The 72,089-nt window shown below is 38.9% G+C and overlaps 1 protein-coding gene and 1 pseudogene across 2 annotated transcripts in view; both read left to right on the forward strand.

Moving 5' to 3' along the window:
* The first annotated feature begins 12,490 nt into the window (after positions 1–12,490).
* Positions 12,491–58,040, forward strand: LOC139114133 (galanin receptor 2b-like; annotated as a pseudogene).
* An 11,917-nt stretch (positions 58,041–69,957) lies between these two features.
* Positions 69,958–72,089, forward strand: part of LOC139114134 (hydroxylysine kinase-like) — an 11,740-nt gene continuing 9,608 nt past the window's right edge. For both annotated transcript variants that reach the window (XR_011547806.1, XM_070675662.1), the window contains exon 1: positions 69,958–70,525. Coding sequence is in view for 1 of the 2 variants with exons in the window: in XM_070675662.1 (XP_070531763.1) it covers positions 70,141–70,525 (385 nt within the window). In the remaining variant the exon portion in view is untranslated. The remainder of the gene's footprint in view (positions 70,526–72,089) is intronic.

Raw genomic sequence — 72,089 nt, forward strand, 5'->3', positions numbered from 1 at the left:
TCTTTCCGTTTTGTTGTATACACATTGGCGCCGACGGGTGATTCCTCCCGGGTGCAACTCCCTTTTAATGCAACGATGTGGATAAATTCAGAGGGGTGCGTCGACAAACCCCACTCTGTCAATGTGTAATGCCTGTCATGCATAGAGGAAGAAAGTATTAACACCGCGGCTTGGCAAAAACCAAGACTAATATTCTCAAGAGAGCAACTACTATACTTCCAAGTCTCCGACTCTTCACTCAATCCACTAGGGGCGACATCAATACGTTTCCTGTTCAATTCACTCGTGGCGGCAAATGGCATAGTTTCACATGTTGTATCAAATTACGTGACGCCAAGCCGCGTCAAGTTCAAGGATAAGTCTAAGGAAGGGGCCTAGGAATTAAGGTGAATGTAGCACACATCAGTCAATTTAAGCTGGAGTTAAATGCCAACTCGCGAAGGTGTCCGTTCATTCCAAGACGACCATCAAAGCCTTAGCATCGTCCATGAGTCTGAGACTAATCTAATCATAAACTGTGCCACATTGTGACTGCATGCAGTTAATGGCATTCGACAACCCACCCAATTCTGGATCCTGCCCATCCTTCTTAATACTCACTGGAAATGCTATAATTGATACTGAGACAAGGCTGGCATCGCTAAGGAGTTCAGTGTCAATAGTGGAACATAACGCGTGGCAAGTTTGTCTCTCGCCTAAATGATGTTCAGGTATTAGGGCGAAACAACATGAAAAACCGTCAATATCAACACGCTGTTTTTTGTACATAGAGTTGCCTTCACACTTTGAGTAAATATATGAAAACGTGTTTGAACTGACAAGCAAGAGCCTATGATAACACCTATCATCGCATATTGATGTGGTTAGAGGTACCGTCATCGGCTGTGAAAAAAGCTTATTAAGCGTAAGTGAGACGTCTTGCTCTACAGTGTGGGCTTCAGTCTCAGATACATAGAAGGTATAGGGATAAAGTGTTCAGATCTCGGGGAGAAGAAATTGAAATTCGCTTGATGTGCACAGAATTTTGATGAATATAACGTGTGAGGAACATTGAAAATAAAGTGTGAAAAGTTCAGAGTAGAAATCGATTTGAAATAAATATCACAACTTGAATATGGCGGAAATGGTATGCATACAGAAAGGATCGTGCGTGCTACACTATGGAATTTTGCTGTTATCGTGGCGATACCGGGTGAGGAAAAAGGGAATGGCGGGAACAAGGGAATATCATTACAGTATTTCTCCAATCAGATTCGAAAGGGCTATTATGCCACAGCTGGCAATTTAGAGAACTAATGTATGAAGATCTAATTGTATCTTTTTATACATTTTATTTTATTTCGATTACGCGTCTCTTGTCGACAGCGGTCGTCAGTTACAAGAAAAATGGAAAGAAATAATGGATAATAAAATGCCTTTTTAGTTTAAATAAATAAATAAAAAAGCAAACATACAAATAAGTATCTAGATAACAGTATAATAAATAAATAAATAAATAAATAAATAAAATAAAGAAACCTTACTTAGAATGCTAGACTTGACAACTTTGCAAATTTTCAAGATCAACCCCTTAACAAGACATCTAAGAAGACACTGCCTTTAGGTGTTTTCATTAATTTCCGTCTTGACCTCCAGTCTTATTTTGGAATAGTAACACAGTAATTATCTACGACTTCCTGCCACATCAACGATTTCCCTCCAGCCAACTGCAATATCTCTGATTTTCATTCGTTCTGGAAACAAGTTTTTTTCCTTGGCAAGGTCGTGATTGATTGATTGACACTCAAGCTCGGAGTACGATGTTGTACTCACGTGCAGAAAACACGTGTTTCTGACCATTTGCATGCGTGATGGTGGGATATTGAAGGAAAGTGATATTGTCGAAATTAAGATGAAGGTAACGAGAACGAATCTATGGAGAAGATAGATAGATAGATAGATAGATAGATAGATAGATAGATAGATAGATAGATAGATGCATGCATGCATGCATGCATGCATGCATGCATGCATACATACATACATACATACATACATGCATGCATACATACATACATACATGTCATTGTGCTAACTTTACAGAGAAATAGTAGTCGCGCCAGCGGCTTACTGACTACGCATGCGCTTATTCATAATATACTATGCGACTAACCGGAAGTGTACCCTTCTTTCTCATGATGGAGCCGTCATGTTTTTTTTTTTGAGAACTCGTAAATAAACAAATACGAAACAAAGTACTATGATATAACATGCCTTTTATAAAATATACCTCTTTTATTAGCCAGTAAATGTTATTATACACCTTGTCGCTGATACAAAGTATCGTTGATATAGATAAACGGAGAAAACTGTCGTGCATATGAACGGGGGCATACGCAAAGAATGCTGGGATTGAATTATAGAAGAGCGCCCCCTGTGTCAATAATTAGATTCAAAATTGCAAGTTTTTAGACGGAACGCTATAGTTTTCAGCTTGCAAGTGGAAGGTGGGCAGTGCGGTTACCCTTGCAATGATAATTATTGCATAATACGTCCATTGTTTAACGCCATAGGCTGTTATCATTGTAAAAATTGCCATTTTTGTCCAAAATTTTACACGCTACAGAAAATCTATACCTGCCCTGCTGCAGGGTTTGACGTCGTGTAAGTACGTGAACTGCTTTCATCAGAGGGAAACTGGGCATAGTTGTCATATAAACGTTTATGAAGGAACAATTACAGTTTATCATGAATCAATACAATAACATTGCCAATCTAACCCCTGGCGCGACACAAGGGCTGAGCCCTATATAATATTAATATTTTAAGTTTTGTTTCAAATGTGAAATCTAGCTTTCTGTAAAGGTTTCGGCATGAAATGCAGGGGGGGGGGGGGCTGGGCATTGGAAACGCAAAATTTCCCAACTGGATGTTCATCGACGATCCGTGGAAAGTAATACTGCATCAGATTTCCTGCGTAATAAAATAAGTAAAACAGCCTTCGATATTGGAAGAAATTTGAATGTGCATAATAAAAGTCCCAGATAATTGGATTTGGCCACATGTTGCCAATATTTAGTGCCTTGTAATATTGCATATTTTGCACGCTGGTGGTGACGCCGAGGCCTGCTCAATCATAGTCCAGGCTCCACAATAGGACCGTGCATTACAAAAGTATCTGAGTATCAATGTCACTGCACATGCTCAGTACATGGATCGTAAAATCAGCCGATTTGAAGTTGAAAGTAACGATTTAATTAAATATTTATAGTTTCAATTTCTTTCGAGATTAACTCAATGTATTGGATGTAAAAGGAAATACAATTACCAGACGTGCGATGTTTGAAGATCTTTCTATTTTCAATTTAAGGTGGTTGGAAAGGCTAGAGCGTCAGTTATAAACTTCAACAAAACTATTAAAATATAAAAGTAGTCAACATTCTCTGTGGAATAAAAAAACTAGACATTTGGGCACAAAGGCATTGCAGAGTTACAGCCTGTTGAAACTTCTGAAAAACTGACCAAATAAGAAGAAGTTGGGGAGTCCTTAGTGTATTAACTATGGTAGAGGTCCCCTAGCTTTTAATAAAATGTTTGAAAAGGGAAAGTCATTATTTGCTGTTTTTCAGGAAAGTTTGACAAGGTGGTGCTGGCATTCAGAGTGAGTGACTGCTATTGTAAATGCATTTTTAGATTCTTTGAGTGTCAAAGAGGTGTCAAAAGTGAGATTAACCAAAAACAACTGCTCTATGACTTCAAAAGAGGGGTGCAAATATGGCTTGTTTTCAACATTTTTGACAGAATAACAGTTTTCCTACATAATTGTATACCAATTTAATCCAACTTTGAAATGAGATATGGACATGGAATTTTTACAGCCTATTAACAAGGTTACAGATAAGATTTGTACGGCACAATTTTCCTGTATTTGAAGTACTTTTTGAAAAATCACATTTTGAAATTTGAAAGAATTTTTAATAATTTTTTGATATATAAACCCATGTAAAATCATAAAAACAAATTTTATTTACAAATCCTGCCGTACAAATCTTACAATAAATAGTGTCAACATATTTATAACTAATTTGGTAATATTAATACTATCCAATTATTATTAAATTCAAATATGTAAAAAAAATATGAAAAATTAAATTTTAATATTTACTGGTGTCATATTTCAAAATCATGGCTGCAAATATACAATTTTTATATTCTTTGGAGAAAATATTAACTAAGGGAGTTATCCTGAAAATTTGAACTAAATATCTTGATTCTAACACTTGAAACTTGATATTAACTCTGAGAAAAGAATTGGTGCAAAAATAGCCTTTCCAACCACCTTAATACGCAATATATACACAGTGTACTCGGCAACACGGATTTCAAACCCGAGGCACCGTTCACGCGAAAACGCGGCCTCATTTGCGCGCTTTCATCTCGATTTCAAGGTCACACTGGTGACACTTTGTTATCGAACGGTAGGTAGCTCACAGAACGTGAGTTGCGATTTTTTCCGAATGACACTTCTGCCTAATGGAGTGGGGGAGAATCAGGCCAGATTTTTTTTTGTTCTGCTTGCGGGCAATGCACGACGACTCTCAGAAAAAGACTGGTTTTTTTCCACTCAAATGCGAATGGCCTCGTAAAGCGCCGAAAACATTTGAAACGGAAGTGTGTTGAAAACGTAGAGAGCTAGCTGGCGGCGTAGCTTGTTAAAGGTGAGAGCGACTGTTTGAGTAAACAACACAATGTAAACAAAACACTGTGAGAGTAGATACAAGTAACAAAAAACTCTGATTTCTCGACGAAACAAACCTGGAGGTATTTTGCTTATTTCGTATTAGTTACCACAAATTCTTGTTTGTCAAAACAATTTCGATAAACAGGCATACACCTCATACAATTCACGAAAGAATCTGTAGCCACAGTGCACTGTACCCGGATGTTGCCGTGAAGGCCAATTTCTTCAAAGTGTCTCAATGTCGGTACGGTAGCGGGGTTGCTAGTCAGAAGTCTGTTCATTTCGAAAATTTCCGTCAAGCTATCTGACAAGGTTATCGGTCGTACATGTTTACCTACATGCATTTGTGACATTCGTCAGAATCCGAGAAGTATACGAACTGTTAGATTCCTTTCGCCAAGCGATTGCGAACCTCTCGTCATCACTTTCTAAAATATGAATAAAATCTGGTATGTACGTGGTGTTCATTATTCCAGACACTCGCAATGGACAAAACGTCTCTCCCGCTCTAGATCAACGGGTAGATTATAAATTTCCGGTGAAATCAAATTCCCTCAGGGAAAATGCAGTGATGGGGCAAGCTGATATTAAATTTCGTTCGGCTGTGATATGAAGAGATGGGCTGTTGATGCAATGGCGGTCCGTCGTATTGATGATTGATATTGCAATATAAACTTCGAAATAGAAACTAGTCGAAATTTACATTTCGGTTGGTGCTTTCACCGACCAAATGGATAAAGCTAATGCATATTTCTTTCTCCTTCGAGTTGGGTGACATTTCGAAAAGTAAAAGCTGCACCAGTCACATGTTCAATGGAAAATTTACCATAAATTTTTCCATAAATTGTCAAGTGAAATGCACAAACGCTGTTTGAAGCCACCTTTTGGAGCAAAGAAAGTTTCGTCCTCGGTTTATGAATGATTCTGTCGCCGAGTTTTAAGGTAGTATGCGCCTCGGAAGTGAAAGACTTAAACTTTTGCTAAAACTTTCCAGAATAAAACTATCGACCATTCTCTTACCAAGTCAACAATAAAAATCAGGTGTCACCGTGCGAATTTTGGAACTAGCGAACGAAATTACCCAACATTTTGCGATTTTTCAAATTCAAAATTGGCGCCATTCCTGTTTTAACTCCATGGGGTAATTAAATTTTGGACTTTCGAAAAACTAAGAGAATAAAAGTTTTTCTTTCTTCATGAGCTTTAAAATGAGCCCCCACAAGTGGTAGATCAGAAAAGAATTGTAGAAATTTAACAGTCCGACTATCTGTCGCCGAGGCGCGTTCTACCTTAAAGGTATACTGTCACCTGTTCCAATTTTGCCACAGTTACCATGGATAGAGAAAGTCTAACCAATCACAGATTTTAAGCGGGTGGCCGCTTTTTAAAAACAACGCTCTCACATTGGCATTTCGAATACCAAGGAACGCCCATTTGACCATATATGGGCATATTAAGATTACAGGTGACTGTATACCTTTAAACTCGCATCTGATGGTGACGTCACATAGTTCTACTAAAGGCCTGTCTGAAAGGAAATGGACAGCATTTGATGGTTGGTATTGTGAAGGTTACACGCTGTGGCACCATCCCTCCTTTTCAATGGTTACAACCAAATGACAGGAACAAAGCAAATGAACTTCGAAAAAAGGAGGCAGTAGCGATAAAAGACGGCGGAAATCGGAGTTTCGTTTTTTTCAAATCTCGACCTGCCAACACTAACAATTTTTTTCCGAATATCAACATGCACAGCACGTGGTTGGGTTTGACTGCGAGTGTTTCGAGGGGCTTTACCTCTCGTAAAATATCGAATTGCCGTCCAATCAATGTACACTTACAGCGTGCTAGCGGCTGTAAAAACGGTACAGAAGGTAATCAAAGACACATGATGGGCGACTATGAATAAAACCCGAAGTGAGTTAAAAAACAAAGGTTAAAGCAGAGAAGGCCACAAGGCCATAAGATCATCCAGCCTCTGTAGATAATTGAGACGCAAGGGATAAACAACATGTCGTCTTTCTTTTCATAATTGTTTACGTGTTAAACGGATGAGATACCACTAAAATAGAACCCGGATGATCTGTTCACATATAAATTTACCGATCAACTTGTCATTGATTAACGACTTCAGGAACAGGGAAGTTGATCAAAAAGACGAAGGGAAGGAATTGCACTGGTAGACCAAACGGTATTTATGTATGTGAAATGTCTTTTGGGAATGTTTTACAAACCGAATAATAAAATATTTTGTGGAAATCTCGACCAATCGTTCATCTTTTGCCACTGTTTGCTACTATAGAAACCATTGCTCCACTTCCTACTCATCATTATTACTGTCACTATCACCGCCGTTGTCACCACCACCACCACCACCATCATCGTCATCATCATCATCATCATCATCATCATCATCATCATCATCATCATCATCATCATCAACGTAATCATTTTCAGTAAATTCATCATCATTTTCATTTTAATCATCATCGTTGTCATCGTCATCGTCATTTTCATTAAATCATCATCATCATCATCATTATCATCATCATTATCATCATCACCACCATCACCACCACCACCACCACCACCATCATCATCATCATAATCATCATCATCGTGGATGAAACGTTTCCGAAATCAAATCAAACAGCTTGCGGCTTCTTTTTCATTCAGAAAACTCATATGAGAAGAGAAAAACACAATATGGTTTATTGAACAACTTATGCGATACAGATAACTTATGTGACAAAGTACTTCTACTCCTATAACCTCTCTAGTGAATGTTTAAAATAAGAATTCATAATATGTAGATTTTTGTCGTGAAAATGAGCGACAGTGCTTATGCCACACTACTGGCCTTATGTCCTTGGAACTTTGCTTACATATGTCATACTGTGGCAGTGATGTAATGATTAGTGTCATTCAAATTAGGTTGATGGATAAGATACCAGGGTTTACAGAAATACGCTGGGATTTTAAATTGCCATTCTAAATGCCTTTTATAATAACCATATGTTGTTTGTCAAAGCTCCTGTTTTCAATTTCTGATATTACACAAGAGCTATATCACTCGGCCATGGCTGGCTAAGTGCATGCATATGTCAATATACCAGGGGAAATGAATATGCGCTGCAAGTTTTTCGTAAATTACAGGCTTTGCAAGATCTTGACTTAAGTGATTCACCTATATATATTTGTGCCGTTCTAAGGGGCGACGTCAAAAGATCGATGTTTGAAAAAAAAACTTAATTGCTTAAGTTTGGGGGTGGGGGTTTTGGCCAAATTAATTTCTGTGCAGTCAAAAACGATTTAACGTCTTTATGGCAAATTTTACGATTTCAAGGCTGAATTTTGTACGCTAGAACCGATCCAGTCACCTGTATTTTTGTTACTTTATAATGGTTTTCAATTTTTATTTAATTCAATGGTACATTGGTACGTCGTTTGAAAGAATTAGTACAGGGTATGAGTCCGCAATGTTTTTCAATTTTAGGTCAGTTAAGTTAGAAGGGGGGGGGGTGGGGGGTCTGAGGCCAAACTTAAGCAATTAAGTTAGATTTATTATATTGAACTTTATATAGTTGTGCCGTTCTAAGTAGAAAAGCAATTCCAAATATTGATACGAAGTACATCTTATAGCAAGCCAGTATCCCCGGACGCATTTAAGAATACTTTAAAAGTTCTCTTATGATCGATTCGATCCAGAATTGGTTGTCTCTCACATAACTACTATGTGTTTTTTCATTTTGTTTGATATTATTCAAATAAGGAATATATCAATGTGTGATTTCATTTTAAGCTTTCGGCCATAGTCTACGCAGTAAGGGTTACTGGAAACGGCTGTTATAAGATTCGCCCTGTCAATTCCTGCACTTCTGGTCATAAAATTTCTTCTCATTCAGCAACAGTCACTGGCTGCGAACGTTTGACCGATAGCGCTCGTTAAAACAGACCGCAGCATTTATTTATTCGTGTTTCCTAATTTATTCGATCATGCTATTTTTTGTAGGCATATGTATTCCATTTGAATTATTCTCGTTTCCATTGCAAGCAAAGTTAGCTGAACCTTAACTTGTATCACATTAATCTTAGTTGGGTGGTGACCTCTGGTGACGATCACAATGCATACCAGGTTTTGCGACACGAGTTCGAGAACCCAAACCTGTAAAAGTTTGAACTTTGTTTCGTAACTCTTCGACGTCTGTCCTTCCTTGTTGAAATATCAACAGAGGAGCAGACATAAATAGTCTTGGTGTTACCGTCACGTCTGTCACATTGCTAGCAGTATCTCACACATCAAATCCAGTAGAGTGAACCCTTTGAAAACAGTCTCTTTGCTGAGGCTCGCAAACAGAGACCAAAATAGTTTATTGTAAGCGCAGTCGTGATTAAAGAGGTTCTACTCCTTCTGCAAGGGTATCATAAAATGACGCGGTGTGTTTCTTGGGTAAGTAAACAGTGATATTGCTTTTGTTTTTTCGTTTTCAAAACCACATTCGCTGCTCACAAATTCTGAGATGAATGTGGGACTATATAGAGAGCGACATTTATTTGCTATGGCGAAAAATAGCGAAGAGAAATCAATGGCGAAAACACGACACGCAAATGAGATCTTAAAACTTTCAAGATAAGTCCATACCAGGGAAACCTGCCATATGTCGGCCTCCTCTTTCAGGGTGTTGATAGTCAAGTTGCAATGTGAAGTGGCAGCTGAGAAAGCAAAAGCGCCTGTTTCACGTTCCCAGAAGGGACACAAAACTCGCCAGCCCGTCTTTATGAACAAGATTCAGTTGCAGCGCGACCGCGATGGTTTTCACCGACACTGTAGCTGCTAATCGATTTGAAGAACTGACTTAGCAATGGCGAAGGAGAAAGAGTCGAGGAGCAATGACGTCATAAAGGAATATACTTAATATCACACGACGAATGTCTGATCTTTGTTTTTTTTCTCTCTTTCGTCATTCATCCCCTATGGGTTTATCCGATCGTGGATGGGGAAACAGGGTGATGTGAAAGTTTCTAGCTGCATTAGTTCATGGATCATTTCATTCACAACGCCTCAGTCGGCTTCGCAAGGTGTCATTAGGTAAATTGAAATTCAAGAAATGGACGCCTTAATGAATATTGCCAAGGACTGTCTGTATGTGGTCATGTAGCTTTCAAATGAATGAAATGCATGACAGTTTTCTTTGGTTTTAAGGATTGTAGGACCCATGCCCATTCCGGGCCATTGTGCAGCTGAATGAAGCAGTTTAAGGCCGCATCGACAAATTCTTTGGCCGTCACTGCTCTCGTCTGCAGACAATATATTCTAAGACCTCTACCGTCGGCTTGGGAACCTTTTGTTCAGGCAAAAGACAAATCAAAAACCGAGAGTTATGAACTTCTGCCTGTACTTTGCTGATGGGCATTTCACAATTCTTAGCTCTTATAATCACGTTGTGATAAATTGATCCATGATCATAATGGAAATCTTTGGATCAGAGAAACAAATCGCATCAAATCTACACTGTGTGAGAAGAGCCTTCGGCTCAACAGTCTATCGAGTTTAAATAAAGTCTAATAATAATAATAATAATAATAATAATAATATAATAAATAATAGTGGAAAAGAATTACATTTTGTACTGTGGAGAAAAGAATGTTTGAAAACAGCACTCAGTTTCTAGTGGCTTAGTTTTGTGAAAATCTAAAATTACCCCCCCCCCATAGAGTTAACACTGGGATGGCGGCCATTTTGAATTTCAAGTGTCGCTAAAATTAGGTAATTTGTTTCTCTAGTGCCAGATTTTGTGCAGTGACCCTAAATTTTTGTTCTTGATTTCGAAAGAGAACGGTTTAAAGTTTACTTGCGGAGAGTTTGAGCGAAAGTTTAAGTCTTTCAATTTCGAGGGACGAACTACCTTAAGGCATTGTCTGCCTCAGCTTCAGCGATGTGTGTAATTATGTACAGCGGAAAGAGCGTCAGTGCGTATAAAATATCACCTGATCGTTTGTCTCTGAAAGCCTTTGTCAATTGTGAAAATCAAAGGCAGAATGTTAAAAACAGAAAAACAATCTCGAAAATATTTTAAACATTTCCTTGAACGCGATAGACAGTTCTCATGTTAACAGCTAATTGAAGCACAAACGCGTCGAGATCTTCAAGACATAGCGTCTACGCCAATTCCAGAAAAGTACACAAGAATATTTGATTAGAGGTTAACGATGCTTTTGTTTCAGCGTATATCTGCAGGGCATGGCAGTATCAGACGATCAGTGCGGTATCGCATCGGATTCAATACGCAGGGACTTGAAATAGCACTCAGCTAACAGAGTACGGTCAATACAAAACACTCCACAAATTACACGAAATGGATCAAATGTCTCCGCGCTTTTCTTGACAACAGGAAATGGCCGTGTCACCGAGTAAAGTGAGCGCTGTTAAGTCTGCCCAGCCTGGTTTTTGAGTTCAAATTAAGCTCTCTTTTTAGATTTTTTTTGGAGATACGACTTTAGGTTTATAATTCTCGCGTGAATTATGTTATCGAGGCGTGAGTGCCAAAAGCGAAGCGATCTCTGGAATTTACCGCGGTGTTAAAAGTAACGCCAAACGCTGTTTGATCACGCAACGCAACACGCTCTCAGGATCGCATTCAACAATGCCATGCCTTTCGAAAACACCAAATGACTGACAGCAAACGTGTTCCGAGTTTTAAGTTACCGGGAAGATTTTGGGGTTCAAAATATCAAAGTATATGATTCAAACCATACTTGAGGGTTAGAGGTAATACACATTTACACCGTTGAAAGGGCAGCAATAAGCAACAGTGATAAGAGTTATAGAGTAGGAGTACATGTATACGTGGGCTTGGTGAGAAATTTCATTGGCGTTTTTACTGGCCCACGGCTGTCTAATTCCTCCGAGTCCCCCACGTACACGCTGATAGCATTTGAAAGAGTCGGCATTATTGCCGATCCAGCCAATTTCTGCGTCAGACATTAAGTGTTAACTATTGATTTTTGCGATTGCTGACTGTGTACTCGACATTCAGACATCGAGGCCGAGAAAAACTCATACAGTCAGTTGTTGTTGGCGGGTGAAAAAAAATCACCCGAAGCGGTTTTATAAATCTGTGAACAGGCATACGGTGATCAAGCTGTTTTTATTCGTGCATGCATAACCCGTGTTCTGCGTATAAGATGGTAGAACGCGAATGGAATTGGATCCGATACTCACAAGAGTAATCTAGCTCTGCATAAAACTGCAGTTTTTATAATATGGGCCGAAATGTGAAGTCCCGCACCGCGATCAATATTCGATTTGCTGGTTTATGGCTATCGGTCGAACCGCATGCTTTAGCAAACCACAGCGGGGGACGTAAACAGCTGAAGCTGATCAGGAAAGGTATTCACGGATTCGAGAATTTGGCTTTGTGTAAGTAAGAATATATTGCCATTACATCCGGGCTTCCGAGTTCCAATAGCAGCTACATACTGTGTGAGTCAAGGAGATTGAGAAAAAGCATAAGCGGCATGTCCTGAATGATGACATTGATAAAACGTTACTTTTAAGGTTTTCCCCCGCGAAAATGTCAATCTTGCACCGTTTTAACGTGATCGAAAGGTTGTCCCCGGGCGAATACTCCATCTGCTCCGCCAATTAATTGCAGTCCACGTACAACGTCTCCGTACGCTCATAAGTTCACACCATGGGCTGACCAATCAGGGGAAAGGCGGTAATCGTCTGGCGATAAAGTGAGAGAATTCCTGATAAATGAAGAAGCACTTTTGTCAGCAGCTGTGTGGCGTTAGGCCTCTTCACAAGAATACCCCCACCTACAGCACGACGCAGCTTTTTGATCCGGATTCCATGTTTTGATTTTTGACCCTGTCAAGTGACGCTCAGACAGGATATCATTGATAAGGTCAGTCTTACTCCCCACTAATGGTGTTTGTCAAAAAGCGACAAATCACCAGGTAGAATTATTGCATTTCTGCGCTTGGCAGCGTGTTGTTTTTCACAGGCGTCATGGAAAGCCCGTGCTTTTATCTTGCATTGGGTGTTAAGTCGTCACTTTAACCATTTATTTCAATTCAACTCTATTTTATAATGTGATAACATCACCCGAGATGTTTCCTTTGGAAGTGCCGCTTGATAAATGTAATTGTGGTAGTAAGAGAATGACACCGAACGACACTGCTTTGAATATGCTTCGATCAGACTGAGTAAACGTTCAAGTTGCGTCATCTCCGAAGAATTTTATCACAGTGACGCGTACTATTTTGTGACCTCGGATTTCTGGACTAGTTGAGCGACTTGTGCCAACGATGCAGTATCGGCGGAGAGCCATGTTCTTTCGGCAACATATTACGCATTAAAAAGTAATACTATATGTTACCATAACTACGCAGCGAAAACATAAACGATGACAGACGTTGACTTGCTCGTGCCATAAAATCTGCACACGTCATGGAACCGCAGTATGCCAATTTTATGAGGCTCCCCGACCTACGCTCCAGATTCTGTGTTTTTAGGCCATTATGATATACTATCTCGAGTAGTGTCACAAATGCATACAACTATAAAATGCCGATATAAGTCAAAGTTCCTAAACCACAAACGATGGTCTTTTAATGGCTTTTTAATATTATCCTCTATTGCTTAGGTAGTCCCACTAGAATCCGGTGGAGGAAACACGTATCATCAATTTATTTTTTTGCGGCTTAGACGCTATTTTGTCCAGAGAGAGAGAGAGAGAGAGAGAGAGAGAGAGAGAGAGAGAGAGAGAGAGAGAGAGAGAGAGAGAGAGAGACAGACAGACAGACAGACAGACAGACAGACAGACAGACAGACAGACAGACAGACAGACAGATACAGACAAAAAAGAAGAGATGAGTCGGCATGTCCAAGAAAAAACGTTACTATATGTGGATTTTAGATTCATCCTGAACGTACCTGTATGCAAATTTAAATTGCTCTTCCATCAAGACCAGTACTCATAAATGTTGATCGTTGGAGCACTAGCTCAAACAACCTCGCGAGTAAAACAGTGTCGTTAAAATTCGTCGAGTAATCGTCGTAATTTGGGCAATTTGATTGGTCGCATGTCTTAACGAACAACCTAGCGCAGGTTTCTTGCCCAAGATCAAATGATGATGATAATAATGATGATGATGATGATGATGATGATGATGATGATGATTGTTGACGAAATTGCGCTGATGACGAGATCATCATCATCACTATCGTCATCACGACCAACACCATCGTCATCATCATCATCATCATCATCATCATCATCATCATTCATCATCTTAAAATGAATCGGACCTATAGCTCATATGTTTTTTTTTTCGGTCAGTGAACAAATGACATCCACGCCATGAATTCCAAAAGCAGCCGATACAACGATGTCAATCTTACTTTTATACAAATAATGCATCTTCTGGATGTAGGTAATTGGATATAAAATCGAGTTACAGAAACACGTGAACGTAACTCTGGGATCATTCCACGATGCAATGTGATAGCTCAACGATTGCCTGCCAACTGTGTGAACTTCATCGATTATTCAAACGAAGACAATTTTTTTCTGCAGTCGAGTCATCTCGACTTGTGTCCCTGAGACATTCACGCTGTGCAACGAACTGCTCAACATACAACTTGGCCAGAGCAGTCACCACATGACTCAGTAGCACCTGCCGTTTTATGTGCTTTTTCCATTCCTGTGAAAATGTCACATGAAAGGTGAAATCCTCGAACTCTCACTGCCATGAAAGTTTAATGGCTGCCGTTTGACTTTTTATTTCAGTCTTAAGCCAGGCAATACCTAGGCACCTGGAATACTAATTCTTGATCCAAGTTTAATCGCAGGGCACTAAGGGTAACCCCAGTTTTCCTGGTCATATTGACCAGACTCAGTAATCGGTCAAGGTTGTTACGTAAGCCGAAAAGCCTCGGCAGAGATGTATTCCATGCCAAATCCTATTTGATGCTAAGTCTTTTTCCGTCGAACACTTGTTTTATTTCTGACATACTCAAAAGCGCCGCAAAAGCAAGGCCTTCCATAGTAAATACCATTTCATCTGGTAATATTTCTCTGGCAAAACATTAATCCTTTGTCTGGTCATGACTATAGTGTTTCGATCGCACTTGCGCTGCGGAGTAATACGAGAGAGATACGATGAGCTGAACGTCGGCTATTGCTCAGCACTCCGAATACCCGCTGATCCTCGCAGTTACAAATAACCCAACCAGAGAGTTGAGTATTTACAGGGACGTACCAAAGATTTTTCATTTTGTGGGGTCGTGCATAGATAACTATCACAACAACACACACAAAAACGACAGCAGCAACTATAGCAGCAGCTGCAACAACAATCATTATGACTATAATGATTGCTGTGTTAGTAGCAGCAACAACATTATCATCACCACGAACAGTGAAGTATTATGATTACTGTTATGGTATTTTTATTATATGATAATATTAATAATAATAATAATATAATAATAATAACAATAAAACCAATTACTATTATTATTATTATTATTATTATTATTATTATTATTATTATTATTATTATTGTACTTGGGCCTCAGCCCAAGTACATTTGTTTTCATTCCGTGGGAAAAAACTGTAAGGTATGACCATTTCTGGCTGAGACCAGGGAGGGCAAAATGTCTTGGCTTCATCTTTCTTGGCATAATAAATGGCGTAATGATGTTAACTGAATGGAAGTGCTGCTCTCAGCCAGTCTTGAATAAGTGAGATGTGAATATTAATGCTTCTCTATCTGAGTTTTTGCCACAAAATCTTCTGAATATAATCAAAATGTGCATCGAAATGCAACAATTAATGCACCCTCCGTTTCCTAGTCGATGGCACGACCCTTGCTACACCCACTGGACGAGCCAAAGTGGGAGGGGTAATTTCAGTTTGGTCGAACAAGAGGGCTCGAGACCAGAATTTAACATTTAAACTTGAAACATGTTTAATCGCTGACAAGATGTGGACTAGTGTTAATCAAAGTAAAATTGTGAAAAGGAAAGGTTTTATATCCCGGACACAATGAAAACCATTACGACTGGAAACTGTACCCCCAGTTGAGAATAGTAATGCCCACAGCGATGGAGAACACTTATCCTTGAGCTGAGAAAACCAGACCATCATTTCGAAATAGAGCTGCAGATTCGAGAAGCTCGTTCAAAATAGCTAGGTACACCCAAAAGGGGTGGTTTCGAGTTTTGAGGGCAATTTCGCCTCCTTCATATAGAAATCGTACGTTTGTTTTTCCAGGAGAACACACCATTTGACACAAAATTTGCATGTAAAGGGGTTGCCAGTAAGCACGTGGTCAAATCTGGCATAAGAAACAATATGAAATGTTGAGTAAAGCCAGTCCAAAATAAACTGATTTGAACTTATGTGTTTTGTAATTTATACCACTGCAGTAACATTACCTTTTTCTGACAACATCACACAATGTAATACGTTTTGAAACTGAATACTCCGACGTATTCTGTGTCTCCTTTGCTAAAAATACGGTATGCCGATTACCATGTAAGGAGATGATGACGTCAAGACAGATTTGTAGTGCGTTTGGTCCTGGATGGTGCACGAAGTTTTGTCAAGGTAGCTTGTGTATTTATTTCCTAAATGGGAGAGATTAGGGTCGATCTAAACGAAGGCCAAAGAATGTTATGATACTCTAAGCGAGCTGAACTCTAACGCGAATGGTTGGATAATTTGGAGGATGTCTAGAGTATTGAATTTCAACTGCGTCACAAGTTTGCGAAATGAGTATTCCGTCGAACGGTCAACGAACGATATTTTAGAAATCTGGAGACATGGCACATCGCATTTTTATTTTAGTATTTTATATTTTACAAAAGATTTAAGAAGTAATGATTTTGTCGAAAATTCTGAAAAAAATATAGGAAGATTTGATCGCGAACACATTTTCACTTGGGGTCAACTAGCCCTGCGTACGATGCTGTGTGTTCCGCTACAGCTAATCGCCCCGCTCACCACAGCCCTGCAAAGACCCGTACGTAGGGTCGGTGACTTCAAATCCATTTTGGGACTTGACGTAAAAACTTAAAAAAGCCAAATTACTGCCGAAATTCAGCGTTCTTGGGCCCAAGTCGTATCCCAGCCTACCTCAGCTACTCGATCGCTTCCAAAAATGACAGTCTTTTATTCACTTCTCGTAAATAACCGTCGATGTCGGCAACTCTCTCGCTACCCTGTAGCCCTGCGTACGATGCTGTGTGTTAGCTGTAGCACATAGCATCGTACGCGCGCGGGGCTAGGGGTCAACATGGGGTTGCAGCCATGTTGCCTCAAAACTTATTTCTGTCTGCACTCAAAACTCAAAAATGTCGGATATGAACCTGAAAAATCGATGCAATTTTGTCAAACTTCGGCGAAATTTCAGCCTATAGACAAAATTTCATCCAAGTAAGGTAAATTTACTGAAATTTGATCGACAAATAATCCTGAGCTTGAACGTGACAGCTCGCCTTCCTTCTCCGGGAAGTCAAGCATCCAGCTGCCCATACACAGTTGCCCATATGGCCAGGTTTATGAGATTGTTTTCAAGCGCCGGCGGCAGACCGTACGGTGCTCTGGATATGAACCTACCGCCGGTGTAGCTGTAATAACTGTTGCGTTGTTTTAGTGCTCACGGACGAAGTCCTGGGGGAGTTATAGGTTTGGTCATGTCAGTCCGTCCGTCCGTCCGTTCACGAAGATATCTCAGACATGCCCCGGTCAATTTCTTTCAAACTTTGCAGAAGAATAGTACCTAACCCCATACAGATGCACGTCGATTTGTTTCACAATGCGATCGAATTTGGCCGTGTTAGAGGACTTTTTAGTTTACACCTCCATAGACTCCCATGTATAAGGCAGTTCTGTATAGACTCCCATGTATAAGGCCAAGAAAAATAAAATTTAGTTTCTCATCGTATTCATATTGCCTAAAGGATGCAGTGACAGTTTTTTGTCCCCACGGATAAAGTCCAGGGGGCTTATAGATTGGGTCATATCCGTCCCTGAGTCCATCAGTGAGTCCATCGGTTCACGCAGATATCTCAGACATTTTGACAAAATATCATGTGACCTTGGTGACCTTTGACCTCAAATATACATTATTGTCCATAACTCAGTAACCACAAGTGCTAAACCTTTCATATTTGGTATGATGGGACACCTTATGACGCCACATATTGTACCCATTAATTATGTGCATATCTAATTTTGAGCGAGCCAATAGAGCTAGAGGTCTGATTTTTGGTATATAGGAATAACTTAGCAATACAATTATTATGACAAATGTCACGTGACCTCAATGACCTTTGACCTCAAATATATATATTTGTCCACAACTCAGTAACTACAAGTGCTTCACCCTTCATATTTGGTATGATGGGACACCTTATGACACCACATATTGTACCTCATTAATTATGTGCATACCTAATTCTGAGCAAGCCAATAGAGCTGGATTTCCGATTTTTGGTATATAGGGATAACTATAGGGTAGAAATCTAAATATGCCCATCTAAATATTAGACATCTATCATCGAGAACAAAAGAAATCTGTAATTTGAATATTTAAGGAGTTTAAGCAATTTCCACCATAAATAAAGAACCCCTGCCTCAAACTCCACAAAAGTTGCTAGACATATTTTGCCGTTGTCATGCCATTGCTTCGTTTAATAACCAGTTAATCAAATGCCTAATTGACAGGAGGAAATTCAAGACCATATTTGAATAGTAGTATATATTGTCCTCAAAATTACTCTATCACGGCCCAAGTACTCATTGCCTTCAGCAATACTGCCTTGTTATTATTATTGTACTTGGGCCTCAGCCCAAGTACATTTGTTTTCATTCCGTGGGAAAAAACTCTGTAAGGTATAACCATTTCTGGCTGAGACCAGGGAGGGCAAAATGTCTTGGCTTCATCTTTCTTGGCATAATAAATGGCGTAATGATGCTAACTTAATGGAAGTGCTGCTCTCAGCCAGTCATGAATAAGTGAGATGTGAATATAAATGCTTCTCTATCTGAGTTTTTTGCCACAAAATCTTCTGAATATAATCAAAATGTGCATCGAAATGCAACAATTAATGCACCCTCCGTTTCCTAGTCGATGGCACGACCCTTGCTACACCCACTGGACGAGCCAAAGTGGGAGGGGTAATTTCAGTTTGGTTGAACAGGAGGGCTCGAGACCAGAATTTAACATTTAAACTTGAAACATGTTTAATCGCTGACAAGATGTGGACTAGTGTTAATCAAAGAGAAAGTTTGAAAAGGAAAGGTTTTATATCCCGGACACAATGAAAACCATTACGACTGGAAACTGTACCCCAGTTGAGAATAGTAATGCCCACAGCGATGGAGAACACTTATCCTTGAGCTGAGAAAACCAGACCATCATTTCGAAATAGAGCTGCAGATTCGAGAAGCTCGTTCAAAATAGCTAGGTACACCCCAAAGGGTGGTTTTCGAGTTTTGAGGGCAAATTTCGCCTCCTTCATATAGAAATCGTACGTTTGTTTTTTCCAGGAGAACACACCATTTGACACAAAATTTGCATGTAAAGGGGTCGCCAGTAAGTACGTGGTCAAATCTGGCATAAGAAACAATATGAAATGTTGGGTAAAGCCAGTCCAAAATAAACTGATTTGAACTTTTGTGTTTTGTAATTTATACCACTGCAGTAACATTACATTTTTTTTTTGTAAGGGTTTTTGGGGGGGGGGTACCTTTTTCCTGACAACATCACAACAATGTAATACGTTTTGAAACTGAATACTCCGACGTATTCTGTGTCTCCTTTGCTAAAAATACGGTATGCCGATTACCATGTAAGGAGTGATGACGTCAAGACAGATTTGTAGTGCGTTTGGTCCTGGATGGTGCACGAAGTTTTGTCGAGGTAGCTTGTGTATTTATTTCCTAAATGGGAGAGATTAGGGTCGATCTAAACGAAGCCGAAGAATGTTATGATATTCTAAGCGAGCTGAACTCTAACGCGAATGGTTGGATAATTTGGAGGATGTCTAGAACCGGGGTCTAGAATGATCTCGTCTCATTAAGATTATTTGGCGGTCAGTATTGAATTTCAACTGCGTCACAAGTTTGCGAAATGAGTATTCCGTCGAACGGTCAACGAACGATGTTTTAGAAATCTGGAGACATGGCACATCGCATTTTTATTTTAGTATTTTATATTTTACAAAAGATTTAAGAAGCAATGATTTTGTCGAAAATTCTGAAAAAAATATAGGAAGATTTGATCGCGAACACATTTTCACTTGGGGTCAACTAGCCCTGCGTACGATGCTGTGTGTTCCGCTACAGCTAATAGCCCCGCTCACCACAGCCCTGCAAAGACCCGTACGTAGGGTCGGTGATTTCAAATCCATTTTGGGACTTCACGTAAAAACCAAATTACTGCCGAAATTCAGCGTTCTTGGGCCCAAGTCGTATCCCAGCCTACCTCAGCTACTCGATCGCTTCCAAAAATGATAGTCTTTTATTCACTTCTCGTAAATAACCGTCGATGTCGGCAACTCTATCTCGCTAGCCCTGAGTACGATGCTGTGTGTTAGCTGTAGCACATAGCATCGTACGCAGGGCTAGGGGTCGGTATCTGCTAAAGTGCGGGTTGCGGGCTGCGGGTTTTTAGAATTATGGCTAGATTTCTAATATATGTAATATGGCATTTAGTATATAAGAAATAAAACCTTATGAAGGTGTCTATTATCAATAATCATGATCAGTTCTATCGTACAGTATCCCTTTTCCTGCCAAGTCCATATTTCAACATCAGGTCAAGATGGTTAAAATTAATGAAACACTACTATATGGTGTATTTTAACGTAATACTGTATATTTGAAGGCTGTTGAAAACATCAATGCTGTAAACTTGATTTTTTGGGCTAAAGATGCTATAACAGACCAAACCAAATGGGTGAAAATACGTCATGTTTCTGAAAAAATCAAAATCTGCTAAACTAAAAGCGGCGATTCCGAGGACCAATTTATTTATTCCGAGCTGCCTGGCCATTACAAATAATTAGGGATCTGAATCACTTTTCTTTCTTGCCATGGATGTGAGTGAGAAATATACGTAATACCAGACTGACAAAAAAAAATCGCGCCTCGGAAATGTCGCCACTTATCGCGGAATGAAAATTGTTACATTTCTAGTATCAGGCCATAGGAAGTAAATTCTCTGTAATGCATCCATTCACAATTCGGTTCCAGGGCAACTCATACAGAAAATTAAACAATGCCTAGTTAAATGCAATGCATAAGGAAAGATTTGACTTAAAAAAGCGTAGAAGTGATGTGTATTGTAAATGCCGTGTATTTTTCATGAAATCTTTAAAAGAAAAAGACGTACAACAAAGGACTTAGTTTACTTTGCTGTTTCGGTTCAAGCGAGGTCGCGACCTCAGAGAACGACATTCTGCTAACATTTTACGCGAGAATTTCAGTGAGAAAAACACGCCGGTGCGTTGCCTTATTTTCAGGAATCGATCTAATAGGAATATTTTTGGATGAGTTTGTGTTCTGCAGCTCTCAATAACTTATCTCCTAATATCATGAACGTATGACTTGCACCTGCAGTATGATAGTCGCTCCATGCCGGTATGCCCCCTTCAAGCATTTGATCCAGCGTGACTTTGAAGTTTCCTAGGACTATAATCGTGTTCACCACAATAAAATTATTTGAAACGGCGTTGAAAACGATTTTGAAAATTGTGCTTTTATCGGCGGTTGAACTAATCTGAAGTGTGAGAAGGGCGAAAATGATATCAAAAAACACACATTTTTTCATGCCCGCAACCCGCAGCCCGCAACCCGCAAAATAGCGCATCCGGTTGAGGTAGGGGTCAACATGGGGTCGCAGCCATGTTGCCTCAAAACTTATTTCTGTCTGCACTCATAACTCAAAAATGTCCGATATGAACCTGAAAAATCGATGCAATTTCGTCAAAATTCGGCGAAATTTCAGCCTATAGACAAAATTTCATCTAGGTAAGGTAAATTTACTGAAATTTGATCGACAAATAATCCTGAGCTTGAACGTGACAGCTCGCCTTCTCCGGGAAGTCAAGTATCCAGCTGCCCATACACAGTTGCCCATATGGCTAGGTTTATGAGATTGTTTTCAAGCGAGCGAGCCAATATAGCTAGAGGTCTGATTTTTGGTATTTAGGAATAACTTAGCAATACAATTATTTTGACAAAATGTCACGTGACCTCAACGACCTTTGACCTCAAATAGATATATTTGTCACAACTCAGTAACCACAAGTGCTACAACCTTCATATTTGGTATGATGGGACACCTTATGACACCACATATTGTACCTCATTAATTATGTGCATATCTAATTCTGAGCAAGCCAACAGAGCTGGATGTCCGATTTTTGGTATATAGGGATAACTATAGGGGAGAAATCTAAATATGCCCATCTAAATATTAGACATCTACCATCGAGAACAAAGAAATTTGCTATAATTTGAATATTTAAGGAGTTTAAGTAATTTTCACTATAAATAAAGAACCCCTGCCTCAAACTCCACAAAAGTTGCTAGACATATTTTGCCGTTGTCATGCCATTGCTTCGTTTAATAACCAGTCAATCAAATGCCTAATTGACAGGAGGAAATTCAAGACCATATTTGAATAGTAGTATATATTGTCCTCAAAATTACTCTATCACGGCCCAAGTACTCATTGCCTTCAGCAATACTGCCTTGTTATTATTATTATTATTATTATTATTATTATTATTATTATTGTTGTTGTTGTTGTTGTTGTTGTTGTTGTTAAATCACAATGTAGTCTTACTGGTATATTGACTTATTTCACTTGCCAAGCGGACAAACGGTGGATTTTGGTTTAGATCACGTTTAACGTCACGGAATATTAATCTCAGAGTTGAGTTCTCAGGAAGCCAGGTCGAAGGGTCACGGATCACCGTGCACATTGGGTCTCTGGCGTCCTCATCCATCGAATAATTACATCATTTGACGATGATTGTACATTTCGAGGTGACATGACCCAGTAAATGATGGATCGATATCAGAAGCATCCACTCCCTAAGCGACAACAAGAGAAGATCAGATTCCACGTTTTAAGGTAGAATGCGCCTCGGGGACACATATTCGGACTCTAAAACTTTTAAAATACTCCTTTACCCTACCATTTGCGGGAGCTCATTTTAAGCTTATGTTGCGTAATTTGTTTCTATAGTGTCAAAATTGACAATGTGACCCCAGATTTTTCTTCTTGATATTGAAAGAGAATGGTTGAAAGTTTGCTTGAGGAAAGTTTAAGCAAAAAAAGGAAGTCTTTTGTTTTCGAGACGCGAACAACCTTAAAGAAACAAGCTATTCTAGCACAGACCCTAGGGTGTAAGGTTCTAGCTAACATGTCGCCATTACAGACAATTACAGCCGCCAGCGACAATCTCACACAGCAAGGACACTGTACCCTTCCTTGAAGGGAGTTTCTCCCGTGTCGAGAAAAAATACTCGGCGCTCTTTTCGTAAATATTACAAAACATTTATTAGTATAGTATTTCGGGCAATACGGATAATCTTTTAAATGATTTTGGAAGAGGGTGCTCCCCCAACTGTGTTGGTGGGAGTAATATCTCTCCTCGTAGAATGTCTGCGAAAATTTGTGTGCACTGGAGGGTAGTGTCACGCTTTTAATGCGAAAGGTCTAGCAGTAATGTCACTGGGATGTATTCACTGAATCTGGCGTTGTGTATCGGAAGGGCGCAATCGGTATATAAACGTGTATCAAAAGAAAGTTGTTTAAAGTGAGAGCTTCTTTTTTATCGACCACAATCATTGCTAGTTTTTAAGGTCTCACTTCTTACGAGTAAAACAGCTTGCGTGAACAGTTGGGTGGAAATTTTCAAACTGTTCTTCAAACATTATTTTCATCATTAATGATACTCAAACAGTCGAAATAGCGTTTTCACATAAACAAAAAACCTATATAGCCCTCTGGATTAACACCAACTCGCCAAGCACGTGTCATTGCGATACACACTTCTCGCAGAGAATGAAAAACACAAACAAGAAAAAACATCAATAAATTTGTTTAAGGAGGCCTTCAACACTAGTGATACACAAGTGTTTCACACTTACATGTCTACTTGAAAACTTTCTGCCGGGTGTTCGTTGCCACCCATCAGGAAATTTCGCTCTTCCAAGATAGACTGACACACTTACATGCCGAGTATACGATGGCCGAGAGCCACTGATTTGCATATCGTTTAGCGTGTTACTTACGCACTTATGTAGTGCACGATCCGAGATACTTGAATACTGCACCTCGGTTATCGTTATTAGATTTGCATAGCCAGTGTAGAATACGCCTCGGGGACAGATATTGGGACTCTCAAATTTTGACAACACACGTTTTGTTATGGGACTTGTGGGAGCTCATTTTGAAACGCGTGAAGTAATGAAGTTTCCACTGGCTTGTTTTTTGAATATCGGACATTGTATTTTCCCCATTGAATTAACACAGGGGTGGCGGCCATTCGTCGGTGAATATTGGATATTTTGTTTCTCTAGTACCAAATTTTACACGATTGTCCCTGATTTTTACTCTTGATTTCGAAAGGGAATGGTTTAAACTTTTTTTGATGAAAGTTTTGGCAAAAGTTAGGGTCTTTTCAATTTCAAGGCGCGAACTACATTAAAAGATATTTATATAGTTACACAATCATTTTTAAACTTTGCACAAATGACTATCTTAAGAATGGCGGGGGTTCTTCATTTTGTCATATCATACATACGAAGCAAGCTGCTGATGAAATATTTTGGTTAAATTTATTAATCCACCATTTTATGCGATCAAAAAAGACTCCATTCTTAATTCGCAAAGAAATAGATACTCAACTGACAAAGCGCAAACATCTCATGCAGTGAGATGTCACATAATGTTGCATACTTTCGTCAAGACTGTACGATCGATAAAGTTAGGCAAACTTAAACGTTCTAATTAGAGATCACGATAGAATACTTTTGTATGTGGATCAACCTTTTCCATTTTAGGAATAGGGTACTGAGTATTTAATTATGCCTATCTTGGTCAATCTTTATCTTGTTTATTGACTTTAAAAATACATTGAGTGGGCGTCATGCAACGCAAGACTGGCAGGGATGTATATTGCCTCCATACCTCGATGCAGTGATGCCATGAATAATTAAGCATGCGCATGGCAAACGAGACTCATTGTGGTTTGACCTTTATTCCCTAACTCCCCTTCCCTAAACGAAAATCTGGAAGTACGAAAATCTAACAACTATCGAATGGAATGCTGAAAAACGATTTTGAAAGTTTGAACTGCCGACATTTTTGGAAAAACAAACACTTAAAAACCAAATCTGAAACAGAAAGGCGATTTAGTGTTGCACTTACACAATGTTTCCCTTGCGTAATCGCGGTATATAGCCGGTACGATACGAATTTTGCGCACGATAATCGAAGTTATCTATCCTCGAATCACGACTGCCAGTGACTTCCGTTTGCCGTGTGCGTATTTTAATTGTCCGCGGCCCAACGTCTAATGAGACTGATGTTCCTTGCATATTTACAAGGGTAGCTTGTCACAATCTAAGGATTATAATATTAGTCTAACAGTATAATATCACGTGAACATGGAGCAGTCCCTCAATAGAAAGACTTCCGCCAAGATTGTTAATCCATTTTAAGGATTAAATTGAGGATTAAAACGGATTATCGTTGTAAAGGTGAACTAGAATATATCCAGCTAAAGACTAATCCTTGTTGAATTAAGGGGCAATATAATACTACGAATATTATTGTTGATTTCCCGTTAAAAAAATAAACATAATAATTATCATGTCTAGCCATTTACGAAACAAAAACACTAACTGTCACATAGGGATATATCAAAAGCTCAGAACTCACTTTCCATTGAATTAGAAAAAAAGTTGTTTAGTAGTTTCCCGAAGTCCATAAATTCATTAGTTACTTAACGGAAGGGACTCGTGATCCAATTTAGTTGTGTTTCAGTTTATATTGATCGTTTGTCAAATGTCACGCTGGAAAGTGGAACACTTAGATGAGAATTCAATCCAATCACAATTAATCGTAATGAACTGATAACCTATACAGAATTGCCATACGCTCATCAGTGGAAATTATCACATGTCCTTGATTAATGGTGATGCCGTACTTGTGACGGAGGCCATTATTACAGATGGCTTCTTGTTAGAGACTTAACAGAATCTTTCGCCAAGGCTTCACACTCGTGCCGCAACCTTTCCTAAGCTTGAGGTGTTGAAGTAATGACGTTAAATTCGTCAAGACAGAAGTTGGATTCGCGAGACGCGCGCAGACTTGGAAGCTTTCAGATCGGCATCGTGTCGGTACAGTGATTGCACGTTTCGACTTACGCATGCTCCTTACCGTGATATGAGTGTGTTTTCGCCAGAAAGACCGATTCGACAGCACTTCAGTCATAAAACAACGATATAAATCCAATTTGCCAGCGGCTGTTTGTGACATCTGCAAAGGTGGCGACTTCACAATTTCCGTAAGTGAGCAATTATCCGCTCACAAAATTATTCAAGGGGCTATCCGCCTAAAAAAGATGACAAAAATGCGGCAAGCATAGAACCCGATTTGTTGAATTACAATTTTCAAAATGGTTTTCTAGTACCAAATATTTCCGGGGGAAGTTTTTGGATAGTTTAAAGGCGCTTTCCTGACGTTCTTTACCTCGTTTTTCGATAATACCGACAAAAAAGTTCCTTAAAATGGCGCCGCTTTCATTTTAATTAATGTCTGTCTGTTTGTAGATTGTGTGTTCCTTAAATCCCCCGTCCAATCCTTCAAATTAAAACTTTCAAGCAAAGACCCTACCTCCATGTTTTCTATCTATGCGACCAGATAGGTTACTCGGCCCGTCAAGGCAAAGAAAATACAAATCACCACTGACGGTAGTAGTTTACCGGAAGCTATTTCAACAATTATGCGATGTAAACACCGCTTTCAAGCAGATGTAAAAAATCGCCTTTCATCAGAAGTTGCTCCTGAAGGTTATTTATGCTATATCGGAAAGTTGATTGCTCCAAAAGGTGGAACATCCAATCATAGACCCTCGAGGAAACTCGGAGGTGGGGGTTGGGGTCTATGAGTCAAGTAAGAGCTATATACACAGATATTGTTTATGAATAAATGTTCACATGAACTGAATGGGTAAAAGCAGGGGACTCGATTCGAACCTTAAAATTTCCATCAGCTGTCTCTTTTTTGCATTTTTCCCCGATCAGACGGTTTGTCAACAAAAACATGTTATGTAAGAATGCCTACACCAAAGCGAGACAATAAAGCGTGTTGCAAACATTGATGACGAACATACAACTTACATTTCAACAACTATAATTTCGACTTGCAAGCCATATATGGATGCCTCCATCGAGCACACAAAGAACCACGAACCATCGATCAAATCAATCGCTTAAGATTGAAATAGTGACATTTTCAAAGACAACATGGCTTAATAACGAGAATCAAAAACTATCTCTCTGGAGATTGAATGGTATTTTTTGGTAAGTGGGATGCAAAATGATACAGCTAAAGGGACTTTTAAAAGCATACTTTGCACACGATTTATATCGATATTAGTCAACATTTAAGTTTTGAAATGAGCAGAGACAAAACACTTGCAAAGAACGTTTTTACGAATCAGAATTTTGCGCATCCATAACCGTTCATGGGGGATTTAAACATAGATCCGTTGGATTAAGACTTTGAGAGCAGAACCATATCGGTGAATCAAAGATTTTGACAGAAAACATCTTCGAGCGACCGTAGGTTTTCCACATCACCAAGCTCATCCCTTTCAGTGGTAAGCGAGATTTTCGTTAACTCTCATTTACAGCCCTTGGTAGAGCTGGTTTTTACCTTGTACACACAGAATTCCCCACTGCATCAAGTCGGTTTAATCAACAGTTAAGTGGCCACTGGTGTAAGTTGCGATAATATTCTCTTTTCTGGTGTCGATATCTTTTTACTGTGCACCTGAATGTCAATGTCAGTCATTGTGATTTTAGGGATCAATACATGTCTTAATCTACGGGTCCCATATGAATGTCTCTTTATTAAGAGTCAATATCTCTCATTAGGAATCGAATGTCAATTTCAACTCATTATCTTGTAATTACGAATAATGTCGTCATCGGTCATTTAGAGTCAATGTCAATGGCATTGCAATCCCATCGATGTTGTAATTGAAAAGTCACGCTAAATGAAGTCTTTGTGCCCGGTTAATTATTCACAGATCTTATTCCAAACAGATGCAGTGAGCTTTCAGAGCGGAATTTGGCCGCCCCCAAAATACTTAATAATTCACGCTTATCCGCTTTCGAACTCAACATGATTGAAAGGCACTCCCTGTACGTTACACCGCTTAGCCACGGGTAAGATGAAGAGGACGAGAAATTAACTTCGAAGGGCATGATCCGAAAAGAAAGAACCAGATAGAAAAACTTGACTGCCCTCTACGGTCAAGGAATCACTGGGGAATAGTTTGCCACAAACTTAGTATATTTTGCACTGCCGAGCCGCAATAAGCTCAGAAGAGGGGGCAGGGGATCACCTCAAAGGAAATGTGTTCATTTCTTAGGCCATGATGTCACAATCGGATTGGCTGATCAAAAACCAGGTGTTAGCGTTTGACGAAAATATTATTTGAAGGTCAAGGCGGTATTCTCAGGATATGCGGAATAAACGCTAACACTGCCGCAAATTTACCGCAAAACGAGAGAAGGGATCGCTGGTTTTGATTTAATTTTTTGTAAAAATGTACCAGCATTTCAACCTCTTCAATGAGGATAGCAAATTTTGATTATTTTGCCCCAACGATCGATGACAGAGTTTTCTGCTCTTGCGAACGACAAAGTCCCGTTGAGGTGCATTGCGTTCACAAATGCTAACGTATCTTCGAGTAATCAAGCCAATGTTTATATGTACGGTACCTACACAAGTGTACAATTTGTTGTAGTTATAATTCAAATACCAAAGGAAAGACAGGACACAAAATGACTACAACAGATCATGTTTTACACTCTACAATATTAGTCTATATTTTATTCCCCTATTTCAAAATTTTCCCATGAACCGGGTGCTTGTCTAAAATGATTTTTCCAGTATAGGCATACTCGTTCACTCAGTGGAGGAGCTGCCTGCTGAGTTTGATGGATTCCTTAAAAGTCTTAACATAATAAAACAAGACTTGTTTAGGCAAACGCCAGATTACAATGTATATCGCAAACTGTTTCGCAAAGTTACCTAATTTGATGTGCCAAATAGACCGTGTATTCTGATGCCACATAGCCGGAGCGTACAATGTACCCCGCACCCCTGCTCGAATGATTTGTGAGTGTGATTGTGTCATTAGGCGTGCGAGACTTCAGACGTATTCATCAACCAGAATGATCGGAAGAGAACGTGTCTTACTATGGAAAACCACACGCAGCAGAATGTATGAAGATGTTAATATGCGACGATGTTTCCTTACGGATTACTTATAGATACATCTTAAACGTCTCGCTCTTGTCCCCTATGAGTTTTCGCGTAGGTATCTTGTTTGCAGCAAAACTGGTCGATCAATATTTTATTTGGTTATGTAGGAAGCACTCCAGCTGAGCTCGCGGTCCCTATGTGAATCTATACCGAAAGTGACACCCACTGTAGGCGGTACGCATGCTCAGACACATTTAAACCATTCCAATGTGTAAAATCCCCTCATTTGTGCATCTTATATCGGTGAAGCGACATCGCATGTTCAGTTGTGTCTGTCAGGCAAGTCTTACACACATTCTCCAATTAAGAATTCCTTCATCCGCTCTAGGTAAGCTTTCGCATTGGTTTAAGTCTGCTTAGTAAGGTTTATGTATTATGCATGTGTTGTCATCTTCGTAATTTTTTTTTCTGATTACTCCATCACTAAACCATCGCTAAAATCTCGAAGATAATTTGAAGTGTATGTATGTATGTATGTATGTATGTATGTATGTATGTATGTATGTATGTATGTATGTATGTATGTATGTATGTATGTATGTATGTATGTATGTATGTATGATGTATGTATGTATGTATGTGTGTGTGTGTGTGTGTATGTATGTATGTATGTATGTATGTATGTATGTATGTATGTATGTATGTATGTATGTATGTGTGATGTATGTATGTATGTCGTCTGTCTGTCTGTCTGTGTGTGTGTCTGTGTGTGTGTATGTATGTATGTGTGTATGTATGTATGTATGTATGTATGTATGTATGTATGTATGTATGTATGTATGTATGTATGTATGTATGTATGTTATTTAGGTTATGTAGGTTATTTAGGTTATGTAGGTTATGTAGGTAGGTATGTAGGTAGGTAGGTAGGTACGTATGCGTGTACGTAAGTATGTGTGTGTATCAGCTTTGTTGACAGAGAAAGTTTAAGCGCCAATATTCAAGTGATATAAAATATATTGATAACCAGCTAAATATTCTCAGACGATCGTCAGCTTGATTGTATAAGCTGCTGACTGCTCCGTTCCTAGATGAATGCGATTAACTGTCTATTTAACAGGACACGTCCCCAACGACATGTTTCATGACAGGTAAAGCTTACATTTTGTGTCTGCTTAACAGAGCAGTGAGAAAAAAGATTTCAAATAGACAGCAAATTCTCTCCCTTTCAGCAAATCTGTCATGCTCGAACTGACATCCTGCCGATAACCTCGTCGATCTAAAAAATCTGGGGTTTTTTTGGTGCACGTTTTCTAACGACCCTTTCTCTTGACTGTAGGTTGGACGAGCAGACGTTAATCATTAAACGACAGACAAGTCTCATTATGTATATCTACCAATAACTTGATGGTTAGCTATGAATAGATCTACCCTCGCTTGATAAGGAATCAAGTGAAAAACATGTTAGACCCATGGGGAATCAACATACAACTGGACACGGATAACCTTTTTAGCCTTTGGATTTCGTAAATCCACTCAAACGATGAATTCAGTCTCCAAGGTTGATGGAGAGGGAGTAGAGAACTGACCTATCGTTGCATTTTTAAAAACAAAATAGATGGTACACTCGCCCCAGTGTGTTAAAGTAGTATGCACCTCCTAAGTGAAAGACTTAAACTTTTGCTCAAACTTTCCTCAAGGAATCTTTCAATCATTCTCTTTCAAAATGGCTGCCATCCCTTGGTAACCCTAAGGTGAAAAATGGAAATTCCGATTTTCGTGAAAACTAAGACAGTGAAAAGTTTTTTTAAACGTATAGCTTTAAAATGAACCCCTACAAGTGGTAGATCAGAAAAGAATTGAAACAGTTTGAGAGTCCAAATATCTGTACCCGATGTGCATTCTGCCGTTTAATATTTACATCGGCTTTCTCGTTGGCAGTTCACGCATTTCACTAAAGGTGAATTCGAACTTGCTGCCAACCGCTTGTCTTACACACAGTCCATTGTTTTTGATGCAATGCTAACATTTTATCACCAGCTGAACTGAATCAAGAAGTAGTTTTCGATACTTTATTCCAGCCAATGAGTGGATCTGCATGTCGATTCTTCGAACTGCGGTCATTTGTTACACTTGACAACCTGTGTGGCATATTCGTCAGGCCAGTCCCCCGAGTGAAAAAAGAAACTGAAAAAAAACCTGAAAAACATCTTGGCCTCGGAAACCAATTATTTACTTTGCAATGATGTATCGCCATGTCTTCGCCATTGCATTCTGGGTGAGAATCATACATCGCATGGCATGAAACATGCAAAATACCATTAATATGCAAATATTATATCTGCTTATCAGGGAAACCCTTTTCAGACTACCTATTAATCTATTAATCCGAAAAGAATGCTCTCCATCCTGTTTGCAAACAAGCGACTTTTCCCACATGGCAAGGACTAATTACGGAATTATATCAGTAGATTTAAGATAAAACTCCCTTATTATATAAATGCTTATCCATTAACTCTCACATGATAACGTAATTAACAGGCACATATCCAATGGTTGTCTAGGCCATTTGATAAACTATGTCCAATCCAGCACGCTTCTGTGGCATGTCAGTTAAGAGTTGTTCTGGGCGATGTAAACGCTTACTAGCGAGCTAGATTTTTTGTAATTTTAAGTACGCCCAATGACTATCCTATGACAGTCAGTCATAATCATAATGCACATTGAAACATGTAGGAAGATGGTTTGGTTGAAAAGAATTTAACTAATTGGCATCATTCAATGGCAGGCAATGTTTCGTTCCGACCAAAAAAATTGTTTGGGGTACGTATAGAAATCATTACTCTCGCATTTACTGATTCGTACGATCATTCCAATTGTTCGTTCTTTCGACGGATTACACTGTGCAAGCATTGTCGGCTTGCCGTGATATTTGCAAGCTTCGATTTCTCATGATGTAAAAGAAGATGTACACACCACATACGGCATTCGGCTGCCTTGATTTGTCGCCGAATCCCTTGGGTACATATTCACAACCAATGAAAAGACCGACATGAATGAAACACATCGCAAAACCCATCTCTGAGATGTCGCACCCGAAATGGCTTTGAAAGAATCCACCAAGGGTGATAATGATGCTGCGATTTGCTTGGACTTTGCGGCCTCGAAAGCTTTCATTGGCATCAAATTGCCTTGTACAACTTTTTTTCACTTCGCCTTGGGATACACTAGCTTTGAAGTCTGTAAGATTCCGTTTAACAAGACGCGGGAACTTACATTTTACAGAGTTACTGTCAATAGTCAGCAGGATGTAGGACAGGAGACTTGAACGAAGATGACTTTCCAAAGATCTAGCATTCACCTTGACCTATTTTCGCAATATTTTAACCATATCACCCCCAAAAACAACTAAGGATCTGCAATGCAGTGATGTATTTTGGCACCAGCGGCGCAAATTGGGCATTTGGAAGGAAACGGAGGCTATCACAAATGATCTCTTCGCTCTATATTTTATGGAGAAATATGTTTATCTGCAGCTTAAAGGAAATATAACCAATTTTCTTAAATAGTTCAGCTTATTAACATTTTATTTCTTGGGTGCATCGATCGTTCGTAAGTTATTTGGTCTAAGCTTATAGAAATTTCTTATGAGTGTACTACACTGAAATTAATCATATAGACTGAGTCTCCCGAAGTACAGAAATGCATCGTTTTGTGAAATAATAAACAGCGCGCGAAAACAGTGAGCTTAAAGACAGTATGACAGTGTCTGTCTGTCAGTCTGTCTGTCTGTCTAATTGTTTGTCTGTCTGTCTGTCTGTCTGCTGGATGGATGGATGGATGGATGGATGGATGGATGGACGTACGTATATGTGTATGTATGTATGTAGGTAGGTAGGTAGGTAGGTATCAAGGCAAACATGCATAAATACATGCATGCATGCAGGCAGGCAGGCAGGCAGGCAGGCAGGTATGTAGGGAGGGGTAGGGAGGATGGACGGATGGATGGATATGAAATGTTTATTTGAAATTAATATAGGCCACTGGCCCTTTGTACATTTGTTTCCAACAAGAGGTCAAGGGTAACCCTAAAATTTAGGTGTCAAACTAGAGAATATTAATGACAAAGGAAAAGAGAAATGGAGACAAAATGCATCAATGTCTTAAGTCAACTGGACAGTCGAAAATATGTTAATCCCGAGGGAGTTAGAACACGTGCCTTAACTTCTCGGTACATCGATTGCAGTATGCGATACATGTTTCCTGTTATAGTAGCCTTACCAAGTTTGAAAAGCATTGCTAATCTGTTAACTCTATCAAACGCCTTTTCAAAATCTATAAAGGTGCAGTAAAAAACCGCCCCTCTTATAGTAATTTAATAATTTTGAATAAGTGTGTGGATTATGGAAATGTTCTTTACAGTAAAATATCAAGATCTGAAACCTGCCTGCTCCTCTTTTGTAGAATAACATAAAGCGTCCCAATTACTCAGCCCATCGTATAACTATCTCGTAAAAAAGTTTACCTGTTAGAGAGCAAAGAAATTCCACGATAATTAGAAACAAAGTCACGTAGCCCTTTTTTTGAAAATTTGAAAAATTATACCTTCCATCCAGGCTCCAGGAATGTTCCTGTGCTGTAAATAACATTTAAAAACTTGCAAAGTATAGTACTTAGGCTAAACAGAACAGTTCAACGGAACAATTGAAAAAATTCGGTGGAATGCTGCCTGCACCAGGTGACTTCCCAGCTCTTAAATGTTTGATACTTGCGTTCACATTCTCAAGTGTGAAGGTTAAATTCAGAATATCAATGGATGGATGGATAGATGGATGAATGGATGGACGGGTGGGTGGATATATGTGTATAGATAGATAGATAGATAGATAGATAGATAGATAGATAGATAGATAGATAGATAGATAGATAGATAGATAGATAGATAGATAGATAGATAGATAGATCGATCGATCGATAGATAGATAGACAGACAGATAGACAGATAGATAGATAGATAGATAGATAGATAGATAGATAGATAGATAGATAGATAGATAGATAGATAGATAGATAGATAGATAGATAGAAACACACTGTCGAAGCTAAATACCTTATGTCTTTTCAACTCTTATATTATTTTCTCGATATTCGGAAAGGCAATACCATCAGTTGAAATCCTTCGATCATATGTTCAAGGCATCATTTGCTATTCCAGATACATGTACAACAATTGCTTTCAATTCTGTTGCAAGTATTCCAACAGATGAGGTTAGTGACCTGCTCAAATTACGGCCCTCGGCAACTTTGTTGTGCACAGAGAGACGCTAACCCACGCATACGCGGATACCTCCGAGTGCACATGGAGCGGCTTATATGTTTTGAGGATGACACCCGCGCATTGCGCCATAATCGATGATTTAATCGGATTTATGCGTCGCTTGTCATGTGTGTGTGTAGGTGTTGTGTGCGACACGACACTTGGGGAAATATCAAATCCTACGGACTTGTGAACATGTACCTCGCTAACGGTAATATTGAATAAAAAACTTCTGTAATATTAATTAAGGATTTTTTCTTCACAAATGAGGTTCAGCCTGTGAACACGACTTCGCCTCAAAGGTATTTAAATTACTTCTTCTCCGTGCAGAATGTGTCCGTCTTTGTACGGTGAGAAGTTACATTATTTTCAACTGTGATGGATTTGTTCGTAAATGTGTCGGCCTTCAGGGAACCAGCGCGACACACTTCGCCTTTAACTACTCTCAGTCTGATGAAATGGGCGTTAATTCAAGCAGGTACGCCGGTATTACAGGCAAAATAGAAGAGACAGTGCTGTACAGCATGCACGGTAGCTATCCTTAATCAGTGGTAACTACATTTAGTGTGTACATTAACCGCGGGCTTGCTTTACCGTCACGGCCAGAGCGACGCCGGTTGAGACTTCATAATTTACTGTGGCGGTAATGGTTCTACTCGAATTTCAGTATGTTCGCGCGCGACTCCTTGGCGGGAGGCGACGGAACGTGCACGACTGACTTGAAACACACAAAACAATCACGAAATCCATCTGACTTATGCAACGAGCGGTGTCTTAGTTCGCAGCTTGTTCATGTCACAGGGACTGGCGAGTAATACATTGAGTTTTTAATTATGATGAATGACTACTGTATACATATGTACGACGGACATGTGGGATGAGCTGTCTGTTAACGAGCTGTTTAGTCATGTCGATGATCCTCCATGTTGATGATCAGTTCAAACAATGGAGGGGATTAAAGTGGGGAATTAACAGATATGAACACTTTTCTTTGAAATTATTATACAGAGCTAATGCACTACCTTATAATAGGCATTTACTGACACTGTTCAAGTTTGCGTTGTAGAAATGTTTGATTAAAGTTCATAACTAATAACTCTATGTTTTGGTCACCAGCCCCTGTAGTTTTTACCGAGTACTGAGTCGTTCCCTGTTCATTGTTTTCGTGTAGGTATAGAATGCGCCTCGAAAGTGAAAGACTTAAACTTTTGCTCAAATTTTCCTCAATGAATAATTCAACTATTCTCTTTCAAAATCAAGAATAAAAATCGGGGTCACCGTGCAACTTTTGGTACTAGAGAAACAAATAACCCATGATTTACCGATATTTGAAATTAAATTCAATAAGGCCGCCATGCCTAACTTAACTCAATTGAGAAAAATATCATTTTCGATTTTCAAAAAACTAAGACGCTTACATCAAGCCCTTTAAAATGAACCCCAACAAGAGGTAGATTAGAAAAAGATAGTAAAACTGAGAGAATCCTAATTCCTGTCTCCTAGGCGCATCCTACCTTTATTTTGCAAGTCAATGCAAGGTATAATACAATTCTTACACATCGTCAGAGCTAACGGCTGAAGCCTGTTTAATGAATGCGGCAGACGATACGGGTTATATCGATAAACGAGGTATACCTATATAAAGTTTGAAGTTCTATTCGTAAACGGAAAATTGTGTATTTAAAACAGCAATTTGATAAATGACATTTACACTGATGTATGACATCGACCGTTGTTCTGTCGCGCTGTACCTTACAATCCCTCAAACCACCAGGATATAATCATGTTAAATTGGCGTAATTAGGCGTCAGTCTGGCCTGTTCACAATTTACACCATATTGTCCATCAAGTAGAGTTTTTGTAATTGTAGTCTCTCGGAGATGCCATTAGATTCCCCGTTGGGTAATTTACTTTAATTTGCCAAATTCGTGACTGTTACAAAAGATATCTTATAACAATAATCTTCGCCTTGTCAATAACCAACAACATGTAAAATCCATCCATTATCTTACTGTTGTGTGAAGATAAGAATGGACAGTGAAATTGATCTAAATGTTATCACACTTGTGTAATTGGTTTGTGAAGTTGTTTCAAAACTTGCCTTAGAAGTTGCACTGACTTGTTATAATTGCGGTGAAAATCAGAGAGCTTTTATGGACCCCTAATAAACACACACCATGGGAGTACACTTTGCGGTGCACTTCACATATGCAGAATCATATTACATTCCTTACCGCCACCCTGAGTGTCACAGCCAAGTCAGTGTCTAGTTGTCATTAGACTCTTGTTGTCTTCGCACTGTACGAAGTTCTTTGTGCAAAAGAAATCATGATCCACGGGAAAAGAGGTGTACATACGCCAGAAGCAGTACGTGAGAAAGTTCTCGAAATGTACGTGGATGGAAAGTCATTTCGACAGATATCAGCGGTGACCGGCATTGGCAAGTCATCAGCGTAAGACATGCTGTGTAAGTCATCCTCAGAAATGAAGACGGGCACTATCCGTGTTTGGGAATAGTACGAGAACTCGACTTTGAACATATACTCGGCCATGGCCACTACTGAAATACAAGTGTGTGTACACTTGTAGGAAACATTTATCCACACATCGACACTAATCAGTTCCTACCGGCCGACAGGTTTTATTGCTTTACTTCAGCAATTACAGCTGAAGCCTGCTGTGAAACAACACTATCATCCGTCTGTTCTTTGCCTCAAGTTAATTACAAGTACTGATACTGCAGCAAGTTTTGGAACAACTTTACAAACCAATTACACAAGTGTGATAACATTTGGATCAATTTCACTGTCCATTCTTATCTTCACACGACCATAAACACGACACATGCGTATGCAAGTGATCCAATATTCCTAAAAGCAGCGCTCTCCAAGATTTGTATCACGCATCGTAATTATTAATCAATGAACATAGGGTAGAACAATTTGCAAGGTAAAAAGTTTTTTGACGGGAAAGACATTGATTGAATGTGATATAATAGTGAATATTTGGTTGAGTTGTAACAAAAAGGGTACCGCAATATAGTTAGAAAATTATGTAGCTTGTCGCATGGTTTTTGCACGACCATTTTCGTAGCTCCAGAGTTATAAGCGCACTTTTATATTGGCCCAGACAACATATGGATCTATGCTTGTCGACGTCGACTTTTGCAACGGCCGTTTCTTTCGAAAGATGTCTCATATACGCACGCGTGTGAAGGCATGAAACCCGGCTTTCAATCGTCCTTACAGCGTTTACGTTAGCTCGTTTGATTTCTGTTTCATGATTCATCTCGTAGTTTTTGCATCGATCAGCTCTCAGACAAACTATCAAAATTGTGGTTGTCGTCTGAGGTCAGCTTTTAGTCCCAACATTTTGAGATTGTATTTTGGTATGTTTCCCATGCATTTGCATCCTTGGTATAATGTCAAAGTTGGGTTATGTGAATCTGCAAGATACCTCTTCGTTAATTCAGCTTCTTCGGGGATTGTAAATGGTTGGCAATAATCAATAAGCATTAGCTTGGGTGAAGTTTTCTTTTAAACACGTGAAAGCGTCAACAAGAACAAAGTACTGTAAAAATGAAAGACTTCTGAAAAATCACTTTTTTCACAAACATCTGGTAAAATGCATGCAGATATACTTGAGGGATTGTTTCACTGGGCGAAATGAAAATGCCAGTGACCCTTCATTGCCGGGGGCAATACCTTCTTATGCGAGATTTGCCTTGTGATCTTTTGGGATCATTGGGTTAAAGTGGGTACAGAGAACGGCACGTCGGCAGAGATACACAGAGTCGACCGATCTTCTGTGCGTGCGACCACGGGGGAGGAAAGTAGAGTATTCCTTTAAATCTGTAGGATAAAATGACGTAGGGCTTCATTATACAATATAGAGACTGAACCCCGTGCTTGTTGTTGCACTGGTACATTCTCGTACGAGAAACTTGCTGCGTCGTTCACGCTGGTAACTCACTGACGATCAGAAATGACTTCGGCTACCTTTAATGCGAAGCCAGGAGACACGATGTCTAAACCAGACATCAGACAAGCTACTATACGATCGATCATGATTTCTTAAAAGTGTTGAAAGCTACATTTCTAAATAGAAGGCGTAATAGTCTCTAGCTAAGAACTGCAAACTCTTGCACTGACAACACGTTATTGCCTTTGCTAATGTTTAAATAATAGGGTCTTACACGGATTGTTTTCAGTTAAGTGCTTCTGTTTTCGCTCACCCCGAGGTGCTTTAACAGATAATGTTGCTAGTTTTCGTTTCTAAAACGCGCATTCAGGATCCCCCAGACCTATTTCTTTACAAGCCCCTAAGAGAAAGAGTATCGTCTTGATTTTGCTGTGATTGAAATTAATGAATTGTCTTCGAAGGTGTTGGTACACGTGCACCCGCTACTGGTGTCCGAGAAACACGTTTGACCTCACAGAAGCGACCTTGGGTCAACAGCAATGTATTTGACGTCTTTTGCTTTCACGAATGATGATGATGATGATGATGATGATGATGATGATATATATATATATATATATATATATATATATATATATATATATATATATATCGAAGTATACAGCTCATTGTATTTGACGTCTTTTGCTTTCACGAATGATGATGATATATATATATATATATATATATATATATATATATATATATATATATATATATATATATATATATATATATATTTATCGAAGTATACAGCTCTCCTCGTGGGAAATTACAGTGCCCATTGCTGAAACAGAGCGTTGTAAATAATAACACAAATTATTTCTTAATGATATTTGTTACTTAGGTTTCATGCATCCTGCAATCTGGAGAGTGTAGAGCTAAGAATCCTTTCACTTCTTCTGTCTGAAGATTGCAGGATGCATGAAATTAAAGAGGCACTCCCACTTGGTAACATTTTAAAACACATTTTTTTAATGCCAACGGTCGATATTTGACGTGGCGACTCCGCGCGGATCGCGAGATATCGATAAAAACATGTCATTTCCCGAGCGTATTTTTCACAACCCGAAGTTTTACGATCGTTTCCGGTTATGAACCGAAATCCCCCGAAAGTGTGTTGTTGTGCTGATTGACGATATTCTAAGGAGTCCAAAAACGTTCGAATGACGCAATTAATTTACCTCCTACTGCGATGACTTTATATACATCATTATCAATGCCTTTACCTCTGGTAATTCTTTTTTAAAACTTCTCCTTAGTTTTTGTCGTTTTCATTATTCTCAATCAGTTGTATTAAATTTTTAAACAATACCACATAGATATCAGTTTTTACGTGTAAAATATTAGTTGCCTCTGATGACTACATTTTGTCGTCTGCCACACAGTTACGCGTGGTTCGATACATAGCGGCCGCCGCGTGTGGTATGCGCGCATACCACGCGGCGGCTACTATGCATACTATGTATCAACCGCACCTATCTGTGCTAGTCACCTATGCGAATTCTGGTGGAATCAGCAAACTTTGTTTTTCGGTTTTTGGCTGACTCGGCTTTCTCCCATGGGACATGACCGCTCACCGACGCGAGTGGTACTGCTGTGGCGTACAGCGGCGTCAGCGTAGACTCGTACTCCATAGCTTAGCTGACAATGGCCCCAGTGCCGAACGTTCTATGTTCGGAAGCTGAATTCAGGTGGGCCACCGGAATTTAAACTTTAACTTTTTTGAGGACATGTTTTTATCAATATCTCGCGATCCCGGCACAGTCGCCATGTCAAATATCGACCGTTGGCATTAAAAAAATATGTTTTAAAAATGTTACCAGTGCGAGTGCCTCTTTAAGTAAGAGATATCATTATTTTGTACTTGAAGTAATTTGTGTGTGTTTGTATGTATGTGTGTGCGTGTGTGCGTGCGTGCGTGCGTGCGTGCGTGCGTGTATGTATGTATGTATGTATGTATGTATGTATGTATGTATGTATGTATGTATGTATGTATGTATGTATGTATGTATGTATGTATGTATGTATGTATAAATGTATAAAACGTACAGTCTGGAAAAGTAGCATCGGGACAGACAGTGAAAATAATCCCAGCCTAACGAGCTGAGCTGAGGGCGTATGAACGGAGGAACAACAATATCAATACATACACTTTGCCAAAAATCCTACCTTAAATCTTAAATCCGTAACTTAAATTACTTCAAGTACAAATGATATCACGAGGAAATCTGTACATCTGTTTACTTTCAGGTAAATATACATATTAAATATATATATATATATATATATATATATATATATATATATATATATATATATATATATATATATATATATATATATATATATATATCAAGTTTCAAATTCGTTTTATTTGATGTAGCCATTCTTGAATTTTTCGGAATGGTCGGTCGAATTTAAAACTTCAAATCGTCACTGCGCTTTATATCCAACATATTGTGTACTGTTTGTATCTGATATGTAGCTCAAGAGTTTTAAAGGGATTTGTTGGTGACGCAGCTGACCGTAAATGGTTAGGTGACCGAAACGTGACCTAGGTTATTCATCCGAGTACACGTAGATCTTCGTGGGAAATCGTGCAAAGAGACACCATTACTCTATTCATGGTTTGATAGTATCAATGTATAAATCTTACATCCAGGCTACGCATGAAAAATTCATACAAAGAACAGTCTGAAAAAGTAGCATCGGATCAGACAGTGAAAATAATCCCAGGCTCACGAAATGAGGGCGTATAGTACAAACTGAGGAGCAACAATATCAAATGCCATAAATTTATTCTACTCACGGTCAACGTGATCCCTTATGCGTTTGGCAAGAAAGTGTTTACTACTGACTCCATTTCTTGTTGTTAACATTCATTCGCAAATAGCAATTTGCCCTAGTCAGAACAGCACATGGTTTTTTGTTAATATTTGTTTTAGGGTGAAATATATTTGTTTAAAATCACATTTTTAAATTTTTAAAAGTTAATCTTGAAAGATTTTTGTTAAAAACAGTATATTAAGAACCTATACCAGGTCAGGTGGAACACATATCGCCCGTTATTCAGTTGACTAGCCCGAGGGGCCGTGAACTACCAATAATGCATTGCTTTGGCCTTTGTCGACGAAATGGACACTACCCGTCACTTGTTCTAGCGAATCTCGACACAGAATGAGCACGTGGCAGGTAACAACAAATAATATGGCCCAAGTCCAGGAATTTGTGCCCCGCGGCGCCTGGGAGAACACGGCACTCTTTTCATGGGGGAAGATAAGTTGACTCATCTTTGCGCGTACATTTCAATGTTCGGTGTAAAATATACATGATATTAGGTACACTCCAACAACTATGGAAATTTCAAGGAACAGGATATTTAAAGGCCGAGTTTGTGGAACATCCACTCCACTAACGTTAGGGAAATATTTACGACTATTTGAATGGTTTAGTAGGGTATTAGGGTACGGTAGGGTAAAACGGTTTCGAGAAAAACCATGATGCAACAACAATGGTTTCGATATAGAGGCGACAAATTAAATGGTGTCTCTTGCATCGGAAAATGGGACGGAAACGTCATCTCTTGTTGTTCTAGCTGTACAAGAATTTTATCACTCTCTTCTTGCGAGAACTTTCCATCAAGTGACCAGGTTTGAAGGACAATGATGGAGATAGAACTATTTCAAATTATCGAAATGGGCAAATCAGATGTCCAGGTGTAGCGCTATGTTCTCACAAGAGGTGACAGTACTGTGAAATGGCCACTAGGAACGCTCTTACAGTAATCGACAGCGGTTGGGTAATTGTGATGTAAGAGAGTTTCATGGTGGAGAATCCGCTCGACATTGCTTAACTAGATGTAGAGCAGCACTTTAAACAACTGTTGTGTTCGGAGCCGAAGAATTTATACGAGTAGTATTTTGTAAAACGTTCACTGTGCGATCGAAAGCAGAGCATGCTAGTTTTTCGGACGTGTGGGGCAAAGCTGATCTAGAATTCAACGCCTTTAAATGAAAGATAAGTCGTTCTTTTGAGTATGCTTCATTTGAAAACAACAATGTAGTAGAATAGGCGGTGTGGGTTCCAAAGTACAGCATAAGTGAGTAAAGCTCAGAAAGTACTTCTAAATCGCTATGTAGGCGAAGTCTGTCACTTGGATAAGCGTTTTAAGGATTGTTCTATATTGAAGGAGTCTTTCGTGATGTGGAAAAGCCTGTAAAACAAAATACCATTTTCCAGGAATGTTTTTTGTCGATGCTTGGATTCAGTTTTCATTTTTGCATCGGAGAATTTGTACTTCGTCCTATTTGTCAAGAAAGAAAGTTATAAGTTTGTAAGTGAACAGCTTATTCGAAATCTTGTCAGCAAAAAACGCTGTATTACAAGGAGCCAACAAACAAAATAAATGAAAATTTTAAAAAAATTACAAAAAAGGCAAATTGCAGACTTAAAAACTGTAACGCAAGTGAGAAACGAAAGACTTACAAAACATATAAAATCACAGACCACGTGCAAAAGACATATACAATCTACTGACATCGCGATGAAGAGAAACTGAACAGGTGTTTCTAAAAGTGTCGATGTTCTCAATACGACGAACAGTGATTGGGAGATTATTCCATTCTTTATCAAGTGATTTAAGAATTGAGTATTTACGACAGTGCGGAAGTACAAAATCGCCATTACATGATGTTGTGCTATATGTATTGATGTGACAAACATACTGCGGCGCCAAGTCACAAGTAATGATCCTCACAATAAACACCATTCTATTCAAGTAAATGCGTTGTTGACGCTCCTCCATTTTACTGATAATACCGTGTCCTTAACATAACCACGAGTAACAAGCACCGTTGGTGTTACCTACAAAGTAATGTGTGTTGCGCCTACCTGTGGGACTTGGACGGCATTCGAAGAGAGTCGACTCCAGTTTGCAAACACGTGTATCACTGTCACCACGCTCGACCCTGACGAATGGACCAGGGAAGAACGAGCCTCGGGCACAGATATTCAGACTTTCAAACTTTTAAAATTCTTTTCTGATCTAATATTTGTTTGGGCTCATGATGAAACTGTTGGATAAAGAAACATTTTCACCGTCTTAGTTTTTCAATAATCGAAAATGTTATTTTTCCCATAGAGCTAACACAGGGAGGACGGCCATTTTGAATTTCAAATATCAATAAATGTTAGGTAATTGTCTCTGGTCACAGACTTTGCACTGAATTTTACACTGATATGTCGATTGCCCCTGATTTTTTATTTGGGTAAGAGAATGGTTGTACATTTCACTGAGGAAAGTTTGAGCATGATGAAAGGGCCTGTAGCTATTTTTTGCATGTCGATTGCAGGTTCTTGTTCTACTCCCCTCAACATGCCGAAACACGTACTATTTAGCTTGTCAACACACCACCTAGTTCTTCTACGTGTAAAGTGCATTGTTATTGTTTATATTTGAATTCTAATCGCTACCATACTTCACCTGTCAACGATAAACGCAGTCTACACCTGTAAAGGCTGACTTGACTACGTGAATACCGTGTATGTCAACCTCAACACGTTTTGGGAGAAAAACAAGAAACTGTAGTTGACTTTGAAAAACAAAAAAAGTAAAACAAAAATCATCAAAAGTTACAGTCACTGGCCATTCAAGTATAGCCGATGATGAAAGAAACACGCATGCGTATTCGAACGTCAGTACGGTGTGAAGCTATAGCTTTAGCCTCTCCGCAGTTTAGATCAACTGTTCAAATAGATAGTTAAAGACCAACTAATCAGTAAAAGAGGCAAACATACAGTGCAAAGCATGCGAAACGTGAAATTGGTTTGATTTATGATTACCTTGTAAGTATTTTAGTGATCAAAATGACAAATACTAGCGTGCCTTTGAGAGTGCACATATCTGATAGAGATGAAGAGTTTGAACAACTATTCTTTATCAAAGTTAAGGGATGAGAGAAAAACGGCCGATCAAAAGTTCTTTTTCGACGCTTATTATGCCCGTACAAATTTAGTTTTGACATTTGTAACAGTGTGGCACTGCCTTTCTCCCAACGGAATGCGTCCCAATGGGTTCGTCAGGAGTTCAGAAAGTGTTAAAAATTGATAGTCTTGCTGACATCCGAAATACTCCGATAAATGGAGTGACAATTGCGTGTTGTTGGCACATGCCAGTAATTTTCGTGTTGTCGTTGACATGGCAACAGCAAACACTTTGTAATATCAAGGGACTTCGAAGCTTTAAATAAAATATTTCCCCAAACGTTGCTGTAGCACCGGTCGTCATGGAAAAACCCCTGAAATCAAATATCTTCATCCTGCTCAAATACTGTAAGAGGAATCAGATATTGAAACATGCAGGATTGACTTTTTATAAATACGGCATCGGTTTTATTGAGGTTTTAATGGAGTACCAATTTTTCTAGCCGAGACAAACACATACAAAAAACCTAAGTAAGTGTGTTGATCTGTGTCATCTTTCACAGTCGATGGCCAAGGCGTCTCGCTTTGTGTGAGTGGTAACATCACGTTCGTACCTCTGCGATTGGCACGTTGCGCTTACGAAATACCGACGACGCACGCATCCTGCCGCGTGATATTCGCGCAGTATTATCTCCCTCTTATAACGTATTCGTGCAACCAATGACGTCGAGACAGACGAATACGTTTTAGGATGTGCAAATAACTCCCCCTGCGAGATACACAGGGGGTAGTTAATTGTGCACATGTTAATAAGCGTATTTGTACCTTGAAGGTGGAACAAGAGCACAACACATTCGCCTTGTTAGCAACGAACGTGCATAATAGTCTACAAGATTGTATGGCCGAGCTATTGAACACCATCAACAGAGTAGAAACACAGGCATAGGTGCATAGTGCCGCCGTTATTGTACCTGGCTGTCTATAATCAGGGTGACTGCACTGGGAAGCGTTGAGGGCGCCCAACATACCTACACCGTGTCCATCCCGAGTACCTTGACGTCACTATGGTTAACTTTTGGATTTGTTGGAATGCAAATATGACATACGCGTCACGTCACGGTTAGGCTTATTACTCCGGTGCAATGTACCCCTATCAGGCGATTCGTAGAAATAGATACACAATGCAGTAGTCTTATGAAAAGAGAAAACTATTTTGTGTCATTGTATTATCACAATTTCCAAACTGTGACAGATTACGTATTTCAGATTACTATACTGAGTCAGTTTCAAGTCTCAAAGTCTACATTACGATACCGTGGATAATTGGGCGTGAGGATAATTGGAACATGTACATGAAAGATATACACGTCACGTTTCAGGGAGTGTAGCTGTATTCTCATTGACGTTTTAGCTCTGTAACTTTATGCAAAGATTTCCTCATCGATAATGCGTATCCACGCGTGTATCATAAGAACTTTGTTTCGAAATATTTGTTTTTCGAAAACCTGTCTACATTTTAAACTCACAACAACGAATTTCGGTGATTTATCGTGACTTTGGAAGTTCAAATTATGCCTTCGGTATTTCTCGTTCCTCAGCTTTTGTTTAAATTCGGGGGTCGAGGTCGGTTTCGTTTTTTTTATTTTCATGCCCGTGTTTAATCATCGACCATCCCTTAGACCCATGGGAGAGGTTCGGCAAAAGTACCTATGATGAAAAAATAATAACCTTACAACATAGTGTGCTCGCTTTTTTGTGATTCATGAGATAGCAATAATGTTAACGTAATTTAACAAAAATGGCGCTTTTATTTGGACGCCAATAAAATGCATTTTGCTTGAAAAGACCCTTTATGGGCCATTATGGAAACGTTACTCATGAAAGATGTCAAGACTTATACTGAATTTGATAGTATATGGGAGCGCTTTGTCTTTTTCGCTTAAGAAGGTACGCGGATGATTAATGGAAATAAAGAAAGGAAAAATTTGCCCGTACATTTGATTATGTTATGTAAGAATAGGGTGGCCTGTGTCCGTAGGGTAAATTCATCACCACTAATGCAATTACGATGTTAGTGCTTCGCTCAACCCTGGTTATCATGCTATAGCCATGGGCCTATACACGTTTTACTGTGGCTTATCCGATTACCAGTTTTCTGGAGCGCAGAGGTATATGGGTTGCACGTTAGTTGTCTCAGCACGTGTATAGAATTTCGGGTAAGAGAATGTACGGCGTCTTCCGAAGGAGTTCTTCGTTCACCTGACACTAGTTAGACGTCAGCGCTTCGTTGACGTCCAAGATCGCACGAACCATATAATTGCATTATACTCACTTATAGTTTATGATAACGTAACTTGGTCTTCTTTCTTCTGTTGGTAACCTCAAAGTTTATTCCGCGAAATTATTTAAATCCCCTAAAGAGAATCGTGTTGTGATATTCTCATTATTGTGAGTTAGGCAAGATTAATTAAATTCTTTGTTTTGCGACCACCTAAAATTTTTTTGAAAGTTAGTGAGCCACACTCAAAAAATTTTACACACTCAAGTTTTTTTAAGTTTTCCATTTAATATGAATGCCCATTCAAGAATCAAAACAGAAACTTCTCTTTACTTTCACAATTTACACTCTGCGACATTCTGCATCATGCTGGCGTTTTAGATATATTTAAAACTGCAAACAAAGGTTTGTAGGCAGAAAAGCTACTCGGTAAAGTCCTATACACTGTATTTTTCCCCAAAGAGCTCAATGAACCTATACGTGCGCGCGGACGCAAAACAAAGGGTTTAATTACTTTGTCCTTTTCTATTGCGCATTATTTCGGGATGATAGAAAATTGATACACTTGCTCAACAAATTCCTTTATCGGCGATACAAGAAATTGCCTTCATCAGGGTCAAATCTAGTTGATAAAATACGGGTAAAATAAGAAATTATGCTGTGAAATGAACATGATATTGAAGCAATATTGGATAGACTTGATGTGTAAAACTATCTACGGAAAATACCATGAGGTAAAAACACCGGTAATTAAGCATAAACAGTAGAAATGACGGACAGACAAGACGTGTGCTTTTCATTTATTAAGCACATCAATTATTCCGCAAGTTTCCTCGAACGCATTGAGGCATGAACTAGAAAGTATATGAAGTTTACAGTTCTTGTCCTACAAAGACAAGATTTTGCATTACGCCTGTCATATGATCACAGAGAAAGCCAACCCATCTGCCGCTCCACGCCAACGTTGTCAAATGGAGCGATATCCTTCAGCCGGTCTGTTTTGCCTATTCACGAAGCCCTAAATGTAGTCTTTAAGAAAATATAAGAAAGAGCGTTCGACCTAGTTATTTTTATAGCTTTTAAGTTTCCTTTGTCACGTGCAAGCCGTTTAAGGTAGAATGCACCACGGGGACAGATATCCGGACTCTCAAACCTTTTGAATATTATTTGTAATGGCTAACACTTATTTGGGCTTATTTTGAAGCTGATGGAGTGAATAAAGTTTCCACGGGCTAATTTTTGTGAAAATCGAAAATGTAATTTTCCTCACGGAGTTACCGGCAACACAGACACGGCGGCCATTTTGAATTTCAAGAGTCGGTAAATATTGGGTAATTTGTTTCTCTAATGTGCCAAATGTTGCACGGTGACGCTGATATCTATTCTTGATTTCAAAAGGGAACGGTTTAAAGCCCCAGTGCTGCTAACTTTTAATGGTATTTCACCATTTTTATTTTGAATGTGAACCATCATTCCTTGTTCATCTCCCCAAAGAATGTTGATATACACAGTATCCAGCTTGTCAACTCAGCCCTTAATGGTTGTAAACTGCATTGTTATTGTTGGAAAGTGACTTCTGGTCCGGACTAGAATTCAAATGTAAACAATAACCATGCATTTTACACATATAGACGCTAAGTTGACAAGCTAAATAGAGGGTGTTTCAACATTCTTTGGGGAGTAAAATAAGAAGTTGCAATTGATTTATAAAATAAAAATAATGAAAAAAACATCAAAAGTTAGCAGCACTGGGGCTTTAAAAATCCCTCAAGGGAAGTTTAAGCAACCCTTTTTCAATTTCGAGGCACGTACTAACTCAACACCTGATTTCACATACGATCCCACTGGTTCACCGAGGCTTTGTCAATAACATGTACTGCAGTCTCGCTGTGATGGCCGAGCAATGCAACATGCGCGCAGACCAAAGCTTATTCGGGAATGACTAAAGTAGAACAACCCAGCCATCTCAAAAACAGGGTCAAAGGGGATGGCCGCGACCGTCAGCAAACTCGACGATCGTCAGATCATATTCCAAAGAACGGCAAAGGCTTCTTTTCGTCATCATTCTTCATGTTTCGTGACATTACACTATACCCGGAACGCATCAAATGTCGCGATCAAAGGAAATTAGTCGCGCATACTGCATTTCTAAGGGTTTACACGACAGACGCGTTAATGCAAGGGATAGCACTTTGTTGGTATCGGAAATCAGGCGGAGACTTCCGGCTTTTTTTTTCGCGCAACACAACAGTCGTGCAAGACTTTCCGGGAAAATAGCGAGCTTCAATTCACCCTATAGGATTTTTTCAAATGCTAACAATATACTTGCACGTTTTCCTCTGATATCGACGAGTTTCAAATCATGTCTTCCTTTCTTTTTTCCTTTTTTGGGGCTCTACAGAATACTAGTACTTTATAGTTGCCTCAGCGACATTGAAAAAACATTATAATGCATCAGCTTTATGTGCACAATAATTCAGCTACGTGGGGCTAATTATCGAAATGAGATTTTCCGGAGGGTCCATCATTCATTGGCCACACAGCCTTGAGCTTCCATTTCATTTCTATTGGGCGTCTCGAACATGCAGGATCATTAGGGCCCAACAGACGAAAACTTATGATTGTATTCGTGTAACCATGGCGGTGAACGGTACCCCGGGGACATGACAATACGTGCTGATTCCAAATTCTGCCAAATTAAACTACATCATTCCTTTCAATGAGCTGAGAATAAGCCTACAATTTAAGATTTTTAGATTCAAAGGAAAATCTCTCTCCGACATCAAATCTTTTTTTTTTGTACTGTTCGATGCAATTTCCAAGTCTGTGGCTTTCTATGCCAAGCATGATGGTCGTTTTTTTAAACCACCGTTTCTTATTTTCGTTTCAGAATTCGTAACGTTCGTCAGGGCGTTCCTGGTTTTAACAAAGACACATCCTAGGCAAGAAGACGAAATACCCGCTCAATCATCTGACGCCGTTGTTGAACTGAAAATTAAGAAGCTTAAAACAGTTTTTGAGAGAAGGGAACGGGTGCGTTCTCTACCCCAACGCTTCACTTTTGCCCACTGGCACGGCGACGCCGTCATCTTGCCGAAGGAACCCACCTACGCGATCAACGTGAACGTGGAAGTGATCATCGCATTTGGCACTATCTGGAGGACGACATACAGCTGCCTCTGGATTCCCAACGGCAATTAGCAGTGTAGCTCGCCAAACGTATCGTCGTCAGCCTAGTGTCTAGGTCTTAAATATTCGTCCATGAAAAATTGATAAAGATTAGACGGTTGGTCTCTTCAGAATAAAAGATCCGAATAGTCCAAGGCGTACTTTGCGTCACGACGTTTTGCAACTGAAACTCCCGCGGTGCTTTCAGTGTCTAGGAGCATTCGTTGATTAAGTTAAGATTCAAAAGTAATCTCTAAATCTTGCTGCCGGGCTAGCGTATCAGATTAACACAGTTAAGAAAATATAACATTAGCAATCACTGTATTATACTCTCCTGGGCTATGAGAGTTTGTTTTCACCGCGGAACGATATCGCGTTTACGCTACTCGACAACGAGACTTGCTTTTAATTGAAAAGGGAGCAACTGCAAACGGCACGGTCAAGAACCTCATTCATCTCAACGGCATCGTCAGGCAAGCTCAGAGATTAACGAGGATCCCGCAACACTATGGAAAGCGCGGAAGGAATGTATATCTATTCCAGTTTCGATTATAACTATTCTGGTATTGATCCAACAACTTTTGACGCCGACTCGTACAGGCAGAAGTATTACATCGTCCCTTTTTGCTTCACTATCATTTTCCTGACGGGAGTCGTCGGCAACTCGCTTGTCATGTACGTGATCCTCAAAAACGGTGCCATGAAAACCGTCACCAACTTGTTCCTGCTCAACCTCGCCGTCACCGACCTGGTGTTCCTGGTTCACACGGTGCCCGTTGCAGCCGCCGAGTACCTGTCGCCGGAGTGGCTCTTCGGGGAGTTCTACTGCCGGGTGATTCACTACCTGATCTACGTCTGTTACTCCGTCAGCGTGGTCACGCTGACCGTGATGTCCGTGGACCGGTACTACGCCGTCGTCCACCCGATGCGGTCCCGTATATACAGGTGAGTGGGCGACTTTGTCCCAGATTGCGGGCGAATAGTAGCGAGGGTGGGGGATATCACTCGGTAGCCTGTCGGTTTTCTCACTGCGCCCGTGGTTCAAAGTGCTAGACAGAGCGTGGAACCGAACGATACAGTAACTGTACATTGTCATCTTTACAGCCCCTGTCCTCTTCCAAATAAATCGTAGTATTTTCCAACAGTTTATCGCCAACAGTTTACCAACTTTCTTGTGAACTCGAAAGTCGTAAGATTTCACAGGCCATGTCACGTTTTGGAGTTATAGCGATATTTGGTTCTTTAATGTTTGTTTAGCATAATAAATTCTCTAACAGCAATAATAGCAAAAATACCAAAATGACATAACCAAAGACTTTGCGTGTGAACTTTACATGCTACATGTGTAGACATGTATGTATGTATGTAAAGGGTTTGATAAGAAATTTCGAAGGTCGAAGATGAGAGTTCAAGTACAGTGGATTATATTTTACACAAAAGCTGTAAACATTAACAAAAACATGACACGAGTTCTCCTTTAAGCCATGCTACACCCTGCGACGTGAACTGAACAGAGTTTTAGCTGTACGGCTGATCTTATCACGTTGCTATCGACTGTACAGAGATGTTGAAACTGTATGAATTCATGGAGAAAATATCATATCAAATAAGAAATCAAATCATGATACCATAGATCATGGACATTGTACAAAAATTCAAGATTTGAAGTGATGCTTTTGATCTCTTGTATTTTCATAGGCTTTCTCAAAGAAGGCTTTGACAATCTCTTATCTCTAGTATGACAGTCTTGAGATGCCAGTCAGATCCGATTGCCATGTATATACGAGTAGTACTCGGTGAAATGATTCCCTTGAAGAAACGATTCGATATAAAACTGTCACTCGGCCAATTCGCAAAATTTCTGGACAAAGATCGCAGGATGCTCGACGACGCATGCGTTCGCTAGTAGCTACGACATATTTTGCGTTGTCGATGACCCGTCATAGCAAACTCTCCGTAATTAAGGTTTCGGGCGCGCTCACACATCCCCGTTCACTTATAAAACCGCTCGCCGCTGGGACTTCAAAGCTGTCGTGATCTTGAGTACATGAGACCAGTGGCACAATTTTTGATAGAGCAAGCTTCTTTTGCCGCCGAGCAGAGAAAGAAAGGCTTATTGTCGCTTCTAGACAAACCATCTTTCTCAAAAGGTGAAATCATGACTTAGGGGTATCCTTTGTTTACGGATGACAGAGCAAGACTTTGATTCCAACCCTCTATCAGAAATTGAACGAATAAGACAAATGTTTAGGAGTGTGGGTATTTAAGGTGGCTTTGCACTTAACACAGCATCTTTTGCTCATAATTACATTTTTTTGCAAAGATTCATTCAATTTACATTAATTTGTAAACCAAATATTAAAGTATTAGCAGAGTTCCCCTTTTAACATGACAAGCTGTCGTAAGTTGGGTGAGACAGAAGTGTACATTTATACAAATCTAGGCAAATCACCCGATTTTCTGGCTTCTGTTTTGTCCAGTGTTTAATATCGCAAATTCTAAACAATTTAACTCCACTTTAGCTCTGTCAAATTTTGTGAAATTTTCACATTATGTTTTTAAAATAGTATATAATAAAGCGACAGTTTGTTTTAGCGAAAACGCTTTTTACGTGTTGAAAAAAAGAGACATTTAAAGGTCGCTTGTCATGATTTTAATAACTTTTTTGAATGTCAGTCTTTCAACCGCTGCCATTTACATGAGAGAATAGATCATGGAAAAATAGCTTTTATCTACATATACTCTAGTTTCAAATGAGATGCTAAAACTGTATCAAGTTTTCTACTTAAATTGATTTTTATCATCAATAACATAATTGAGATTTCTACCCCAGATGTGTACCCCTTCATCCAACGAACAAAGTATTGCTACCATCCTTAACTTTCCATTCTCTGCTTAAAGAAAATATATTAGCATGAGGGGGTTTCATGTCATCTTTGATAAGAAATATTGTTTGAAAAAAACTGTGCTGGTTGAGTGCAACGCTACCTTAAAAGCTAGATTCTGAGTACAGCCGATATTAGGCCACACGAAAATCTACGTTGTGTGTTTACCCTCCGCAATCGTAAAATATGAGACCACTCGGTGCTGCTAATTGGACCATCTGTAGCTGAGTCAGTAACTAACCAAGCCTGCGGCAAAAAGGGCATACTCTAATTACACAAAATCGGTCATACAGGTTACCGCTTGACGATAACGGGCTATCCCTGTTAATTCAATGCTTTGGTGTAACTGTGATGTGCCGTTATACGCTTAACGGTCTTTCAAAAATGTAAACAAGCGTTTTTACAGCTGTTTTTTTAATTTTCGTATACTTGATAAGCTTACGATCTGTGAACAGGTCTTTCCCCAGGATTCAATGTCTCCTTGCATGCTATGAGAACAAAAGACGACAGACTTTGAAGGTCTTTCGATACGGAAAAAAAAACCAGGTATTGAAAATTTTAAAAAATGGGAAAGGGTTACGGGGCTCCCTGTGTTGTGTTCTTGGTAGACCAATCTATGTAGATATGTAAGTCTATGTCAGTCTGTCTGTCTGATATGTAGATATGTAAGTCTAGTCTGTCTGTCTATCTCTCTGTCTGTAAGTATGCATGTATGTGTATACATGCATGCACATATGTATGTGAGAGAGAGAGAGAGAGAGAGACAGAGAGAGACAGAGAGAGACACACACAGAGAATAAAATTACTTTTTTCGTTCACTATACTAATCAATTTTCAACGATTCGTTGTTATTTACAGGACTTTGCAACGTACCGTCATCACCCTTGTCGTAATCTGGACTATTTGTCTGGCTGGAAATGGTTACTCCATTCACATAAGCGACGAGATTCCTCTCTACCGCTATGGAGAGTACCAAAAGGTGTGTCTCCAATGGTGGACTATAGCAAGCAGAAAGAATTTCACGACAGTCTACTTCGTGATTTTTTACTGTCTGCCCTTGATGACGGTTTCGATATCGTACGCGCTGATGGCCAGGCGCCTGTGGGTTTCGGTGTCGCCAACCATGGGTCGGACGACGCGCAGCTCAGAACAGTGCAGACCCGAAGGAAAATCGCCCGCCTGGTGCTCGGAGTTGTCGTTGCCTTCGCTATCTGTTGGTTGCCTTTCCACGTTTTCCAGCTGATCAACGCTTGGGCCGTGAGTTACAATGACATCTTCTCGGAAGCCTTCTCCATTTTCGGTCAATTCTCCAAAGTTCTAGCTTACTCCAACAGTTGCTTGAACCCTCTCCTGTACTCGTTCCTGAGCGACAACTTCCGCAAGCATTTCAAGCGAGCGTGCAGTCCCATCCACTCGTGCAGTAGGAAGCCCCGCATCGGCGTCGGCATGGTGGCGGGATCCGACCCCGAGGCGGGACCCACTAACTTGACCAACTACAACGCCAGTCTACGGCAGCACATGAATACCATATCACTCCGAGTCGCCAAGAACGGCAACGTAAAAAGTAGTTCGGGAGGCTCAGGGTCAAGCCCGCCCCCGACCGTGTGAATCATCATGGTTTAGTGCAAGACAATATATCAGTACATATCAAGACTAACCAATTTCAACCCTTTGCAACAGCGATGAACGTTGACCTGTTTGTCTGAGAGAGACATGTGTTAGGGCGGGGGTCGTCATTTGCATATGTTCACGTTTCTGGGTTTTGTCAATTCAATTAACTTTATTGTGCACAAAACCAAAAAAAAGTTATTTCAGCAACACCAAAGCATACAAACAATTATTATTACCGACACAACTCAAATATTAACGGACAATCAGGACACCATTTGTCATTCGGTCATTCGTGTATCAACACATCACCTGCCATAAATTCACATAAAGATGTACAAAGTTTTCAAAACTATGAACAGTGCAGTTAGGGAACGCAGTTAGCGACAAGAACCACACAAAACGCTCGTAAATTCGGACTTTAAAACGGCGATAGCTGAGGGAATATTTTGTAAGAGTTTTTTTCGCTCTTGCAATTGACAGAAAGTCGACGACCGGATATAAACCAATAGCATAGCTCATGGTATGTTTGAACCACGTGAATCCGAATTGCTTTATTTCTCAAAGACCGATGTAAAGTCAGAAAAGTTATGTTCTTGAAACCAACAATCTTTTACTAGCATTTCAACCCTTTTCCTGCCAGACAGTATCACTTTCTCATCAGCCAAGTCAGTAAAAAGCGGTATTGAACCAAAACATGACGTATTTTCACCCACTTGGCTTGGTATGTTATAGCATCTTTAGTCCAACAAAATCAAGTTTACAGTCTTTATGTTTTCAACAGCCTTCAAATGTACAGTATTATGTTAAAATACACCATGGAATATGTAAATATTTACCATCATGACCTGATGGTGAAATATGGACTGGGCAGGAAAAGGATTAAAGCTTTTGCTAAACGTGATTTCTACGGACAATTACCTCATCCACCCGCCGTTAGCTGTTTTTTTATTTACACATAGTCGGTTTTTACGGCCAGTTTTGACCCTGGCGAAATGGAAGTTGCCTGAAACTGTTCTCTTTTGACAAAATGTCGAACAATGCAGCCCTGGAAACCTTAAGGGAAGCTGTGCCTAGAAACTGAGAGACAAAACCCGCGTCCACTAGTTTCATTCGAAGCGAAGCTATTTGTGGAAATCTGCCGGATCAAACAGCAAAATGCAATCCATTGCATTGCGAACATACTACTGAACACCTTTGGACAATATCAACCTTCTGAAAATATCAACGTTCTCTGCTGATGTGCAGCGGCTCGGAACGTTACATCTCATTTAACACGGTTGGAACTAATTTGGGATTATTGGATCCTCACACTTTTCAAATTTCTCAAAAGTGTTAGGTGCCTTATAGCTGAATACTGCAATATTACAAATTACTCATAAAAAAATGTGTATGACTTAAAAAGAAAAGGAGATGAGATTACATTTGCAGATTAAATCGACATTACTTCACCATCCAATTATCCCAAAATTAGTTCCAATCGTGTTAATTATATTTACATCTACTTAGGAAGTCTGAAAAAAGGGATGTTGTGTAGTTGACTGGCTTTTTTGGAAATGATTCAGTAATGACAATGACTTTCAGTCAACCTATTGGCTATAAGCTTGCGAGACGCTGAACGCTTTACGAATGACATATGCGCATGCCCATAGTTTTCAAAGGGTTGCCGATCAATCACGTCTCGCGTACAGCGTTCTTCAATGAAGGAGATTTGAACAAGGTCCCTGCACAATCGGACCCTGCTCTGAAATATACAATTTTACAATTTACAATACAATTTTCGTACAACTTTTCAAAACGTCCATGCACTTGCACTTTCATCGAAGGGTTTTCTTAAAAAATAGAGCGATTGTTGATTTTTTAAGCGACAAAATGGAAGATATCAACGGAAATTATTCGCATTCATCGAGTATGACTCTATGTCAAGCATGTACATATTTCCGAAACGAGGCAACCGCAAATAAAGTTAAGAGGTCGCCCCGTTGTACATAAGTTCACAATGCACATGCTTTCCCCTAGGGGACTAAGCTTACGTAGCAAGTCAGCTTGCATTTCCCTGTAAACCGAAGGACTTTCCTGTATTAAACTGATTATTTCAGTTCGAAAAGTTCATTACAGGATAGACGCGTAAAGGGAATGACCCTAAACAGCAACCAATTAGCCAGACAAAACAATGCGGTTGTCTGGGTATTTTTTTCTCGAGATACTGTCTGGCTTGGCGGGTGACGGCGACAATAACCGATATGCTAAGATGAGCATCCTTTCCTAAAAGAAAGTTTCTACTGACTCAAAGTAGTTTTCGTCTCGAAATTGATAGAAAATTGGCGGACTCAAAGTTTTGCCCAAACTTTCCTCCAGGAAAATTAAAACATTTTCTTTCAAATTACGAATAAAAATCAGGTCAACGTACAGACTTTGGTAACAGAGAAACACGTCATCCGATATTTCCTGATACTTTAAATTCATAATGGCCGCCATACATGTGTTAACTCTAGGGGGTATTTTTTTAGATTTTTCATATCATTAAACCGGTGATAACTTAATTACCTCCACTGGCTTTAAAATGAGCCCCCCACAAGCGGTAGACCAGAAGTGCACTGTAAAAATTTAAGAGACCGAAATATCTGTCCCCGAGGTGCGTCCTACGTTTAATTTGAAGCCATTCTTACTTTTACTTGAATACTTGATATTAACTTTCTTAATTGTTTATCAAATGTTGTTTTATCAATAGTCTGTATCAGTGTGAACTTCTTTTGTTTCCGCGATTTTCTATCTTAAGTATTTCAGCATCTTGCCTGTCAACACCAAGTTCCCAGAAACCGTCAAAGATGTTCTGAACATACGAGCTTATATTTTAAATTAAAGGCTCCTTTTTTTCTCGGTAGGCAGACGGTCTAAACTATAGCTTTTCCTCTCGATATGTGTGTAATAAGCCTCGGAATTTAGCATTGACAGGTGTTGTCATTTACAGTTAGCAGGTATTCAGGCTGGAATGATAAAGATAAAGGGGCGATAATAACTAAACGAGGTTATGCTTTCAAATAGGTTTAATAGCCTTTGTTACAGTTTGCCATCATTTTATCTGTGTTTACCGTGACCATGATTAGTTCTGTTGTATTATACTTCGCTTTAAGATTTTACTCATATATTGTGTTGTGTATTGCCACCATTTTGCAATAACATTTATGCTGTCATTTTTAAAAACTAGCTTAAGCCTCATTTTCTGTTATATATATATTTTTTATCGTTGTTGACTTGCGTAATTTCAAATTTAGTCGCACTTTTAGCTTCTATTTCGGAAGATGCACGTCGTTTAACATTATCCCTAAAAACCCAATGAATGAACCTCGGCCGATTTGTTAAGCAAGTCTGAGTTTCCAGCTACTTAAGGAGTAAAGTTTTTGTAAGTGTACAATTGAACAAACAGAACTTAAAAGTTAAGCCCTGCCTTTCAGCGACACAAGCGACACACGATTTGCGTGAAGTAAAGTTTGGTTTTTGCAAGGGGTCATTTCTACTAGCTAATTATTCGATCTTTGGAACAGACCACCAGGATGAATGATGTATTTCTCTGTGTACTTTCAAGCGATAAAAAAATGATAAATGTATATGATATTGGTATTGTAATTTCTTTGTCACGAATCTATATATACTTATTGTAAGGTTATTATTAAAAATATATAAGTACAAAGTATAGTTGTATATGGTAGTGTTTTATTGAGAGAAGATACAAATAAGTTTTGGTGTATATATATATATATATATATATATATATATATATATATTATATATATATATATATATATATATATATATATATATATATATATATATACACCAAAACTTATTTGTATCTTCTCAGAGGGGTGAATTGCTCGATGCAGGGATGCAGAGCATTATTACAATAAAAATGAGAACACATAAAGTATGTTTGGTACCTATTACTCGAGCTTCACTCATACACTCGATCGTCAGATAGATAGATTTTATTGTATGAAATTTGCTTCAGGTTCTTACATATAAGTATCAAGTTAGCTCAAACCATATGTTTAGTGGGTAGGATGGAAATTTGACAAGTAAAATTTTACTTTTAAAGCCCCACTTTAACTCTTGAAAGTTGTTGACCTCAAAATATCTTGCTATTCTCTCGTGGGTTTCTCTGAATTTCTACCCTTTGAAGGGTTATGGGCTTTTACTGCATTAGGAAACCATTCCTTTGTAAAACATTTGACGAGAAAATTCAAATTTTAACAGTCATTTTGATTTCTCGTCATTTTCAAAAAATGGTAATATTACAAAGGAAACAGAACATACAATGTCACAGTTGAAAACATTTATCCCTATGCATTACATTGAATAACTATTCAGTTTGCGTGAACATTTCAGTGCAGATATGCACAGTATCCACGGTTTTGCTTTTCTGCATGGGGCTGTGATTTAATGTTTGGGCAAACATTTAATCGCAGTGGTATCTTTATGTTGTTAAAAATTGCATATGCAGTCCCAGAGGGTAGTTAAGAATAAGTGTATATACACACCTGAATTATTTAAGGTGGTTGGAAAGGCTATTTTGCACCAATTCTTTTCTCAGAGTTAATGTCAAGTTTCAAGTGTTAGAATCAAGATATTTAGTTCAAATTTTCAGGATAACTCCCTTAGTTAATATTTTCTCCAAAAGATATAAAAATTGTATATTTGCAGCCATGATTTTGAAATATGACACCAGTAAATATTAAAATTTAATTTTTCATATTTTTTTTTACATGTTTGAATTTATAATAATTGGATAGTATTAATATTACCAAATTAGTTATAAATATGTTGACACTATTTATTGTAAGATTTGTACGGCAGGATTTGTAAATAAAATTTGTTTTTATGATTTTACATGGGTTTATATATCAAAAAATTATTAAAAATTCTTTCAAATTTCAAAATGTGATTTTTCAAAAAGTACTTCAAATACAGGAAAATTGTGCCGTACAAATCTTATCTGTAACCTTGTTAATAGGCTGTAAAAATTCCATGTCCATATCTCATTTCAAAGGTTGGATTAAATTGGTATACAATTATGTAGGAAAACTGTTATTCTGTCAAAAATGTTGAAAACAAGCCATATTTGCACCCCTCTTTTGAAGTCATAGAGCAATTTTTTTGGTTAATCTCACTTTTGACACCTCTTTGACACTCAAAGAATTTAAAAATGCATTTACAATAGCAGTCACTCACTCTGAATGCCAGCACCGCCTTGTCAAACTTTCCTGAAAAACAGCAAATAATGACTTTCCCTTTTCAAACATTTTATTAAAAGCTAGGGGACCTCTACCATAGTTAATACACTAAGGACTCCCCAACTTCTTCTTATTTGGTCAGTTTTTCAGAAGTTTTAACAGGCTATAACTCTGCAATGCCTTTGTGCCCAAATGTCTAGTTTTTTTTTATTCCACAGAGAATGTTGACTACTTTTATATTTTAATAGTTTTGTTGAAATTTATAACTGACGCTCTAGCCTTTCCAACCACCTTAAACTTAAAAATAAAATCATAAAAAATACTCAAGTAAGTTAATGCATGGGTGTTTGTACCCATCAAGCCCAAAAGTAAGAAAATGATCAATTATCTTTAAAAACCACCAGATTTGATTGATATTTGGCCTAATTATTGGAATTATTAAATTCTTAAAAAAAATGTCTGCCTAAATCTTGACGAGTTGAGTCACGTGACCAAATATGATATTTTCCCGCCAAAATTTACGTCTTTATTAATTTTAAATATTCCAACCGTAACCCGTTAAATTTTCTTGCTTTTCTTTGCACTTTTGGAAACAACATCTATCATATTCTTTCAAAAATACATGGCACTCATGAAACTCTATCTACACTTCTTTCTGATATTCAAAATATTCATGTAAAACGTCAAAAATATTGTATTTGTTGTTTTTTGTAAAGAAATGTTATTCAAAATTCAATAATTTTGCATCTGCCAGTAGTTTTAACACAAGTTTCTATCCCATTTTACATTAATTGGTCATAATATTTTAAATATTTTGATGTTTAGCGGTTGGAATATTCAGTTATTTGCAATATACAATTTTGGCGGGAAAATAACAGATTATGGTCACGTGACCTGACTTAGGTTATATATTATGATAAATTTCAACTTAATCAAATGCGAAACATATTTTTTGCAATTTTCACAATTTTCTGACCAGGTCTGATTAAAAAGTATGTTCAAACTGATTTTACATGTATGTAAGCCTATGCCCATGCATTAACATACCTGAGTAATGCTAAAAGATACAGCTGGTGAGGCTTTAATGAAACACTTTACCATTACTTTCCAACATGCACTATCTACTCCACGCTGCAGATTTTCTCTTTTAATCAGCGAAGGAAGTCTATCTGACTCATAGATTGATATATGGCGGGTGCCACATGTGGGGCAGGATGCGCTTACTATTTTCGAAACACCTGACATCACTTCTTGGTCTTCTGGCCAGAGGTCCATATATCTTTCTTTAATGAATATGACTTTGTTTGTGTATACCGTCTATTTACTATCTGTTCTGTGCTGTTTTGTGTCTATGTTTACAACTATTGTCTTACGAATTCTGACCTACTGTCATTGGATTATGGATTGGTATGATTGCGATTATTTTACTTGAAACGAAATGCCAAGATGAACCTATTCTCAAAGAGATGAAGCGATTGTCAATGTCCTCGCCTCATCTTGCCGAATTGAACGAAGTCAAGCCAAAGGTCGTTTGAATATTGACACAAGAACTTTTCGATAACGGTAGTGTCGAGCTTGTTTAGAAAGTACATCATTATCTTTATGGTTTTGACCAGGCCGACTAGAATAACAGATTTACAACTTCATCAATGGCCATGCTTATGTTTTTGTAACGCCAAAATGTCCTCAGTATGAATGATATGGATAGAATACGAGACTTAAATTCCCAACTGATGCGTGCATCTCTTTGTCAAGGAACAGTGTAAGATCAATAATAAAATGTTAACAGATCGAGGGGGCAGTAGTGGACTCCAAAATTGATAGTCTTTCTGTAAAATATTAGTTATTTAAATAGTAGCGAATAACAGTTACATAATTCACACCATTTGGCAAGATTAACAACATTAACATTTGCAATAAAGATCTCTCAGTATTCGACAATAATAACAGGTTTTTCGGTAAAGTATGCATTAAAATCGTCCTGTGATTTTTTTCTCCGAATATCGATTAGCACTGCCATTCTTGTTGTCCATGTTACGGGATACGGACTCGTTCTAAGACTGCGCCTCGCTTCTTGCAGGCTTTCTAGAGTTGCAGTCACCACAGCGATGGCCCATCCTTGTCCTCTAAAAAGGAGAAACGGTTTCGAAACGTCGGATTCGCAAGGTCGCGAACCATCTTTCTGGGGGGTTTTTTTGGACTTTGCTCAATCTGCCCATAATTTCAGGGACAGTTAACATGATTATAAGACTTCGAAATATTTCACAAAGACAATGCAGCTGTAATATATTAGAATTATAAAAAATCGAGAGGTCTGATTTCTGGATTCGTGTAAATCCTTGATAATTTTACTCGAAGGATATTGTGATCAAATGCCTTTTAAAGATCAAAGGAATCTCAAAAAGACACTCATATGATAGTCGATACTTTCAAATGATTGATAGAATGTGTCAAAAAGTTCAATGATAGATGTGTCATGTTTCTACCATTTCCGTTTTAGCGCAAATCTTACAGAAATTCGCAAAGGTCAATATTCGCGCGTTTGAGAGCTAAAGACCTCACGAATTCCAACAGTTGCAACATCGACAATTGGCCTAAACATTCCACCAAAAATATTTTCACTGTTTTTCATTTTTGTTTCAAAAACAACGCGATTCTGGGCACACGTCTAGAAAATCACCCCTTACGCAAAGTTAGACAATGGATGACATTATGTAGCCCTCATGCTATCTCCATCTATCACGGATAGAACTTTTCACTAGAACTGTAAATTTAAAATACTAAAACAGTAGTCACTGTGTCGTGACATATGCACAAATGATAAGTTTTACTTCTGTTTCTTGTCAAATATCGGTAGACACCAAAGTCTTGTCTGTACTCTAATGGCGGTGGTGTCCAGGATACTGCATAAAAAGAAAGATTCTCTCTTATTAGCGGGTCACTCACAGGGTTACTCCGATGTATAGGGGCTGTGTCGTGAGGCCTTGCAATGATTCCGCGTTCAATAAACATGTAACAGTTCGACACATCGCTCGTTAGTTCCAGCGTTGCGCGCTTCTCTTTCATGGTATTATGACATGGTGGATAATCCGGGACATACATCCATCCATCTCCATCTCTCCATCTCTCCTCCCTCTCCCCCTCTCCCTCTCTTCCTCCCCTCTCCCTCTCCCTCCCTCCCTCTCTCTCTCTCTCTCTCTCTCTCTCTCTCTCTCTCTCTCTCTCTCTCTCTCTCTCTCTCTCTCTCTCTCTCTCTCTCTCTCACAAACACATACTCACACACACACAAACAGTGATAATTCGATGTGGAAGTGGCTGGGCCGTGAACCCTAGCTATGACTCCTGAACACGCTCAATAATCACGCTCCAACTTAACATACAGTTCGTCACTTCCGGTCTCACCTTCTATGATAGTTCGAGCATGTCAAAGTCGGCGAATATCGCGTAGATGGCTTCATGCCAACTAAAGTAAAATGGTAAAAAATAACAGATTGGAATATTAAAGAGATATGGCCATTCTGCAACACAGGACTTATCGGCATACCATGTAGTACATATGGTTTGACAAATAGGCAATTCTCATTTCCCTTGATACGATGTGATTTCTAAGGAGGCACTTTCAAATAGCTTTTCAATGATTGAATGGAAACGCTAACAAATAAAGACTTTTAATAGGTAACATCATATGGATTTTACAATGGCTAGTAATACTTATTCACAGCCCTTCGGAATGTTAAGCTTACTTCGTGTGGTTCGAAGCAGTTGCTGTTGTATTATAATTTAATAATGCAGATGGCTGAGTCACCCTGAAAGGTAACACAGTTAGGGGAAATGAGCACTGAACACGGTGTATCACTGGAAAACAAAGAACGTGAGGTATCGTTCGGTCCTTTTTCCACAGCTACAGTTCATCAACCCTAATATTTTATTATACTTTGGTGTTAAAACTCAGCTTTAAGTACAAAACCCTTCACTTCATTTAAAACGAGATGATGTCAAAGTGGAGCCCTCAGAATTTTTCCGTTTTAAAATGTCTATACGAAGTCATATGAAAATAAAGTTCCACCTACAAATTTTGAATATCATATACAATACGACAAATAAAACTATCAAAGCTGAAGCGGACAATTTTGCTTGAGTTTGGACAATTTTTTTCAGCTACAATGAATGATTTCGACGATGATATGAAACTGCAAACACAGTTTCTACTTCAACACTGTATTAGCTAACAGTGTTTACAGTAACAGTTTTTTGTTATTACTTTATAGGTTTGTCGTTTTTATAACCTACCAGCACAACCTTGCAGTTCCTTTTTAACTTCAGTAAATACATGCGACGCGCACTGAACTTGGCGTGAAACATGGGTCTCACCTCATCGAAGAGAAAGACTTGTATTCTTACTGTTTTTCTTTCCTTTCTTACTGTTTTTTGTCGGGGACAAATATTTTGACTCTCAAATTTTTACAATTCTTTTTGGTCTACCACTTGAGGGTGTTCTTGTTAAAGGTCTTGTGTAAGAACTATTTTGTATTCTCAGTTTTTCGAAAATCGAAAATTGTATTTTTCTCCATAGAGTTAAAACAGGGATTTGCGGCCATTTTGAATTTAAAATATCGGTAAATATTGGGCAATGTGTTTCTTTAGTACCAAAATTTGCACCGCTGATTTTTATTCTTGATTTTGAAAGAGAATTGTTGAAAGTTTCATTGTGGAAAGTTTGAGCAAAAGTTTAGGTTTAGCACTTTCAAGGCACGTACTATACCTTAAACATTATCAGGTTTATTTCATGTACTTTCTATGGCGATGAAGCAGTCAAATATCGTACTTCTGCCCTTGACCTTAGTATCTCTTACTCGTTGGACTGCAAATTAGATTATGTTTTCGGACGAAACATAAATCCGTAAGTCTCGACAGAAACGTTCCTCGTTGGTTTGCTTGACATCTGATAGCTACGGTTAACGGAAGGTACCTTTACGGTAGATCAAACCCGGAATTCCAAAAGAGTAAACCACGGTTCAAGTAATCCCACGTGTGCGAACGAATATACAAATACGTGTATTTTCGCACGCTCTTGTACACTTTGGTTTGTATGTATACCGCCATCACATTGCGTTCTTTTTTATTCCTGAGTAGAACCATTATCACCTGACCTGATATTTTACTTGATTCTAATATTGTCACAGAAACGTCGATGCAGTTTCGACTCTGTAAGGGCCTGCGCTTTTACATTTATCCGAATGATAAAAAATGTACCTTGAAAAAGCCAACTTTCCACTTTTTCGTTTGCATTTTGAGAGATATAAATGCTCTTTCGGTCATTTCATCAATGTGAACCCCTAAACATGTCTTGCTCTTCATTTTTACAGATGAAATAACATAATATACATGCAAAACGTCTACAGTTCTATATTAAATTTGTCTATAGACAAATTCCTGTACGTAGTGATTCTCTAGAGATGGGCCGAAGAGTCGCTGAACATTACAAAACTCTCATTGAATTGTTTTCAGTAGAGAATGTTTATTTTTTACATGTAACAGGTTTCAGGATTTGATATTTGAATATACTGGTATGATATAATGGATATATACAGCGATCTGATTGGTCGAGACGTGAAAAGAACCGAGGTATATTCACGATATAGCACGGTTGGCACACGGGCGAGCTCTTGGCAAGATTAAAAATCCATTTTGACGTTCCATGCAAGATTTCCAATATACTGTTATGATATAATACGTATAAAGCACGCATAGCGACGGTATACCACTCAGTTTTGACCAGGTAACGTCATATATGCACGAGCAATAGTGAGTGCACATACGCCGTGAACTGGTCAAAATCTCATGGTATAACTATTGATTAATTGATTGATTTATTTATTTAACACTTAAAAAATAACCATACAGTACAAACAAGAAAAAAGACAAAGACAGAAGTGCTGGGATAACACAAAAAAGTTAAAAACTTATTTCCACTGTGGTCCCACGAAAAGTATAATCACAAGCAAATCGGCACGACAACAATTAATAAAAAACAAAATCATTTTGCTCACGTTGAATCATTGCTTCATAAAAATACTTCTTTAACTTTCTTTTAAACAGAGAATTTGAAGTAATACTCTGTATATTTCTTGGAACTTTGTTCCATTCAACACTAGCTGTATATACAAAACTATTCTGATAAAACCGAGCCCCACCTTGAATAAAAATAGAATAGGGTCCGGATCTCGTTCTATGGACATGACTGTTAAAAACAAAATTATCAGACAAATATTTCGGTGCTAATCCTAATGTAACTCTATGAACATGATTGAGTTTTATATATGCGACTCTGTGGCTAACAGGTAGCCATCCCATTTGTTTGAAGTGAACCGATTCAAGGTGTGCTCTTGCTGACATACCAAGGGCAAACCGTATAACTTTATTTTGGGAAGTTTGAAGTTTTTGTTTGCTTTTTAAAGTCAAGGCACTATACCAGTAAGAGCTTGCATAATCAAAATGGCATTGTATCAAACAGTTAGCCAACAGTTTTCTCGTATGAAAATCTAAAAACTTCTTATTACGATATAAAAACTTGAGACGAGAGCATGTCTTTTTAACTATAAGCTTACAGTCGATGAGTGTGGTTTATTCCCGGGCTTTATTACTTAAATCATGGTAATCTCAAATACATGTACACAATTCTTTTTCCTTGTCAAGACAATCACGTAGCATCCTTTGATCGATTTGTTCTGAAACACTTATTTCCAGCATATCCCGTACGGGGCATGATTTCTGCTTCCACCGATGACGCTTCATGCTTTGTGACGAATCTTATATTTTTTCTCTGTAGGCCTAAATGACGACAGAAAAAGTCTTAGCTTTGCACATTATCCAGTATTGCAATTGAAAGTGTTGTTCCACCTGTAAATGATGCAAGTAAATATGTATATAACATAGCATAGAGGGCGCACCGTCAAAACTATCATAGAAATAGTCACTTGTCTATATACATGTAACCTATATCTATTATCAAGAATGAATGAATGAATGAATGGAATGAATGAATGAAACTAAAATGCAGAGCGAGTTCCGATTTAAAGACAGGATTAGCTATTGTTTTATCATTACTTTATATAATGTTATTTTACTTTAGATATTTTCCAAAGTGACATGCATTACTTACGCCGCGTAAGAATACATGTGTAATAAGGTGTGTTTCCGTGTTTTTTCAGAACGTAGCGCGCCATCTTTGAAATGTTCAACTATTCGCATTGTATGCAATGCGCATGTTCAGCGAAACATAGGTCGCATCTCGTCGAAGAGAGCAACTCGTATATAGTGCAAGCGTTTTTTCTTGAACACCGCCAAGTTTATTTCATGTACTTTGCTTGACGAGAAGTGTCCAGAAACTTCGGTGTACTTTCAGAGTTAAATCAGTAAGGGATTTTGGATTTATCCAAAGAATACTCATAAGTGAATGTACCTCGAAAATGCGACTTTCCGAGATTTTCTTATTTCATAGGCAATATTCGAGAGATAGATGCCTCTTCGGCGTCGCATAAACTTGAACCCTCAAGGTTACCGTAGAATGTGCCCCAGGGACAGATATTCGGACTGTCAGTTGTTTCAATACTTGTCTTGCCTATCACTTGTGAGGACTTTTTTAAAGTTCTTGGAGCAAGTAAATTTTTCACCCTTTTAGTTTTGTGAAAATAGTAAATTTAATTTTCCCCGTCGAAGAAACACACTTATGGCGGTCATTTTGAATTTGAAATATTGTGTGTGAATTTGCACTACTCGATAAACGTTTGAAGTTCACGTTCTGTTCCTTTGTAAATCATGAAAATGTCATCTCTGAAACATTTCCATGGGAATATTTGATCAAAGAGGAGATTAAATATAATTTTCTTCGTTTCATTGACTGTGATGTCAGCTATTTCTGCCGGCTAGGCTGGTAAGCCCATGCTACATCCACAAATTTGCTAGTAGTATTCTCTGTTGAATTCAAATGTGTTGTGTTTCAGAATAAGCGACAGTAGGGTTTTAATGTACCTTGTTGGTGGTTTTTTGATATCATTTGTGTTTGCTGGTACAATTTCAGCGTCCACCGCTATTGTTACTGCGTTTATGGCTTCATTATGTGGCATGTTTGTGCACATAGATACCACGTCTAATGTTATCAAAATACAGTTTTCTTGTATTTTTATGGATTCTAGCTTGTTAATAATGAAGTCTTTTGTGTTCTTGACGTATGTTGGTTGCCTTTGGACGATCGGTTCAATAAAATAGTCTAGAAATTCCGAGATTTGATTTGTAGGGCTGCAGCAGCCACTCATAAACGGGCGTTCGACGAACACGGTTCATTCCCGTTGGGTTTTGTGTATTTTTGGTAGGAGATACCATTGTGGTGTGCGAATATGTTTTGTTTTAGGATTGAGGAAGCTGAAAGTCACCTCGTCAATGATTTTATAGTCGCACATGTTTTCAATGATTTCGTAAACCAAATCCACCGTAGGGTTAATGTCGCCCTCTGTTCTTTTACAGTAATAGTTTGTATTTTGCCGCTGTCTGTTACTTTCTTAATGTAATCTGTCGTTTTCACAATTGCTATGCCTCTTCCTTTATCGAAGGGCTTTATTGTGATTTATTTGTTTTTGGATATCATTCAGAGCGTTTTTTTCCTGATCGAGTCATGTTGTTTCTGATGTCGGTTTCAAACGGAATTTCTGTTATCTCAATTTTATTTGCTTCGAGATTGTTTTCCTGCTTAGGGTTATCCATTTCATAATTGAAATGAAATTTGAAAGAGCAGAGAATTGTTAACAGTAGAGCGGAGAACATCTCCTAGCAGAGAAATTTTAAACAGAGGAGAGAAATTTTAAACTGTGGAAAGTGGAGAGGAATTTTAAACAGTAGAGAGAAATTTCAAACAGTAGTCTATATGTCCGTTGCAAAGTGTCAGAAAGCTTCGCCCTGGCCGTTGTTTAGTGTATATTGTTGCACAATTCGATGACATCATAACGTAAATTCGTGACGTTACACGTCAAAGTTCACGTAAAACGTGTAGCCAAACCAGTCTATTGTCGCACATAAAGCGACATTTGAAAATCCTCAAGCGCGAACTTACCGGCCCGGCAGAACAAATTGCTTGATAGCATCAGCATAAACGAAAACATTGAAGCGGAAGAAAGTTCTAAATATTTCTGAACAGTAATAATGTAACGGAAATTAATGGCCATTTGGCCGGCCAAGATCCGTAAACAATTTCCGCTTATCAGTTGTTACAGGAAAATAATTTCCAAGTTTCAATGATCATTTAGGCTGCGTTCATAAAAACGGTGGGGAGGGGGCTGTCTGCAGATATTACATTATACGATCAGGGCTAAGCGTAGAAGGCTTGCACGAAATACATTCTTTACATTAATACACTTGTTACATGTTTTACATTTATTACATGGAGGTCTGCACGAATTACATTATAACATCAGGGCTGGGTCTAGATGGGCTTGCAGGAAATACCACCATAGTACGAGTGGTATAGCCACAAATTGATGATGTCAAAATCGTCATTCACAAAACACAGGCGACTTGTAATTGCTGCACTGACTAACTAATAAGGTTAAAATAGTATAAATGTCCACTTTCTTCCAACCACTTTCACAATTTCCGACCATACTGACTCATTTTCAATACAGCAGTTGGCAAAGACGGCACGCTGTTTTGTAAGAGAATTCAGTGTACATTCAAATGCAAATAGTAATCAATATGACAGCCAAAAAACTTTGTATGTAATACTTAAATGTTATTACATTTTTCAATTTAATTTTACAATTATTAAATTTTCCCTTTAAAATGTCCTCACGAAATACGGGGACTTCGTCGGAAGGGACGATCGCACACCATCAGGAGTTTGGGCGGGCCTTGCACGAAATACATTCTTTACAATAATACATTTTTTTCGTTAAAATGTCCGAACGAAATACACTTAATTATCGGTACTTCGAAGTGGGCATAGGTGTGAATAAGTGCCGAATAACATTAGATTACCTATCACTTCGTCGCCTCAAACTTGTTCCAAGCATTGTTCAGCGGCAATGTACGCTGCATGTGCTAGGACAATTTAAACGCGCGACTTGTGGTGACAAGTACAGCCAATAGTATTTTACACGTTAAAAATACCTCCCCCCCCCCCCCCAACGAATATAGATGGCTTCTTGTCGCCTTTATTACTATGGTTTAGCCAAAGCCCATCGTTATTAATAGCGGTGGGTGTTAACAGGGAATTAATTGACAGTGGACAGGTTTATTGACGGAGGTCAATGAAAGTGTTGCTTTTCGGGTCAAGGATCTGCTTACCTAATACGCATGCGTGATCACACTTTACTGTGTTGTGGTCATTCATTCTGTCTGGCAATCTAATTTTCAAAGCCGTAGAGGTCAGATCCATGTGCGAGCTCACATCTTTCTTTTTAGGCGTTTTGAAGTTCCTTTGTTTTTCGTAGTTTGCTTGGTTCGTCTCTCCAGGAATTCAAATGGCTAGTACAATCGCCACTGAAGACAGGCAGGGGCAAGGCGGGGCACTACCGGACGACCCATTGAAAACAAAATCGTCTCTGAGCGTTGACGACGCCGAGGAACTCGCCTCTAAGCTATACGGACTCAAGGTCGCAAATATCGGGGAGATGGATGGCTATGTGGACCAGAATTTCTATGTTTGTGCCGGGTTGCCAAACTCTGACAAGACGGAGGAATACACCATGAAAGTGATGAACGCTACTGATTCTAAAGACGTAGCGTTATTGGATGCCCAGACTGAAGCAATACTGTTCCTAATTGAGCGAGGTTTCAGCTGTCCTCGGCCCATTAAGCTGAAAATTGGTGAATATATGAAATTGGAAAAACTAACATCGGAGAAAGGTGATATGTACATACTGTTGTAGATATATGTCGCGACACTCTTCAGCCCAAATCCTAACTCTGCCCACTCCTACTACCTCCATGCTCTGCCTAAAACCATGGAGGTAGTAGAGAAGGAGTCACAACTAGGCGGAGATCAAAGGGACCATGTGTTTTGCCGCTGTTTGCCTTACTAACTACTCCATTAGCACCAACGGGACTTGCGAACGCGTTTTCTCGGATTTAGGAAACAAGATTAAGTTCGTTCGGGGTCGTTCGGGTGTTTCGGCCGTCCCTCGGCAGTTGACACATCTTCAAACATGGCGTCACGTGTCCAAGCGTCGCGTCGGGAAGTTCGAGTCGTTCCACTGATTTTGATGTACACGATGTTAAAGAGGTCGAGGAACAGATAATTGAGGAAGGGAGCTTTGGTATCTGCAAAGGCGCGGAGACTGAGTTGATCATAGCTTGCGATTACAAAAAAAATGCCACTAGGGCCTACATCGTAAAGCAGCATTGTTAACACGCCAACTTTTTCCACATCTAGCTCTTGGTTCTTGCCGTGTTTTATCATGTTGTACTGGCATTAATGATAAGGTTAAATAAGAAAGCATAGCTTTTAACTGCTACGTCCATGACTTTAATGAATGGTCGCGATATAAAAACAACACGTACGATGCATTGAAACAAAGCGTCGCAGAGTCGCCTATGGCGTCGCTGGCGTCGCGTCATAAACACCCGGGAAACGCTACAAGTTTAACCCACGCTCACGGCAGTGCTGCAATCCGCTGCACCATACTCAGTACATGATTGAAAAGTTCGTGGTCAGAACTGTCATTCTAACAAGGAAAGGTTCCTGCGATCGAATGTAAAGTATATAAAAAACGACGTTAAAATTACCAAGATTTTGAGAATGAAAAACTTAAATTCCTTGTAACTTCACTTTTCGTGGACGGAACGTGTCGGTTCTTACACTATCATGACGCACTTGACCCAAGCTACGCATATACAGTCTTTGCGCATGCCTTATGACACTGTGGAGAAACTGAGTTGCATTAGCAAACCCAGGTTCATTTCACTCGGTTCGGTTGCGAAGGTACCGTCGGCAACGCAGATGGCGGGAAAGGGGTGTTAAACAATGGACATAAAGGGATTAAACCAATGGTGCACAATAGTAATAAACGTAATTATCTCAGTTGTGACTCCTTCTCTACTACCTCCATGCTCTGCCTAAAACCAACCGGACCAACTCTGCGCGAGCTCACCTTCCGCAACGATTTCGTAGGGGGGCAGGGAAATGGGGGGGGGGGGGGGCACTTTTAAGAAAACTGTTCAAGAGGGAGGGTTGCTTTTTATAAACCTATCTTGGGGGAGGGTCACTTTTAACAGAAGCTGATTTTATGGCCAAACCTTTGATTGTCTGTGTGATATTTCCTGAATAGGAAATCATTAACGAAATACACTGATTCCTTCATATATGTACACATTATCCACAAGTTTCACAGGCGAAGAAGATACAGGGGTATCTTACATTAAACACCTTGAACATTTAAAACTAATGAAAGACAAAAGACAAAAACATATG

Source organism: Ptychodera flava, chromosome 16, assembly GCF_041260155.1.
Source record: "Ptychodera flava strain L36383 chromosome 16, AS_Pfla_20210202, whole genome shotgun sequence".
In the NCBI taxonomy this organism is placed as follows: domain Eukaryota; kingdom Metazoa; phylum Hemichordata; class Enteropneusta; family Ptychoderidae; genus Ptychodera; species Ptychodera flava.